The following is a 55,383-nucleotide window of genomic DNA, read 5'->3' on the forward strand; positions in this document are numbered from 1 at the left end:
CATAAGGATGCTAAACCATCTTGGATCCGCTTCAGCATAAACATCCGAAGGCGAGATCTGCTATGTGTCTGCTCTCCATCAAAGTGAAGATGCCAAGCTTTGATTCGTTCTCTGACAATACAGAGACGACAAATCATCTTAGATTTGCTTCATCGTAAACACATGAAAGCCAAATCAGCTATATCTTCGATCTACTTCCTGCCGAATACAGAGAGATAAGATCTGTCATCTTGGATCTGCTTCAGCGTAAACATCTGAAGGTAAGATCTGCTATGTGTCTGCCTTCCATCAAAGTGGAAATGCCAGACTTCGATTTGTTCTTTGACAATACAGAGACGACAAATCATCTTAGATTTGTTTCAACGTAAACACGTGAAAGCCAAATCAGCTATGTCTTCGATTTGTTCCTTGTAAACACAAGGATGTCAAACCATCTTGGATCCGCTTCAGCATAAACATCTGAAATTCAGATCTGCTATGTGTCTGCTCTCCATCAAAGTGAAGATGCCAAACTTCGATTCGTTCTCTGACAATACAGAGACGACAAATCATCTTAGATTTGCTTCATCGTAAACACGTGAAAGCCAAATCAACTATATCTTCGATATGCTCCCCGCTGAATACAGAGAGATAAGATTTGTCATCTTAGATCTGCCCCGATGAAGGTCAGATCTGTTGTGCCATAGCCTATTACCCTACTATTTTGGGTTTTAAAGCCCGCCGTCTCTGATAACCTGTAAAAATGATTATGCTTGATAATTTAGGATGCTATGCTCGAAGTGAGTCAAATGTTCCTAATTAAACATGTTATGATGCAAAATGTCATGAATATGACCCCTATCCTAGACGTCATCATTCATTCCTTCATTTCCCTTTCTTTTCTCAAAGCTTCATTCACGCTCAGCCTGTAGGCTTGTACCCTTCCTCCAATGCTACGATCCACTGAGGATGTTTGTAAAACAATCTTTTCTTAAAATTGAATCATTGATTTTGTTCATTTTCCCTTTAGACTGGACGAAAAAATTCCTCGAGTTCCTTCGTCCTTTACTTACGTGAATTTCTCGAACAATTGTCCTATTTTAGTTTCTTGTATTGTCTAGAAATTTCAGAGTAATACGCAAAACTTCGTTTGTAAACTTATTTAGTTCATCTATCATTATTTCAATGCAACATGGAAGATGAATAAATCTTTAAGAATAATTGGATTTGAATGAATTAAGGAGAAAGAATACAAAGGAAATTAATCTGAAGGCCTATCTTTAGGAAGGAGTAGAATCTAAATATGGAAAACAAAATAGAAGTTAGATCCTCTAGATATCACCGCTTGAGTACCTATACACCAGCTCCATAAAGTCTTTCTTGAGTTCAAAATGTGTTTAAAAGATCCCAAGTACTCTGTTGATGCCCCAGTTTGTAGCATTCTTCGCTCTTTGTAACAAGATCACTGTGTACTCTTCAAAATTTGAGCTGTCCTTTCAGGTTTTCAACTCAAAACCCTTTTGGTCACAAGGTGCCCTTCGCGGGTTTTCACCTTGGCCTCTCCGTTTTTGATTTTTTTTTCAAGGCGCTCTTTGCGGGTTTTCACATTTAATTCTCTTCTTCTTTAGACAAAGTATTTTTTAACTGAGTTCGAGTTTACTGGATTAGGTAAACTTTTCCCGTCCATTTCTGCTAAGATCAATGCACCACCGGAGAAAGCTTTCTTCACGACATACGGCCCTTCCCAATTCGGCATCTATTTTCCTCTAAAATCCTTTTGAATAGGAAGGATCTTTTTCAGTACAAGGTCTCTCTCATGGAATTCTCTTGGTCGAACTTTCTTGTCATAAGCTCGCATCATTCGCTTCTGATACATCTGACCATGTCGAATGGATTTTAGCCTCTTTTCTTCAATCAAGTTCAACTGGTCATACCAAGATTGAACCCACTTAGCTTCATCTAACTTTACTTCTGTCAAAATTCGAAGAGAAGGTATTTCTACTTCAATAGGTAATACTGCTTCCATCTCATAGACTAACGAGAATAGAGTTGCCCCAATAGAGGTTCTGACAGATGTTCGGGAGGCTAAGAGTGCAAATGGCAACTTCTCATGCCAATCTCTATACGTCTCAGTCATCTTCCCCACTATTTTCTTAATATTCTTGTTGGCGGCCTCCATTGCCCCATTCATTTTTGGACGATAAGGGGAAGAATTATGATGCTTGATCTTGAACTGGTCGTAAACCTCTGCTATCGTTTTGTTGTTTAGGTTCAATGCATTGTCGGATATGATCTTTCATACCGACAAACGATCTCCTTCCTCAAGAATCGACTCACAGCTGACTTAGTAACATTCACATAAGAAGCAGCCTTTACCCATTTTGTGAAGTAGTCAATTACTACAAAGATAAACCGATGTCCAATCGAAGCTCTCGGTGATATTGGTCCAATAACATCCATGCCCCACATGGAAAAGGGCCATGGAGAAGTCATAACATGCAAAGGTGAAGGTGGTACATGAATTTTATCCCCATAAATCTGGCACTTATGGCATTTCTTGGTGTAACTGATGCAGTCCCCTTCCATAGTGGCCCAATAATAGCCAAACCTTATGATTTACCTTGCCATCGTGAACCCATTTGCATGTGTCCCGCATACACCTTCGTGAACTTCTTCTAGAATTAACTTAGCTTCCACAGTATCGACATATCTCAAACGTACTTGGTCTTTTCGTCTTTTGTACAGGATATCTCCATCTAAAACATAGTCGCAAGCTATCCTCCTCAAGGTTCGTTTGTCATTTTCACTGGCCTGTTCATGGTATTTACGATCTCTCACGTATCACAATATATCTTGATACCAGGGGTTATTGTCATTTCCCTCCCTCTCAATGTTACAACAATGAGCTGGAGCCTCGTAAACACTCATTTGAATTGGCTTCATTTCTTCTTCTTTATTTGCCTTGATCATTGAGGCCAAGGTTGTTAAAGCATCTGTCATCTGATTTTTGTCTCGTGGGAGATAATTGAAGGTGATGTTATCAAATTCCTCATGTAACCCCAAAACTACCTTTCGATAACTAATCAATTTAGGGTCCCTTGTCTCCCATTCACCTCTAAGCTGATAAACAACCAACACCGAATCCCCATATACTTCTAGAGTTTTTATACCTCGCTCTATAGATGCTTGAAGTCCCATGATGCATGCTTCATATTCAGCAATATTGTTTGTGCAATCAAAATCCAACTTGCACATAAAAGGATAATGATCGCCATTCAAAGATACCAAGATTGCCCCAATTCCATTTTCGACTGCATTAGAATCCCCATCAAAATTGAGCCTTCAAGAAGAATTTTCAGTCATTGTTATACACATCAACTCCTCATTTGGAAAATCGAAGTTTAATGGCTCATAATCCTCTAGAGCCCTACTAGCCAAGAAGTCTGCTACCACACTTCCTTTTATAGCCTTCTGACTTATGTAGACTATATCAAACTCCGAAAGTAAAATTTGCCATCTCGCTATTCTCCCATTTAGAGCTGTTGACTCCATCATGTATTTCAATGGATCAAGTTTTGAGATGAGCCAAGCAGTATGGTATAGCATGTACTGTCTTAATCTCCGAGTTGTCCTAATCAGCGCACAACACAACTTTCGATTGGTGAATATCTCATCTCACAGTCAGTGAACTTCTTACTGAGATAATAAATTGCCTTCTCCTTTTTCCCTGACTCATTATACTGGCCAAGCACACATCCCATAGAATTACTGAACACTGATAAGTACAGTATTAATGGTTTATCTAGGCTAGATGGAGACAATACCGGAGCATTCAACAAATACTGCTTGACCTTTTCAAAAGCACTCTGGCATTCCCCATCCCAAATACCTTGATTGTGCTTTCTGAGGAGGCGAAAGATAGGATCACATTTCTCGGTTAGTTGTGAAATGAACCGAGCAATGTAATTCAACCTTCCTAGGAATCCTCAAACTTCTTTCTGAGTACGTGGTGGAGGTAATTCTCGTATGGCTTTGACCTTGTCTGAGTCGACTTCAATTCCTTTTTCACTGACTACGAAGCCTAACAACTTTCCGGATCTGGCTCCAAAGGTACACTTTGCTGGATTGAGCTTCAGCTGAAATTTTCTCAACCTTACAAACAATCATCTCAAGACCTCAACATGCTCTTTTTCCGTAAGCGACTTAGCAATCATATCATCAACGTACACCTCGATATCCTTATGCATCATGTCGTGGAACAAGTTCACTATGGCCCTTTGGTACGTTGCCCCTGCGTTTTTTAGTCCAAATGGCATTACTTTGTAGCAAAAGGTGCCCCACAAGGTTATAAAGGTGGTTTTATTCATGTCCTCTAGATGCATCTTTATCTGGTTGTATCCTGAGAAACCATCCATAAAGGAGAACAATGAATATCCCGCTGTGTTATCTACTAAAGTGTCAATGTAGGGTAAAGGAAAATTATCCTTTGGGCTTGCTTTGTTCAAGTCTCTGTAATCAACACACATTCGTACTTTCCCATCCTTCTTGGGGACAAGCACAATGTTAGCTACCCATTCGGAGTACTTCACTTCTTGCAAGAATCCTGCATCAAACTGCTTCTTGACTTCATCCTTTATCTTCAAAACGATATTTGGCCTCATTCTTCACAACTTCTATTGGACTGACTTACAATCTTGTCTTATTGGAAGACGATGTACCACAATGTCAGTACTCAATCCAGGCATATCCTGATATGACCAGGCGAAGATATCCTTGAACTCTCGAAGCAACTCAACCAGACCATGCCCTGTGTCCACGCCAATTAGGGTTCCAATTTTCAACTCCTTCCCTTCCTCTAGGGCTATATTCTCTATTGCCTCTTTCTCATGTGGCATGATTTGTTTCTCCTCCTGCTTAACCATTCTTAACAGATCGAGAGATACGTCACAATCCTGAACATCTTCAAAATCCTGAGGTTCCTCTAAACACATGTCTTGCTCGCCAGAGAAATTAGGAGCTATAGTATCAGCGCTTATATCATTGATATCTAGGGACCTGTGGGGGTATGAAAGAATATACAAAGAATGAATGAATCGAAAAATGATTGTTTATGTGCTAAGAATAAAAGAACAAGAGTTGCTAGAATTTGAAGGAATATTGGTCGATAAAAATAGAACTATACTCGTTTAAATTGATAAAAAGTTATGTTTTATTTAAATGATTATAGATGAACATAAGCCTATTTCACGAATATAATCTTACTACTCCTAGGCCCTAGAGTAACAGACATGTTTTGAGAATTACTCTGAAAAATTCCTAAAGACTACAAGAAGGTCTTCCGCAGTCCAATTATTCAGAGAGCTCCCCGGTTTGTAAGGGCGAATGCCCTCGAGGCTTCCTTGCTCCGATCCTTCATTGTGCACAGCATTAACTTGATGACTTTCCTTTATTAGCAGTCCTCATGATTTAAAGGATTTGGATATAGGTGGGAATGTCAACGGTTCCCACTCCACTTCTCTTCCATTCAAATGCGCCTTTCTTCTCGCTTGGCGCTTCTTTATTTCCTGCCTCTTATGCTTGTGGTCTGGCGTGAAGCCCAAGCCAAAGCGGTCCTTCTTCTCAATCAGTTTTGGGATTTGAACCTCTCCTTGCAATTGTCTTCCTAGCCCTTTTCCCGGCAATGCTCCTTTTCCCATCATCATTTGTAGGGCCATCCTCGTGGCTCCAGACATTTTGGGTATCGGCACTTTGTTTTCCTCCAAAATAAAGGCGGCATTAATGACCTCTAAAGAGCAGAAAGAACATTCAATAGCCTCTTTATTTGCCTCAACATAAGGGGCCTTGCTGGTAACTGCCGCTATGATGTCCTCTTCCACATTGATGGTTATTAAGCGACCATCCATCACTAACTTTAATTTTTGGTGCAATGAAGAGGGCACTGCTCCTGCCGAGTGTATCCATCGTCTCCCCAATAAACAATTGTAGGAGGGCTTGATATCCATCACTAAGAAATCAACTTTATACGTATTCGGCCCAATCTCCAGAGGGATGTCAATTCGTCCTATTACTTTTCTTTCAGTTCCATCAAAGGCTTTTACCACATTATGACACGTTTTCATATGCGAACTATCAATGGGCAATCTGTTCAAGGTGGATAGCAGCAGGACATTCAAAGCAGACCTATTATCCACGAGTATACTTGGAAGTGTGTATCCTTTGCACCGAGTAGTGATGTGTAGGGCCTTGGTTGACCTTATGCCCCTAGGTGGAATCTCATCATCATTAAAATAAATGAAATTGTCAGCACTAATGTTGTTTACTAACCGGTCTAGCTTGTTAACGGATATGTCATGGGTAACATATGTTTCGTTAAGCACCTTTAACAACGCATCTCGATGCACCTCAGAACTCAAGAGTAGGGCTAACACTGATATACGCGCCGACTGCTTGGCAACTGCTCGACCACGCTATACTCGCTATGTTTCAGGAATTTTAGAAACTCCTTAGCCTCTTCCTCCTTTACCAGCTCATTGACGAGTACTTCAGTTTCCTTTTCCCTTTTAGCCTTGACATCTTTCATCTTTGCGGGCTCTACTCTGATATTCCCCCCGTCATAACATTTCCTACTTCGTGTATGAGAACCTTCATTTTGCATGCCCCTAGACGCGCTAGCGATACTCTCCCCCTCAGGTATTGTTATATTGCAGTCATAGCTCCATGACACCCTCCTATCATCCTTATAAGGGAAAGGATTGGGTTTATGGATGACTATTTTGGGCCTAGTTTGCGACCCCTCCTCATTATTCCTTGGCAAGGAAATAATAATTCTCGGTTGGTTGGTTCTTTGTCGTTCATTCTCCAGCACACATATTTGTCCTTCATAAGAACTACCCTCAGAAACCTGCAACTCTTTGTTAACTATAAGGCCTTGTACCATGACCTTGAACTCTTCACAATTTTGGATCAAATGACCCTCCTCCCCATGGAACTCACAATGGTTCTCTATTCCTTCTCCTCCTTTTCTAGAGGTCAGTATACCTCTCTTCACCATCTCCCCCCATATTACCTTCATAGGTGTCTTCACCTCAGCAATGTCTTCCTTGATTTTTCTTTTTTTTTTTGTTTCATCAATGGCATCACTCCTTGATTGCCATGATCTGGTAATGGGCTTTCAGTATCAAGGGTACTATCAAATTTCACAACCCCAATTTTGATGAGCCTCTCCACGACCTTCTTGAACCCAGTGCAATTTTCAATTGAATGCCCCGATATTCCTGCGTGATATTCACATTTAGCATTTGCATTATACCATTTGGGGTAAAGTGGCTGCAGCAGTTTCAAGTGAAACGGAATAACGGCATGTGCATCGTATAAGCTTTGATAAAGATCACGATATGTCACAGGGATAGGAGTGAACTGCATCCTCTCCGAATTCTGTCTCGTACCCGATTCCTGTCTTTGAGTATTTTGTTGCTCACCTGTAGCTGCTTTAGGTTGTCCAACTGTAATTTCCCTGGAATTGAAGCTATTCATGTTGTTTACCTCATTGTCTTTTCTCCTTGAGGCCGATCTTTTAGCCACTTCCCCCTCGATTTTACCGCCTCTCACGGTATTCTCAATCATCTCACCTGCCATAACTATATCCGCGAAACTTTTTGTGGTACTTCCAATCATATGCGTGATGAATGGCGCCTTTAAAGTATTAATAAATAACATGGTGGTTTTCTTTTCCAACAATGGTGGTTGTACTTGCATTGCCACCTCCCTCCATCGTTGTGCATATTGCCTAAAACTCTCATTAGGTTTTTTCTCTATGTTTTGAAGTGTGATCCTATCTGGCGTCATATTAGTCACATAGTTATACTGTTGCATGAAAGCCTGTGCAAGATCTCTCCATGAACTGATTCTTGTACGGATCAACTGATTGTACCACCTAGCCGCCGCTCCCACTAGGCTGTCCTGAAAACAATGGACCAATAGTTGATCGTTGTTCACATAACCAGTCATTCTTCTTCAAAACATTGTTATGTGTGCCTCTGGGCAAGTAGTCCCGTTGTACTTTTCAAACTCTGGCATCTTAAATTTATGAGGAAGTACCAAATCTGAAACCAAACTTAAGTCTTTGGCATCAATCCCATGATGATTGCCAGCGCATTCTAAAACCCTAAACTTCTCATCTAACCACCTGCAACGATCTTTCAATTGTTTTGAGGATTCAGTGGCCATTCTTTCCTTCTCCATTAAATCCAGATCAGGAGTAATAGGGTTGATTGAGCTATCACCCAAATTATTTCCCAACCCAGATGGGAAATCTATGGGGATTCCAGCATCCACTGGCCCATATTGAGGCCTTACTGTGACAGATGGCCTTCTAGGAGGTGCCTCGATTTGCGGGGGCACATGAGGCGGAGTAAAACCTGGAGGAGGACCTTTATTCTCTTCTTCAGTGATCGCAATGTGAGCTTTTCCTTTATCAGTGGCTCTTAGCAGCTGAGCCATTTCAGCCATCATGTTTCTTTGAGCCTCTAGCATCTGCTCCCTCATTTCATTCTGTATTTTGGCCAACTGCTCTTGTATTTGATCTTGCATATCTTTTTGTAATTGCTCGAACCTTTGATCCATGTTCTTAGTTTTAGTATGAATGCCGTAGGGGTGTGTGATTTCCAGATTTTCTTTTCTACCTCTCTCTTTTCTACCTCTCTGGAAAGTAAACTTTAACTAATCAGGGTCTTTCTATAACCTTGAATGCAAATGATGTGATGAAATGTTATGAGATGCAAATGCATAAATGCAAAAAGAATATCGATTTTGGTTCAACTTCATTTAGAAAATTCTATTTAGAAAAAGAATATCTTTACATATAAGAGGATTACAAATACGATTTCGCCCTAAGGCCCAAAGCTTTAACTCTATCTAATAAAAGGGCTAACTTTCGTCCTACATCCGACGATGATGAATACATCAAACTCAATACGTCAGCTCGAATTGCCAAATCTTGCACATACTCAGTAACCTCTCGAATCTGAGCTATGGCTTCACCAATGACATGATCCATTTTTCTGACCTGTTCTTTAGCCTGATGTAGCTCTCCCCTCAGATAATCCTCTTGCGCCTTGAGCTGCTCAACCCGGAGTTCACCGTCATGCAATGCCACCTCCAAATCTTCAACCTTATTTCTTAGCTTCTTTAACTCGACCGTAGAATTATGGTTTTAGTGCCAACACAGGGATTTTCCAAGTTCCATTACCTTGGTCTTCAATCATTTATTCTCTTCCTCTAATGCCAAATTCTGCACCTGCATTTCTTGGAATTTACTCTCCCAGTACTCGGCTCTAGGCTTTTCTTCTTGGACCTCCTTCTACCACTGATTCGAAGATCCTCTTACTCTCGCCTTCCTCAAGGCTACTTGTGCCATTTTGTAATGCTCCCTTAGATCATCTCGATCTTCCTCAATCTTCCTTTTTTCTTTCCTCCCTTTCTCGACTTCTATCTTTTGAACATCAACGTCCAAACTCAAGTATATCTTTTCTTCTTCGAGCTTTGCTATCCTCCTCTCGAACTCCAAGCTTTGTCTCTCGAACTCCTGTTTCATAATTTCCAACTCTGAGGGCCTTACTTGCAAATATTCCTCCATTGGTCGAGCTCCTTCCATACTTAGCTTAGGGATATTATCATTAACTCTTCTACCTTTCCATTCTATATATTCTGGTGCCGTAGCGGGGCTAATAGTTTTTCCTCCCAATCGACAAGTCTTCTTCCAAGCACTAGAAACTTCACTAACCCTCCTCTTGTAATTGGCTCCTCTATATACAAACTCACTTTGAGCCAACCCCTGAGTCGCTGGTATGAACTGTCTCAATCCATGCTGCCTCAGTACGAGCAAAGAGGCATAGCCAATGGCACCCCAAATCCCCAATAGGGGTACCCAATCAAAACTACCGCATTGGTAAAGAACCTCACCAGGCATCATCCACGGAGCCCTCCACTTGACATCTTTCGACTGAAGGTTCTGAAGTAACGCTATCCAATTCTCTTCTGGAACATCAACTCTCTTGGTTAAAGCTACTATATCTTTCAACGGTGAATAATCCTCAAAGTAAACCTGACAAACCACCCTATCTATCAACCGGAAATGATTGTAGAACCAAGCCAAAAGCAACTGAGCACACGCTACAAACCTGCCAGCACCAGCCCTCCTACATGCACCTAAAGACCTAAATGTTTCAGCCAAAATTGCAGGGACAAAAGTGACCTTTTTACTGAGTCGATGAAAAAGATCCGTGGTTGCCTCATCCACATATCCCAAAGCCCTAGGGAAGACCATCAATCCATATAAACTTAGGGCAAAAACATCTATCTTCTTTGTCTCATCAGGGTGTGTCAGAATCAAATCTTTCAAAGCATCCCACGAAATGCACTTGCACTCACCCTTTTCTTTAATTAAGGCCGTGGCCCACTGCTCGCTCATTCCCGTAATAATCATCAATTTCTTCCAAAAGGTAGGGACACAAGGAGCTCGGGAATAGATCCTATCATTCTGAAACCGGGGACAACGAAGTAAAGCAGTGTACTCTTCCACAGTAGGTACCATGTCTACTTCCCCAAAAGTAAAGCAACTGTATGCCGGGTTCCAAAACTGAGCAAGGGCTCTGAATAAGTGCTCGTCTATCTGAACATCAAGCAAGTAAGGTAAGTCTCCATAGTTACTGTCGAATAATTGCTTAGTCTCTTTGCCCCACTGATCCCAAATTGCCTTAAGCTCCTAGAGATTATTCTGCGTGGCGCTAATACGAGTGTAATCTGACAACTCCGATATGTATCCCTCAGCTATACTATCTCCCTTTTCTAGTTGAGTTTTTTCGGACCATCTGTGGACGTTAACGTTGCCTTCCACTTTATCAAGAAGTCCGTTCTCCATAATAAAACTTCTTAACTTAGAAACTGACCGTGAACCAATATCTTTGTAAATGCAAAATGACATGCAGCAAAAGAAAAGAGATAGTCAGTATCACATGATATCAATAAATTTCAACGATAACTTATAAGGGTAATGTCTAAGTTGGGCTTATACGGTCCTTAGACATGGGGTTGGTTCTAAAGTTTGAGGTACTCGAACCAGCAGATTCCTCGATCATCACCCTTTATAGGCTCATTTGAATCGAGTTCAGTTCAGGGGAATACATTTCCCTATGGCTACACGGAGATGAAAATCTCACGAAACCATAGGTACGGATGTATCCCGAAAGTGATCCACTATCCTGCATTGAGGCGAAAACCTCACGAAGGCGTAGCTTCTCACTCCCACTTAAGGGTGTGACCACAACGATCATGCAAATGCAATGCGATCAGAATATAGCATGCAATAATACAAACACATGTAATGCAAAGAGGATTAAATTTTAAAATTTTTAATTTCCGACATTAAGATAAGAGATAATCGATTACATGGCCTGACTCTCTTATTATTCCCTAGTGGAGTCGCCAAGCTGTCGAAACCATTTTCAAATCGAGTTTTGGAAAATGAGAATCGATTTTAAAAATAAAAACGGGAGTCGCCACCAATCTTTTTAGGTGTGATTGGATCACATTTAAAACATTTTGTTTTAAAATCATTAGTTTTGGTTCACGAAATAAAAGAACGGGTTCGGGAGTCGGTTACGTACGATGAAGGATTAGCACCCTCGTAACGCCCAAAATTGGTACCTAATTGATTATCAAATGTCTTTAATGTCGAAAGAAAAAAAATTTAAGATGTAGTCCTCTTTAAAATATTTTACCTTTGAAAATTGGGATTCACTAGCGTCAAAGTATTGACATTAAGTTATCCCTTTTTTGAAATTCCTATCTCGAAACAGCAAAACGCTATATCCAATAAGTTAGGACATATTGCTTTGAAATTCTAAGATAGTGGCTTGCATTTAGAAAACCTCTAAAAAAAACTTAGAAGGGTACTTAATTATTCGAATTCAACGAGAAAAGTGGCAACCCAATAAGTTAGGGCACTGCTTTCTCGAAATTTCTAAACACCAAACATTGCCTTATTTGCAAAAAATCTTATTTCGAGGTAATAAATAAATGAATAAAACGAATAAAAAGACAATAACGAATAAGCTAGGAAATATTCGAGATTAAAAAAAACTAGTAATAAATAAACAATCATTATGTAAGACTAAAGAATGATAGTATAGTGAAGATAATAATAATATTAATAGTAATAATACAAGTAAAAATTTTGGAATGATGTGTGAAATTATATATATGTATGTGAATATATAGATAAGTAAACAATATATATAGTGAGTGAAGAGTAAAAGGTAAAATAAGTGTATTTAAAGAGTAATGGGTAAAAATATAATAATAATATAATAGTAGTAATAACGTAATAGTATTAGAAATATACGATATATAATATTGAAGGTAAATACATAATATATACATATTAGAAATAATCATAATATTAGAAACAACTATTAATAATACTACATAAATAGATATATAGTAGTAGCATATACATGATATAGTTAAAAAATATGTAAAGTAAGATAATATGGGAAATAAAAAATATATATAAACGATATAATATTAGGGCATATGCAAAACAATAAAAATATAATATTAAAAGATATATATATAAAATGTATACATAATATAATATTAAAATATTTACATGGTATATACATAATAATGTAAAAAATAAACTATTAGTCATATTATAAGTATATACATATAGTAGTAATAATAATATAAAGGTATTTCATATAAACAGGTATGCACGTGAAAAAAAAAGAAAATAGAAAAATAATAATTACAAAAGTATGAAATCAAAATAATATGTAGAAACATGTTTATTCTAAAAAGAATAACTGAAACTTAATTGAGAGAAGAAACAAAATCCAAGAGATAACTTACAAGTAAAACAAATTATTGAAACAGAATTTCGGGCTAAAATTAATTGCGTATAAATGTCCGAGATCTAAAATTAAAAATGCCCCAAATCTTAAAATACCGCGCAAATGGGGCAAATTGAAATAGCACACAGACTGCAGGGCCAATTTAAAATAATATAAAAAACTTAAATATGGCCCGATTGAAGGCTAGCACAAAGGAGGGGACCAATTGCGTAAATTACCCAATTAAATGTAACATGCATGGTCCCAAGCAAAAAGCTGATTCCATTCCCCCTATGCTACTTTGTTTTATTATTAATCAAAACCACTCCCCATGCTATTTTGTTTTATTGTTAATTAAAACCACTCCCCATGCTATTTTGTTTTATTTTTTATTAAAACTATTTTCCCATACTATTTTGTTTTATTGTTAATTAAAACCATACTATTTTGTTTTTTTATCATAAAAAAACTATTTTTTTTAAAAAAACAACAAAAAAAGAGTTAAAACATCACCTTACCACCCTACATCCATTTTTCAAAATAGAGAGAAGGCTCTCAACTCTCTCAACCCTTCCCCTCCTCCGGTCATCGGACCGGCCATCAACCGTCACGCTGGTCACCGGCCACTAACGGCGCCGCCGCCGTCCACGGTGGCCGGAAAATCTTCCGAGGCATTTTTTCGCTTCCCTTCTCGAGTAGAGCCCGGATTTGGGGTTAAAACGACCCAAAAACCTTCAAAAATTAATGAGAAGCACCCTAGAACTCAAGAATCCATTCGGTTTTCGGCCACTGATCTTCGACGGTGGCTTCCTCGGTCGTCCACGATGTTGGAAAACTGAACACCGGTAAGTTCCTTCCCTCTTTCCCTTTTTTATATTTTTTTCCAAGTTTTTTTTTGTTAAAAATATTTGTAAAATAGATAAAACAAACGAATAGAAAGAAGATAAAAAAAAGAGTAAATAAATAAATAAAAATAAGGACAAACACCTTTTGAACTTGTTTTCTCCATTTGATTTCTCCTAAAAAAATCTCTGTAATACAACCCCCTCTAATACAATCTCTTCTTTCCAAAATACAATCGATTCTCCTCTGGTGTAAGGAACATAGGACTTTTATATAGCCCAAAATCTAAAGAAAAAATACAAAGAATTTTATTTTTTGGTGTTTTTTTTTGCTGTCCTTTTTTTTGTCTTCTTTTGCAGGTATAGAGTGGTGGAGGCAAGTGGGTGTGCTGGTGGCAGACAACTGGTAGTGGCGTAGGTGGCCAATGTGGGGTGACGGCTAGGGTTCATCACCACTTTTCTTTGCTGAAAATTGCTTAGGTTTGGATAGTTCTAATTTGTGCTGGTTTTGAGTATTGGGTTTGGGTAGGTTTAGTTATTGTAATTGGGTAGTTTTGATTTTTGGGCTGTTTAACATTGTAAATGGACTTGGAATTTGGTTATGTAGATTTTATTTTTTTGCTTGTTTGTTTGGGCCAAAAATTGGCCATTACAATAATATATAATATTAGAAAAATAATATATAGCCAAAATCTATATATTAATTAGAGAATAATTTAAAAGAAAAAGGAAAAAAAATGGAAAATACGTCTCTCTTGCATCAAATATTTTTACTCAAAGATATTGAAATACAACAAAAGAAAGAACTGATGAAATTGTTATGTTGTATGTATTTTTTTGACATATTTTCATTAGTTTACAAATTGTTTTTATGTTATTGGACATGTATAATATAAGGGTCTCATGTAAAGGTAAAAACAAATAATATAGATTTAATGTATGTATTTTATTTATATTTAAATTTTTAATACATTTAATTTTTATTTATATAAGAAACATTTAATAAGTTTTAATCCCTTCACAATCCATCCCACTTCAACCCAAAACTTACGCAATGAAAAGTATAACAGTAATACCATTTACAAAATGCCACATTTACAACATAGCATGTCAAGAGAGCTGTCAAACATTCAATAAGCTCAGCCTTTGGATTCAATTAATATAGCATGTTCAAGACTAATTAAACCTCATCCCAGTAATAAATAAGTAATCACAAACTCTCATACAACTTCACTTTTACGTGTCAAATCGCCATTACTAAATTTGTAGAATTCTCAGAACATATCTAACATAAAGCCAAATATATCCTCAATGTAGCATAAAGATACTATAAATCACTGGCTAAGTTACTTTTAGGAGCCATCAAATCTTCGTGCCATTGTTTTCCACTTAAAACACCAGAAAAAAGAGAAGGAAGAACCACTTGAATTTCAACAAGTTCCTGTCAAGTAAAAGAACATATAAAGCAATTGACCATTGTAGGCAAAGACACTACAACGAAACTTACATGTAAAAAGACCTTGGACTAAAGAAATCATGAATTTTCTTCAATTTTCTGTTGTTATCATGAATTTGCGAGCTCCTCACGTTCTAAGAATTTCATAGCAAGCTGCTGCAATGAATCCGTTTCAAAAATTGCTACAAAGAGAACAAATAAATCAGAGAGAACATTCCACATGCGACTCCAGATTAATCTAATGTGGTTCATATTGTAATGCCTGCAATAGAACATTGTAGAATAAGGGAGATATATGTGCAAGAGAAATCTAGGGTAACCTTATCTGTAAAGGTAAACACATGGTCTTTATGGAGCTAATATTATAGGAAATTTTCTAAAAGAAAAAGGTAAGAATCTTACGCAATTTCAACTAGTTTTGTGAGGCTAAAAACATGGGCATTTGTTGGAGACTACAACTTTGACATAGAAACCTTGCAAAGGGCTTTCACAAATACCACTATTGCTTCACTGTTTAACCTTTGGCTATGTGCAAACACATGATTCAACTCAAAACTACCAATCTGCTCCAACAAATTCAAGTTTGCAATGAAGTGATTAATCTGCACAGGAGATACCAGTCCAGAATTATTGACTCTAACAGAGGCGCTATCATAAGAACCTCCTCAGACAACTGCCATTACAACTAGATTCCAAATAAATAAATAACTAGATAACATAGCAAGCATCAATAATGTGCATTTGAAACTGAAAGCTGTTCAATTAGGCATAAATCATAAATGAAGTCAACTCTTTGCTTGTAACAGAGTTAAAACTGTTGATAGACCAGATCTTAAGTTTAAGAAGATCGGTTGCTAGAAAATCTTTTGCCTAGAATCAGAACTATGGTAACTCATCGATAAGGTCTAGATCCATACTATAGATACTTTGCTATAACAGAAGTTAATACATAAATGCATAGTAGTGTAGCCCTTAGAGAAAATGTCAGTTTCTTTTGCTATGTAAATTTAAAATTTTAGAAAGTTTCACCTGTACTTTTAATAGTAATTTCTAGACAGGCATGTCAATATATGCTCCCAGGCCTGCTGAAGATGGTTACCATCTTCAATGGCGATAGATATATTGCCTATATCAAGTAAAATGTTTCAACAAGTGAGATATAAAAAGAACATTTCACAGAAAGAAAATTATATTATACGTAGGCAACAGGCTACCGAAATTTAATGCGTTAATTCTTTTTTCACCTATTTTGCCAACAAAAAGAAAAAAATGAACTATCATCCACCCACCACAGTTTAGGCTAAATGGTTATTTTGCATGCATAGTCTCATAAGCGTGTATAACACAACCCTCAAAAGGTTGCCTTTTTCAATCAATACCATGACTAACCTTATGGCCACATTAAGCTTAGCATACGGATAATAATTACTGAACCCCTCATTAAGTTTCCTATCATTTCTCAACATACCTAGACAGGCAATTCAACAGATTATCAAAAAGATCAAGACTTTGGGTATTCAATTCAACAAAGCCAAAACATAAATTACTAGAAAAGGAAATATCTTGATCATCAAAGTTGAACTTTCTCGTTTGCGGCCAAAACATAAATTTTAAGGTAGATAAACAAAATGGGGTTTTGATTTACATGAAAAACAAGATCAAAGGAGAGGTAGAAAGGATAAACTCATCGAAAGCCTGGTAGGATAAAAATTCAGATCCAAGATTTCAAAGACTTTGTTTATTAAAAAAACATCGGAGATGATGGTGAAGGGAATAAGACTAACAGCAGGGGCTGAGCAGAAAAAAATTTTGGGTAAGAAAAATTGACAGACAGGAAAATGAAAGGAACAGCGGAAGGAAAAATGTTTACCTGATGCTGGATGAAGGGGAGGAGTGCCGGAGTCGAAGGAAGCAAGAAATGGCTGTCATTTGAGTGTTTTTGGTCTGAGAATTTGGTGAGGGTAAGATAGGGTTCTTCAAGCAAGGAATGAGTAAACGGTGAAGAGGGGAGGGAATAGAAATCAACAAATTTCTCTGCTTAAGAGCGGAATGGAATACACCCGTAATAGGGTATTCCATTGAACCAAACATCTGTTTGTGTGTACCTGCAGAATAAGCTTCTAATAGCTTTGTAATGGCATAGCCATTACCTTCAACCAAACTTTTAAGATTGTATAACAAAGTCTAGCTGCTTGCCAGGACCATGGATAAGAAGAAGAAGAATATTATTGGAGAGTTGAAAAGCTATTTTTGTATCCATAGATTAAAAAATGGGCAAAAATTTTCATGATAAAGTTAGTGAACGGATATGTTTTCACAAAGACCCCTTGAAAATGGAAAGTGATAGCTTTGTATTACAGGTGTGCATGGGTCGGGCTACCCGGCCCGGCCCGAAAACTCACTCGAAAAATGGGAGAGTTCGGGTAAAAATATAAGCCCGAAATATGAGTTTGGGTAAAAAAACGAGGCCAGTTTAGAAAACGGGCCAGGCTCAGGTAAAACTTTTTTGGCCCGAGCCAGGCCCGGCCTAGCTCGAATTATATACTAAATATATATATTTTTTATTTTTAATCATATTTATATTTTATTTTCAATTTTAATATAATCACTTTTTTTATATTTTTAATTTGTGTATTATTTTAAAAATTGTTTTATTATTATTTTTCATTTATTTTTTCTTTTAATAATTGTTTTAAGTGTATTTGATTTATTATATTTTAAAATTTTTTATTTAATGAAATAAGCTAAAAAAATTAATATGGGCCGGGCCGGGCCGGACTCGAGCTTAACAATTTTATTTCGGGCTAAACTTGGACAAATTTTTAAGCCCATATTTCGGGTCGGGCCGGGCCAAGAAAATGACCAACAATTTTATCTGAGCCCGGCCCAGCCCATGCACACCTCTACTTTGTATGACTTGGGAGCTATTTATAGTCAAAGTATCATGTTAGGTAACATTAACATGACGAGTTTATTATTAGGACATCATCATAAGACATGTAAGGAAGATATCTGCGATGAGATGTGTTTGTTATTCCCTCTAAATCATGCAATGGAGTGGTTGGGGATTTATATCCCCTAATTTTGTAATCGATTTATTTTATAATATAGTATTCTGGCTTAACAAATAAAAATAAAAAGTGACCCAAAAAGAAAGCGTAAAACGAAGACAAATCAAACCTTTGCAATACATCAAGATAGATAGATAGATCATCCTAGGCACAGAGATTCCATATATCAGAAGAGGTAACTCACTATGATGCAATTAAAACCAGCCACTTTGTTGGATGATATAAGTTTGAGGAGCTGTGGAACTGGTTCAGCGGATTCCTGTAACTCTATTGAAACCGAATTCTCGCCATCATTCATTCTGATCTTCGTTAATAAATAAGTCATAATTAGAACTAAAAAGACAAAAACAAAAAACAAAGGTGAGAAGAAAAGTAGATGATCATGACATATTTACCTGGTTAATTAACTAGTGTAGACTGGTCGCACATGCTATAGATGTGAGATTTAAGTTCAAGTATGCTTTCTGCAACATTTTTCACTTTAATGGTGAATTAATTTCTCCAGTTTCTTCTATATACTGAGGTAGTAAAGTAGGTCTACGCCTTTTCCAAAAAATAACTTCTTGTGAGGGACTAGCATCATCTAGTTGGGATGCCTTCATTTCATAACAAATTAAACTTTGTTGAGAATAATATAAAAAGAGAAGAGAAGTAACTCAATTTCATATATATTGGAAACAATAGTAAAAGTGTTGGGAGGATAGATACCTGATCAGTTTTAGCATGCACAGCCAATGTTAAATAATCTGCAGTGAAACTTGTGATAATTTTGGAACATTGCTTAACGTTAAGCAAATCCAAACATGGGAATTCCAAATGATAACCCACAGGGCTGAAGCTCTCAAGCTTTGGCAAATCTTCAAGTACTATTTGCTTTAACTGAGGAAATACCATTTTCATCTCCAATCGAGGACCTTGTGATGATGATGCCAAAATGTCATCATTGCCAATTATTCCCTTCAATTTCTCACATGACTTTATCTCTAGAATGCTTAATTGTGATAAATGTTGAATGAGCATCACTGGAAAGATGTATGTCAAGTTATTGTTGTAGTGAACTATTAGTTCTCTAAGATTATCTCGCAGCCAAATCAAATTAAAAAGCTCCATTTTCTTTGGATTTGGGATGAAATCTCCCCCTTGAAGCTGAAACATTTGTCCAAATTAAAAAGCATAATGCAAGCATGATTACAAAGAAAAAAGATACATATTGTGAATTTGTGTCCATCAATTAACTATATTTCCAAAAAAATTTACTACTAATTATATTGCCAAAACTTCAATTTTTAAAAAAAAAATACCATATGATTTCCCCTTTCCATTAGACATAACTAATAGAAATGGAATTGAAAATGCAGTGGAATTATCATTTGGTTAAGCAAATTAGTATTTTAAATATGAGTAAAAGGAATTAAGAAAAAGTACCTTTAATGGAAAACAGTTGTTTGCTTCTTTTTGAAAGGTGAAATTCGATAATGCTGAACAGCTATGGATACATAAATCTTCCAAAGCTGGTGCTTCCAAAAAATTGTTTCTTGCAACAAAAGCCCTCAATCTGCTTAAACCAACAAGTTGTAGCTTTTGTAGACGAGGGAAACCTCGAGCCAAAGCAAGTGGGAAGACATATTTTAGACGTGGGCATTGTGTTATCTCCACAGTTTTCAAGTTTGGCAAGCAAAGTGCGTCAGATTCTATTACTCCATCAACATCATCGTCGTCGTCGTCGTCGTCATCGTCCTCCTCATCATCATCTTCTTCTTCTTTTTCTTCTTCTTCCAACTCCATGAAAACATTTACTAGTTCACCACATTCATGTATATTGAGTTCTTCCAACGAACTTAGGGTTTGACTGACTGACAGTGGGAAGAGAGATTTCGGTTCGCTGCACCTTATTATGTCTAAGACCTTTAGACTTTGGAGGTTGACATAACGGGTGGGACCTTTTACTATCTGTCTTAAGTCTAGTAAATAATATAGCTCCAAATACTCCAATTTTGAGAGGATCTGCGGTGCCTGATTTTCTTCTTGGTTATAAAGGCCCTCAGCGATTTCAAATACTTTCAACAAGTTTACACAATTTTTGACCCTCAAACTTTTTAGATTTGGAAAGCAACCTTCGGAAGGTTCACCGTTGTATTTAAAACCCATCATTGCTTGTGAATGATGCTCTAAATTTTCAAGATCTGGAATGAGAATTTTGTCATCCCAAACTCTATGGACAAGAAGATTTATCGTATTGCCAAACAATTCCTTAAATGCGGCTAATCCAACACTCTGAAGTGAAAACAAATCATTAATTAGTACAAGGCAAAAATAATGAAAGAACCAATTAGATTTTGAATTAGATAAGAATTCAGCATAACAATTAAGTCATCCATTCAACTATACAATACCAATATACCATTTCTTAGAAGAATTTTTTATTAATCATGAGTTAAGAGATATGTAATCAACAGAATGGGAATCGAATAAAGAGTAAACGAAGCCTACCTCTAACCTCAACTCGAGCTTCTTGTGGACATGTTGAATGGGAGAGTTCATCAATTGAGGACAATCATAAACATAAAATCTTTTCAAAGCTGGTGCTTTGACAGTATAGTTTTGCGGGACAAAGCTAGTCAACTTTAGTAACCACTCAAGATTTAGATGTTGTAGACTAGCAAGAAGCAGGAGACCGTCGTGTTGAACTCCATCCTGTTCTTTCGACATGCCGAATACTTGCTTTAATTCATAACATTGAGAAATTGAAACCGATTCAAGGGAAGGAAGACCTTGAGCCAAAGTGATTGGCACAACATATTCGAGTTTTGAACAATGATGGATGTAAAGAGTTTTCAGATTCGGCAAACACAGAGGAAGGGAAGAACTCTTTGATTCCATTTCATCATCATTTTCCGGCTCTGCCAAAAGAGTTTTCAATTCGTCGCAGCTTCTTATCTGGAGTTTTTCCAAAAGCACTAGGCTTTGAATAAGGGAAGGTGAAAAGAGGGATTTCAATTCCCCGCATCCACCTATGTTTACTACCTTAAGACTTTGGAAGATGAAAGAATGAGGAGAGCCTTTGAATAACCATCTCAAATCTGGTAAATTTTCAAGCTCCAAGGATTGTAACTTTGAAAGTGGTACCCTGTTATAAAGGAGTTCATCCATTGACAACACCACTTGCAACTTATTACAGTCTCTAATAAGCAATTCTTTCAAGTTTTTGAGGAAACCTTGTGGAGGGTGACCCTTGCATAAGCTTTCCAAACCATCCATATAATTTATACTTAATCTCTCCAAATGAGTGAATGCAGAAGTTAGCTCATTCATTGTTGTGGTATCAACCAAGCAATCAAGATCCTTGCATTGACTCAGTTCAAGTGAAGTTAATCCATTTAGTCCCTCTCTGTTTGCTTCTGGAACTAGATTTTGATCCTCAATTTCACTTAGTTGAAGATGCTTTGAACCGCTAAACGATTCCTTGAAAGCTGATAATCGAATCCCCTGAATTTGATTTATAGTGGATTATTGCAAAAGAACAAAAAGAAAAGAAAATGCATACACCATACGACAGCGCTTAAAAGTTGGATGACCAAATTGCAAGCATAACATTTTATTGTAAGCATTTCATTTTAGGTAACTAAAATTAAAGTACTCTAAAAGTTGAGTGACCAAGTAGGTAAGGTACTTTTATTTATTTATTTAGTTGGGGGTGGGGTCATTGGGGAGAGAATGAGAAAAAAAAAAGAGAAAAGAAAGAAAGACATAATGAAAAATTGTGGTTTTGATCTTTTTATTATACTAGATTTGAGATGTAGTCCTTATAATTTAATTTAACATAATTTGTTTATCTATATTTATAACATAATTAATTAGTTTAAATACTTAATAGGGTTAATAATTTTAGTTAAATATTAAAGTGGATTTTTCCTTAAAAGTGCTCGTTCCAGCAAAAAAAATAATTTTATTAGTATGATTAATTTGAAGGTGATTAAGCTATGATGTAATTCGAAGGGGGATTTGAGAAAATATACATGCCATTATTTTAATAGGGCTAGTTAAAAGTGTTGGCTATTTGGAATAATTAATGATACTTTTTCATGAAAGAGTTGATCGAAAAATTGTTAAAATTTTAGAGCTCATGCTACAGGATTGTATATTGATGGTCTCATGGTTCTATAGGAACCTTTTTGTATGGAAGAAACAAGATGTTCCTTCATCACATATTGTTGATTTTGCTGATAAATTACTAGTGGATTGGAGAGAATCGAAGGCAGTGTTCCAACAGGTGCAACATCACTCCAATTCTCATGATGTTTGTTGTTTCGAAATGGGAAAAGTCGAGGGCTGGCTGGTTGGCTTAAGTGTAATGTTGATGCATCTGTTAGCAAACACTGGAATACTAAAAAGGGATAAAAAGGAAGTACCTCTAGATAAGCCTCCTCAGCATCTAAATGAACAACCGAATCAGTTATTTGAGGGCAACCTGACACTGAAAAGGACGATAAAGATCTCAAAAACTGTAGTTGTTGGAACATAATGTCATTTTCCACCATGTCTTTGGCAACTCTGATCACTTGTTTTAATCGACAGCAATTCTTTATGAAAAGAGTCGACACCCGAAGCCCTTGTGCAGCGATCTTCGTTGGAAAAATATACTCCAAACCATCACAATTTTCTATGTGTACTTTTCTTAACTTTGGGAAGCACAAAGAATTATGAGAATCAATGCTCCGGGATAGTTCTTCCTGTTAGGAAGAAACCAAACAACCGAAACAAAGCGAAAGCACAACCGGTGTTCTTTCTCTCCTTATAACTCCTGTCAAAAATTATGGCAAGCACAATAGCACAAGATATGTTCTCTAGCAACCTTAATCAACCACAAATCAACTAATGCAACCACAACAAAAATAAATAGAGACACCGGTATTTTACGTGGAAAACCCCTCTAAATTAAAGGTAAAAACCACGGGACTTTAGAGTCCGATAAAGAGCTCCACTATCATCAAATGTTCGGCTACAAGATCACAATATCAAGCCTACAACAAGCATTCAACTCCGACAAGGCTAACAATATGTAATATTTAGCAAAAGAGAGAAAAATGAGAGAACATCACCAAAAAACACAGCTGCTGAAAAATGGGTATTTCCGACGCTAAAAGACTCGGATGAAAAATCCGACCGTACAAAGTCAAGAACACCTTATCGCCTAGCTGTTGTCCAAAAATCAGCTCAATCGAACCACGGATGGACCTTCGATCGAAGAGTTGATCACTGCTGCACCAAGCTTGAAAAACTGATTTTTCTATTCTCTCTTTTTCTCCAACGAGCTTCAATTTCACTCTCTTTCTCTCTGGATGTAATTGAGAATTTTGCTCTCAATTAAGAATGCTGCCCACTCCCACATTAAAAGGCCAAAAAATTGGCTTTTGACAAAACCAAAAATAAGGCAAAACATTGTGGCAGAAAATATGGGTTTTTCCCACATAGTGGGACCCATACCCAACAAATCTCCCCCTCCAACTATGTGGGGAATGCCTCCATGCCGGAGGTCAAACAACATGCTTCAAACTTTCCTCTTGGTAAGGCCTTCGTCAACATATCAGCACCATTATCATTAGTGTGTATCTTCTCAAGCTCTAACAGCTTAGCTTCAAGAACATCTCGTATCCAATGGTACCTCACATCAATATGCTTAGATCTAGCATGAAAAGTTGAGTTCTTACCAAGATGAATAGCACTCTGGCTATCACAGTACAGGACATACTTCTCCTGAGTAAAACCAAGCTCATGCACAAACTTCTTCATCCAAAGCATCTCCTTACACGCTTCGGTTGCTGCAATGAACTCTGATTCGGTGGTGGACAATGCAACACACTTTTGCAGTCTCGATTGCCATGCCACAGCTCCCCCTGCATAAGTGATTAAGTAACCTGAAGTAGATCTCCTCGAGTCAATGTCTCCGGCCATGTCTGAATCTGTATACCCAACAAGAACAGGTTTCTCATTGCCGAAACAAAGTTTCATGTTGGAAGTGCCACGAAGATATCTCATAATCCACTTCACTGCATTCCAATGCTCTCTGCCTGGATTAGAAAGAAACCGACTAACTGTACCAACGGCATAAGCCAAGTCTGGTCTTGTGCAAACCATTGCGTACATCAAACTACCCACGGCTGAAGAGTAAGGAATTTTCTGCATCTCTTCCTTCTCCTTTTCTGTGGAAGGACTATGCTTAACACTCAATATAAAGTGCATAGTAAAGGGAGTATTCACCGCTTTAGCTTTGTCCATACTAAACCTTTAAAGTACTTTCTCAATGTACCTCTCTTGTGATAACCATAATTTCTTGGCCTTTCTATCACGTGTCAGTCTTATGCCAAGAATTTGCTTTGCTGGCCCCAAATCCTTCATTGCAAAGGATTTACTCAACTCTTGTTTCAACTTCTCAATTCTAGAAGCATTCTGACCAACAATAAGCATATCATCAACATAGAGCAAAAGAATAATAAAATCATCACCAGAGAATCTCTTAACAAACACACAATGATCAGAAGTAGTCTTCTTGTAGCCTTGCTCCCCCATAACAGACTCAAACTTCTTGTACCATTGCCTTGGAGCTTGCTTCAAACCATACAAGCTCTTCTTCAATCTGCACACATAGTCCTCTTTCCCTTGTGCAACAAAACCCTCTGGCTGCTCCATGTAAAGCTCTTCTTCCAAGTCACCATGAAGAAAAGTAGTTTTCACATCCATTTGTTCAACCTCTAGGTCATAACAAGCTGCCAAACTCAGTATAGTTCTGATAGAGGACATCTTCACAACCGGAGAAAATATTTCTTCAAAATCAACCCCATTTTTCTGAGTATAACCCTTGACGACCAATCTAGCTTTGTATCGTGGAGATGAAGACTTCTCTTCTTGCTTCAACCTGTAAACCCACCGATTATTCAAAGCTCTTTTGCCCTTAGGCAGTTTCACCAATTCAAAAGTATGGTTCTCATGCAAGGATTGAAGTTCGTCTTTCATCACTTCAACCCACTGATCTTTGCATTCACTCTCCATAGCCTCTTCATAACATTCAGGTTCTCCCCCGTCAGTCAAAAGAACATATTTATCAGGAGAATACCTGACAGAAGATCGTCGATCTCTGGAAGACCTTCGAAGTGGAACTGCTGGTGGAGCTATAGGTGCTTGTTGTTGATCATTCACAACATCATCCATGGGAGTATCAAAGTCACCTATAGTCTGATGGTCACCACTAACATCACCATGCACATCATCCTGGATAGGATCTGGTGAAGAGTCTAGGGGAACCGGATTCACATCGATCAAGTCACCACTACCTTGTGAATCCACTTTCTCCGTCTTATCAATGTCATCAATGGTTTGATCCTCTATGAAGACAACATCTCTGCTTCTCACGAGTTTCTTCTGAACTGGATCATAGAGTCTATAACCAAACTCACCGTTTAGACCATAACCAATAAAAATGCATTGTCGAGCCTTGGCATCCAACTTGGATCTTTCATCCTTTGGAACATGAACAAATGCTTTACAACCGAACACACGTAGGTGATCATATGACACGTCTTTACCAAACCAAACTCTATCTGGCACATCACCTTTCAAAGGAACACTAGGAGACAGATTTATCACATGTGTCACTGTATTCAAAGCTTCAGCCCAAAACGATCTTGGTAACTTTGCATCTGACAACAAACATCTGACTCTCTCAATGAATGTTCGGTTCATTCTTTCAGCTAACCCATTTAACTGTGGAGTCTTTGGTGGTGTTCTCTGATGTCTGATTCCCTGTCGCAGACAATACTCATGAAACGACCCTATGTACTCGCCACCATTATCAGTACGAATGCACTTCAACTTCTTCCCAGTTTCCCTTTCAACTGATGCTTGAAACTGTTTAAACACCTCAAAGACTTGATTTTTAGACTTCAAAGTGTAAACCCATAGCTTTCTTGAACAGTCATCAATGAAAGTCACAAAGTAAAGTGCACCACCATGTGATCTTACTTTTATCGGACCACAAACATCTGAATGGACCAACTCTAGCAACTCTGATTTCCTATGAGGAGGATGGCTTCTAAATGAAACTCTTTTCTGCTTTCCTACTAGACAATGAGCACAATTCTTCAGTGTAGCATTCTTTAAACCCGAAAGTTGATTCTTCTTCGCTAAACAGCTAAGCCCCTTCTCACTCATGTGACTGAGTCGTTTATGCCACAACTCAATTGAGCTGTCATTCAGTGTCACATTCACCGTCTCTCGAGAAGTCAAAGCTTGCATCAAGTACAAATTTGAGCTCTTCTTTCCTCGAGCCACAACCAAAGAGCCTTTAGTCAGCTTCCACTGCCCTTCACTGAAGGTGTTACAGAATCCCTCATCATCAAGCTTTCCTGTAGAAATCAAATTCAAACGGACATCCGGTGCATGTCTGACATCCTTGAGAGTTAACTATGTTCCATTGTTACTCACCAAGCTAACATCTCCCATACCAATAACCGAAACGAAACCATCATTACCCATCTTCAATACCCCAAAATCACCAGGAGTATAAGATGTGAAGAATTCCTTCCTCGACGTGACATGAAGTGATGCACCAGTATCAATCACCCAACTAGTCTCGTCGCATGCTAGGTTGACCAAATTCTCATCACAAATAACTAACAGATCTTCACGAGTAACAGTAGCAACACGCTCGGATTTTTCATCGTCATTTTGATCGTGTTTATCACCACCACCTTTGTTCTCTTTCTTCCACTTGACGCAATATTTCTTGATATGACCTTTCTTACCACAATGATGACACTCAAGATTCTTGTATCTCAATCTTGACTTGCTTCGGCTTTTATCTCTACCCTTTCCATCTTTGTCTCTGTTTCTCCCCCTGTTCTCGATAACCAACACCTCGGACTGTGATGTAGAACCCTGAGATCTTCTTCTAACCTCTTCATTCAACACACCACTCTTAGCCAAATCCAAAGTAATAATACCCTGTGGGGCAGAATTAATGAGTGAGACTCGAAAAGTCTCCCAAGAGTCTGGTAGAGTAGCAAGCAACCAAAGTCCTAAAATCTCGTCATCAAATTTGACACCCATACCAAGCAACTGATTCATCATACTTTGAAATTCACTAACATGGTCAGCTATAGACATTCCTTCTTTATATTTCAGCGCCATCATTTTCTTCAGCAAAAATAACTTGTTATTGCCCGACCTCGAAGCATACAAGCTTTCAAGCTTCTCCCACAATGTTCGAGCATGTGTCTCCTGATCAATGTGGTTGTAAACATTTTCTTCAACAAATTGCCGAATAAAGCCACACACTTGTTGATGCTCAAATTCCCATTCTTCATCACTTTTCGAATCGGGTTTTTGAGTAGTAAAGACCGGAAGATGCAAAGCCTTCACAAACAACAAGTCCTTCATTTTATTCCGCCAAAGTTGATAATTTGTGCCATTCAACATAATCATCTTGCTCGTATTAATTTCCATAATTATCTGACACAATAACCAAGCTCTGGTACCAGTTTGTTAGGAAGAAACCGAACAACCGAAACAAAGCGAAAGCACAACCGGTGTTCTTTCTCTCCTTATAACTCCTGTCAAAAATTATGGCAAGCACAATAGCACAAGATATGTTCTCTAGCAACCTTAATCAACCACAAATCAACTAATGCAACCACAACAAAAATAAATAGAGACACCGGTATTTTACGTGGAAAACCCCTCTAAATTAAAGGTAAAAACCACGGGACTTTAGAGTCCGATAAAGAGCTCCACTATCATCAAATGTTCGGCTACAAGATCACAATATCAAGCCTACAACAAGTATTCAAGTCCGACAAGGCTAACAATATGTAATCTTTAGCAAAAGAGAGAAAAATGAGAGAACATCACCAAAAAACGCAGCTGCTGAAAAATGGGTATTTCCGACGCTAAAAGACTCGGATGAAAAATCCGACCGTACAAAGTCAAGAACACCTTATCGCCTAGCTGCTGTCCAAAAATCAGCTCAATCGAACCACGGATGGACCTTCGATCGAAGAGTTGATCACTGCTGCACCAAGCTTGAAAAACTGATTTTTCTATTCTCTCTTTTTCTCCAACGAGCTTCAATTTCACTCTCTTTCTCTCTGGATGTAATTGAGAATTTTGCTCTCAATTAAGAATGCTGCCCACTCCCACGTTAAAAGGCCAAAAAATTGGCTTTTGACAAAACCAAAAAGAAGGCAAAACATTGTGGCAGAAAATATGGGTTTTTCCCACATAGTGGGACCCATACCCAACACTTTCTCATCACCTTCCAATTTTGTGACTATTTGCTTCAGTTCGCCACAACCGATTATCTTAAGTTTTTCCAAGAGTACCAGACCTTGAGCAAGAGAAACTGAGAAGAGTGATTTTAGACTTGGGCAATCTTCTATCCTCAAATCAACTAAACTTTCAAGTCTTACATGTTGGGTTGGCAATTCCCAAATACAGCTCAAATCAATCAACCTTTTAAGACGTAAAGACTTTAAATTTGAGAGCAATGGTGGTGCTTCATTTCCTTCTACCTTCTCCGTTTGAAATACCACTTCCAAATTCATGCAATTTTCAATTCTCACTTGTTTTAGGTTTTGTAAGATCACTGAAACCGACACAATCTGTTGTGTTTGATCAGTCAAGCCTTCTATATACTCATCCTTGATATCAAACACCTGAAGAGACTCTAAATTCTCAAGTAATTGGGAAACCACATTGTAAGGAAACACTCCCTCAATTTTCAAGGATCTTTTTGTGAGATTAACAACGGAATTTAAACCTTGAATCTCATAACTGATTTTTCGTGCTGCTTCTTCGAGGAATTTTCCCCACTGTTCTGGATGTGGACACCCAAGTTTATCCTGTGTACCACGTAAGAATATATTATATTCTTCTAATCTTGGAAACTCGAAGTCTTCTATAAAATGGGAAGAAGATAACGACAAGGATAATGCTGTCAATCTAGTCAGGAATTTTATCTCTAGAAGGATATCATCACTTTCCTCTCCAATGCTTGAACCTTTTAAGTACAACTCCTCTAGCTTAGATAACCTTCGAATGACATTAGGGTGAGGAAAATCTACATCCGGTTAAATCCAATATCTTTAGATTTACCAACCTCACTAGTTCATCTGCCAAACCTTCAAATTCTGTAGTACGCAAACTAAGAATCTCAAGTGTCGTTAGCTTTCCAAGGTATGATAGGTCCTCAAAAAAGGCCAAATGTAGAACACGAAGTTTTCGTAAGGACGTAAGAGCATACAAGGAAATAACGCACGAAGAAAAGGACGTAAGACTTAAAACTTTCAATTCTTTCATCCCTTGAAAGCATGTACCTTGTATATCACAGTCATTAAGCAACAGGATCTCAACATTTGGATGCACCAATTTCTCAGGAAATATTTTATGTTCCCTATTCAACAATGAAATTGCCTTACAGGGTTCAAGCTTTCATTTAGTAACTCTAATCTAGATTTTATCAAAAAGTCACTTTCTTCTTTAGATGCAATCCACAAAGCAACATCACGAACTATGTCATGTAATTTAACGTACCTGATCATGTCAAAACAAAAATGAATACATACATTGAATAATATTTTGTTATTATGCAATTTTTAGAAGATTAAATGATAAAGAAATTATAAAAGGAGCAACATAAAGAAAAAGGAATTAATAAAACATGAAGAAAAAATAAGAAAAATATCAAATTTACTTACAGTATTGTCATGCCCGTACCAAGGTATAACTACACTACATATCTGTGATATAAAATCTCACAAATATACAATGTAACATTAAGTAACAAAATTTGATTTAGCCAAATCATTTAACATAAAAAATAGTTATAATTTCATAAAAAAAACATATAAAATACACATAAAATCAGGCTTGATTAAAAAAAGATAGAATCACTTTGTACGGTAATTTTGATAATTTGGGAAAAGCTAACCCGAGGTAAAGGAAGTGCAAATCAATGTTAAATTTTAGCGATTAAGGACACTTTTGGTTTAGATTTCTTGAAATATTTGTGTTTTAAACTTGTTTTCATAAAATTCGTATATTTATTTAGGTTAGTTTAATAGTATCAAAATTCTGATGACTTTCTAGTGAAATTTTGGTAACAAATAAAAGTTCTCTTCAAAATTTTTTAAATGGAATGTATGACATCTATTTCAATAGAGTAATTTAGGAAAAAATAATTTTTGAACTTTCTGATATATGAATTCTAATCAATGTAGTCAGTATTATATTGGTGGACATATCATTTTTATCTTTGTAATGGTATGTATTGATACCAACATGTTTCAAAGTACCGTTTTAGGTTCATCGATGTTTTTAAATATTTTCATACACATATATATAGTCTCATTTTAGTTTCTTGATAAATTATATACATTTAAATATTTTTCATATATATTTATAATCTTTTTTTTTGTTTCTTAATAAATTACATATTATTTTGATAAAAATAAATTTTATATATTATATATAGTTGCAAATATACCTTAATTACATCATATAAATATATTTAAATGTAAATATAAGTTTTAAAATTATTAATTAGGTTAAATAATTTAATTTAATAACTTTTAATTTTAAATATAATTATAGAAAAATAAAAATGGTTAAGATAAAAAAATTTAAAAATTAGTTTAAAATATCAAAATTTTGTACCAACACGGCATGGGCTGGTATGCACCGATATTGATCAAAATGGGCCGAAACACATAAAAATGGCTAAAACACATTAAAATTTTGACCGGAACAAAACATAGACTATTTGGTATGATTTAGGACCGAACAATACGTGCCGGCTGGTACGACTAGTACCTATACAGTAGCGACTACCATGGTTGTAATAGTTTCGAGTAGCTCATTTTGACACACTAGAAATCCATCTTTAGTGTTCATTTATTTCAAAATTTAGGTGTTTTTCATAGTATGAAGTTTTTACTTTCTTTTGATATTGCTATATTAGTCATATAAGTATCGTGTTAATAGATACGAGACCCCAAAGTAGGTTAATCAAAACTGTTAATCTAAAAAATCTAGATAGATTGTGATGATTTCTTATATTTGTTTTTGAAGCTTAAGATTTTGGTAACTGATCTTGACGAATCAAGTTTCTAAGTTTTAGTATTATATTTGTTCTTTAAATTTATTTTTTTTACATTACCAAATTACCAAGTAAATTTTGTAAATTTTGAATTTGAATGACTTCAAGTAAGCAAAATGATCATAAAGTTTAGAATTTCAGAATTTTTTTTTAAAATACATATTATTTACCTAGAAACCATGCAAAACTGATTTTTACTAATTTGTTTAATTTTATTATAATATTAATGTGTTTTATTAAATTTGATTTACCTGCTTTTATATCATTTTATTAAATTGTACAACTTTGGATTAGTTTATTAGGGGATAACTGCTCAACAAAGATGTCTTTGGATTACAATACATACCTTTGCAAGCTTCTAATTAATTGATTGAATTTTGATTTTTAAATTCCATTATTAAATTTTCGCTATCAGGAGATTTGTGAAAATCGTTACGCAAGTATCGATTCAGTAGATCAGATAAGTGCCTTGGCATTTTTTTTGGTGTTTAACTTCCGAAACAAATTTCAAATGTTATATGTTATTTATGCAATTTTGTTTTGTAAAAATTAGGTTAAGCATGCTAGTATGATTTTAAATTTACAAGGTATAATTTTAAATAATTTTAAATTATGTAAGTGTTATATTTTTCAATACTTAAATTGGATTATGTGATTATTTTTGAGAAATATGTTATTCTATTCAATTATACTTTATTATAATATATTTTGAAAAGTGTGCCATCGATATATTTTGTACATAGTCACGATGTTTTAGGTAGTCAAATTTTTATAATTTTGAATTTACTCTTGATATGCTATGCTCTGACCTTACTAATGGGGTTAAATATTGGTCATACCAACATATATTTTATACTTAAAAATCACTTCCAATTGTGTCATTGATTTAGAATAATGACATTACCATTGGTGCAAATTATTATACTTGTTATGATCCATTGCCATTGGAGTTAAATGTGATTTTTGTGATAAGATATATATATATATTAAACCTGGGTTTATGTTTGATTTATTAAAATATTAAAATATTTTATTATTTCAAAATTTTTGAAAATATTTTAAAATTAGAATCTCAAAAGTTTAAATTATATTATGATGATATTAAAATGACACTTTTTAAGTATCCAATAAAATGTATCAATTTTTTTTAAAATTTTTTAATTAATATCATATATCTTTAATAATATTTTAACCCTAATTTGATTAATTGAATAAAATTAACATTAAAAATTAAATAAATTAACAGATAATAATAGTAACGCAACAACTGGATTTATAATTTACGTAATGGTGGGTTAGATTTTAGAATTTTAATATTTATGAATTTAGGGAAAATAGTTAAATTATGATTTAAGGTTTAAAGAGATTTAAAATTAGGGATTTAAAATTTTATATAAAAAATTTAATTTTATTAATTTTAGAGCTAAAAAAAGAATAATAAAAGTTCTTTTAATATTTTTTTTGATGTATTCTATTATTCACGTTCTAAAAGAAATATGATATGTAATGTTATTATTAAATGCCTAATAAATTATTTAATTTTTTTTTTGTCTACAGCCTGGAACTACTAATAAGTCTTAAAATTCCTTTTTAACCTTTGAATAAAAAGATAAACACACATTAATACGAAAATCATCATCCTAGACCACATGCATGGTCAGCTTTAGCCTAGAGTTTAAGGATCATACCTTTCAACATCTTCATCTTTTAACAGCAAGCAAGAATCTTTGAGGTAATCAATGGCTTCCAAAACTTGAATCCTCACTTCTTCAATTGAGTCAGCCTTGCCAAATAACTCCAAACCCCAAGCATATCTCACTAAATGTTTCACGTCAATTGAGTGATCCTCTGGATATAAAGCACACAATAAGAAGCATCTCTTGGTCGTCTCCTTCTTCAAGTATTCGTAACTCATCTTGATACACAAGTAGGCATTTTTTTCTTCTCCTTCTTCTTCAATGTTACCGACTTCCATTAATCTACTTCTTTCAAGCTTTTTGCGAGCTACTTCCCATCCTTTAACAGTCTTGGTACCTTTTAAAGCCTTTGCTAGCGTTACAATCGCTACAGGTAAACCCTTGCATTCTTTTGCAACTTCCTTAGCTGTCTCAATAATATCCCTTGAAACTCTTTCATCAAGGTAAGCTTTCATTCTGAATAGTGTCCATGCTTCATCATTATCCAAAACATCAACTGGAACAATTACTTGACACTCCATAGATTCGCATCCCGTCATGCGCCGTGTTGTCAAAATGATTTTACATCCATTCCCATTTTCATTTAGTGGAAGGCCTATCTCATTTAACTGAACCTCATTCCACATATCATCAAGGATAATGAGGACCTTTTCTTCTTTTTTCAATCGAAGCCATAATTCCTCTGCTTTTCCTTCTTTAGTTGTCTTCTCAAACTTTAAGTTCAAGAAGTCTGCTATTTTATGCTGAATATTTTCAATGATTGAAGTTTGGGAGACAACAAATTCAATAACTTTATGGAAACATCGTAATTCTTTGGTTTTTTTGCCAACTTCTATTACTAAGGTGGTTTTTCCCACCCCTCCCATCCCCCATACTCCAATCATGTTGACTTTATCATCCTTCAATGCTTCCATGATCTTGTTGAATGCAGCAGTTGAAGATTTGGAAGCCAAAATATGTTTAGATGTGAAGAATTCTAAGCCAGGAAGCTCCGCACGATGGCCGATTCGTTTGAAATGGGAGTCTTCTACAAGTTTACTGATATACACTATCTTGTTCTCAATCTCCTTGCTTAATCGATATCGCCAACACCAAGTAGGACACAAACCAAAGCATCTTTTATTTTCTTCAACTCTATGGACCAAACTTTGTACATCGTTCAAGGCATTTTCTGCATTTGTCAACCATTCATCTACATAGTCCTCAATTACTTGGGTTTGAATCTGCAATTCAGCCTCCTTAACGTCTTCCTTAACCCGAGTTTGTTCTCTCTTTAAATTCTTCTGTTGTTCGTGGAGCTCTTGAACAATCTTACGGAAACGAAATGAGTAACGGATACTCTGTTTTATTGGCTTCACCAGATAGTTTACCATCATTGTTCCCACGGCATTAAATTAATCCATAATATTTATAAAATGATTAATATTCTTTATTGTTGATTATATTATTAAATTAATATCAGAATAATAATTTATTATTGTATGATAATAAAAAAGGTGATACTAATTAACTATTATTTCATTAAATATAATTAGATCAATTAAAAATAATGTAATCTATAAATTTTATAAAAGTATGAATTTAAACAAATTTATGAAGTGATGAAAATATCCTCATTTGTTCATTACATTACTAATATTTTTATTTTAACTATTTTTTTTATTCTTTATAAGATTTATCACATTTATAGATAATAATTTTAATTTTATTTAAAGATTTGGTTAAATCCTGAAAAAGTTTAGTTAAATGAATTTATCCAATTACACTTATTCTTTAAATTAAATATAATTTAATTAATTTTATAGTTATGTAACAATTAAAACTATGATTTAATACTATAAATAGATTAATTAACATCTAAAATTTATGTATATTGGCATCTAAAAACATTATGGAGAAAAATCAATTTTTAGTATTCGTGTATTGAAACTTACCTCAAGTATAATTAAACCACAAGCTTAATTACAAGCCGCTCCTACTTCTTCTTCTTCTTTCCCCTTTAAAGCAAATGGAATTTGAACTGAAGCAAAAAAAAGAAACAGGAACGTAGACGAATAAATTAACAAGAGGTTTTTTTCTTCTTTTTTTTTTTGTAAATAAAAGGAAACCAAAGAGAATGGGATTCTAGAAAAAGTAAAATAAAGGTGCAGCTTCTTGGTTTTTAACTATAAGAAGATAATAAATTTAAGGGAAAAAATAAAAGGTAGCTTCTTCTCTTTTGTTTCAGTTAAAAGGAGAGTGGAAAATAAATTAAAAGAAAAAGGGAGAAATTAAGCAGGAAATGAAAAGGGGAAAAACATAGGAAAGAGCAGGTGTTAATTTCTCGAGAAGAGAAAAAGAAAATGTTGAAAATGGTTGTTGCAGTGAGAACTGTAGTGTTAGCAGAGATGCAGAGCAAAGAAACAATGAATGAGGACACTCAAATGCCAGGATTCGCCGCAATTATTGTCAACCACAGAAATACTCACTTTAGTATTAAATATTCATTGAATTGTATAGTTTAAATACCAAATTAAACATTCATACTAAATTCAAGTAAGAAGACTATAACAAATTCAAGCCGCACCCACATCCAATAAATGGATAAGAAGGAGAAGCATATTATTGGAGAGATGATCGGCCAATTTTGAACCTAGAGATTAAGAAATGGGCATAAAGTCAAAGAAAAGTTGGTGAATGGATATGTTTTCGTTAGGACCCATCTCATTTATTCTTGAAACTGAAAACTGGACCTGTGTATGCTGTACTATTGCTTATTAGTTTAAAATTAATTCTAATAATTAAGTTGAGATGTTCTTAATGTTTGTAGTTACTAAGCTAATTACAATATTTTTATACAGAATTGAGGTGGGACAAGGATGACGAAGTTTGAATTCATGACAAACAACCTAATTACAGTTCTAGTCTCTTAGATATTACACCAAATTTCTCTCAAGTTCTATGATTAAACTCCTGCTGGTTTGATTTAAATTTGAGATTTTTAAACTGAAATTTCTCTAAACCTATTAGTAAGTTTACACTTTGGTCAGTAAACTTTAAAAAGATATAAATAATCATTGAATTATTCGAAAATTTTCTTTTAAGTCATTATGCTATTAAGGTTTTTTCTAAGTCTAATTGGCGAGCTCCAAGTAACGATTAGTATGATGGAATATACATATTGATTAGTAGAAAAATATACCTTAGATCTAAGTCGATATGATGGTCAATGTCGAAGACTATAAGAAGAAAGTCATTCAGATTTTGATTCACAAATTCATGACGTTCAAGGCCGTTTCATGAAAAAACTAAACTGTAGAAAAGAAGGGAAGGAAAGCTTTCATTGGTGCCAGCGATGTGAACAAAGAAGGCTATTCGATAGTGATTTTAACAACTCATTCGACAATGATCATTTTGTAACAAGTTAAACTTTAGTAACCAAAATATAAACTTACTAATAGTTTAATAGCTTTGGGTGCGGTTTACACGTAAAATTTATAATTAAAAAAAAAAGTTGATTGGGTAATAGAGGTGAACAAAATTCGTAAAATGGAAAATAAAGGTTAAAATTGGTTTTAAAAAGTCCTTATACCATATAAAAAAGTTCATTTTAATCCTACTATTAAAAGGAATATTTTAGTCGTAAATTTGAGAAGTTGGTATTTTAGTCCCTACATAGTAACTTATTTTTAAAAGGAATGACATGATTTAACAGTGGTCTTTGTTGTATTAAATCAAATTAAAAAAGCTTATTGGTCTTTGTTGTGAAAGTTTTTGCTTGTTCCATGTCCTGTTATAATGAAATTATTTTTTCTAATTGAGTCATTGACTTGGGCCTTGAATAGGTTTTTGTTAAAGTAAAATGTGCTAAGAGTTGCTGAGCGGCACTCAGTAGTGCCAACTACAGTCTACTATTGAAGTGGTTAAAAACTTGTCTTATTTGGTTTGACAATTTAATGAATAAAATCTTTGAACCTGGTTATATAATACTTTATTGAAGACTTTTCTGTGATAAATACTCAGAATATTTAATGGGATAATTTCAATTTTTAAATAGAAGTTTAAAGTCTATCAAAACATCGTTGATTGACCACTTGAAGAGATGTATAAAAGGTTGTTTTGTGCCACACATCAAGAGTAGTTTTTGGAGTATCTTTGGCGATAGCTTTGTTTTTTTCTTGTGGTTATTTTATGACACTCTTTTAGACATTCTTTGAAGAGTTTATTGATTGTATTGTGAGGTATTTGAGTGAGTGATTTATGACAATTAGAGTCAGTATGTACATGCCGGTATTGATACAATACTGACTACCATGGTTGAAAATGCTCGAGTACTAATTGATATCCTAGTAGGACAACCTATTATTATAAAAGAAAGTAACCTAATTCACAACTAAAGCACGAAAGACCAATCAATTTCAAATATAAAAATAATCATAAAAAGAGAAGAGTAAACATTCAAAATGATCGTATTGTAGAGGGAAGCACCCAAAAAGAGGTCAAGCATATAATTGATTAGAAAACTCGAGAAGGCTCAAGTACTTAAATATAGAAATAATTATACGATAACTTCGAAGGTTTAGGTACCTAAAAAAAAAGTAACAATGAAGAGATTTTGATATGTTATGTCACTTTAGAAAAAAAGATGGAATCAAAAAAAAATATTAAGTAAAAATATTAATGAATATTTTAGAAGACTATTTACTAGACCTATTTATGAGCCGAGTTGCTCATCTAAGCTCAAAAGCCCGCTTAAAATTTAAAAGTTTTTGGGCAAAAATATTAGGCCTAAAAAATGGACTTAGACAAAAAAAAAATTAAGTCCGTTCGGCTTGAAGCTCAAACCTTAAATGTTCAAGCCCGAGCCTAGCCATGCCTGACCCAATTTTTTTTAATTTTTTAATGTTTTATATTTTGTTGTTTTTATATATTATATAATTTATAATACGATCATTATAACTCTCAAAGTCATGCGCGGTAGCAATACTAAACCAAATACGACGAGTAGTGGGGTCTTGAGCTAATCCTTAGCTAAATCTTGGAAATCTTAATGTCACGATGCTTTTCAAATCCTCCTATCCATTATCTTACCAAAATAATTCTTGTTAAGAAGAATATCCATGTTATGACAATTCCACCCATAAAGTAATAGGTTACCCCTACAACACGTTCTTGTACAATGCTCAAGGCTCTATGTTGAGTAGCAAAAACAACTTTTAATTTATTATGAGCTCAAACGCTGGATTCAATAGGTTCTTGTCAATAAGTATGTCCACTGAATATAAACATTTAAAAATTAAATCTATAATACTACTATAAAATAAACATTAAAAATTTTTAAGATGACTACATATAAAATTTGGGTAAACTACACCATTAGTCATTAAATTATGGGTAAATTTTTGTTTTAGTCACTTAACTAAAAAATGTTAACTAAATATTTCGAAATTGCTTTTTTGTCACCTACGGTTAAGTGGCACTTTTTTAGTTGATATAATAATAATTTTAGTACTCAAAATTTATACTTTCTACCAATTTGATCCTAATTATATATAAAATAATAAAAATTGAAATTATTTTTAAAATTTTAGAAAATTCTAAAAATTAAAATAATAATAATAATAGATAAAAATTGTAAAAAAAATAGATAAAGTGACGGAAAATGAGAGGAAATTATTTTTAAACCCTCCAAATATCCTCTCTATATTATCTATTTAGAAATATTTAATATCCATTCTTTAAAAAAAACATAGAAAAAATGATTTGTTTTTTACTTCTTTTGTTTCTTGACATAACTTTTTCATTATAAGGAAAGAAAAAAATTTAAAATATAATTTGTTTGTACAATTTAATTTTTGAAAAATAATTTAAATGAATTGAAAATTTGACTTGAATCTGAAAAGAAAATTTTGTGGTATATTTTTTTTTTGCTAAAAATGGCATAAGAGTCAATTTCACAAGCCTTTGTAATGTCAGTTTTGGATATTCTTTAGGAGCATAGAACTAGACTTGAAGATATTATTAATTTGTTTTCGAGAAACATTGAGAAACATGTAATGATTTAACTTTTTTTTATTTTATTTTTATTTTTTTAATTAGATTCTGAAAATTAGTTCTTCAAAAATAACATTTTTGAGATTTTACTTTCTAGAATTTTTTCTATAGAATTTTTTTAAAAAAAATTTATTTTTTTATAATTTTTATATAGAAAAATTGTTAAATTGATAAAAATATAAAAGTTGAGGACTAAAATTATTATTATACCAACTAAAAATCACTTAATGGCAAAGAAAATTCGAAAAGTTTAATGACTAAATTATAACTCTTTTTAGTTAAATGGTCAAAACAAAAATTTAACTATAGTTTAGTAACTAATGATGTAGGTTATCCATAATTCTAATGAATAAAAATATACAGAACTATTAAATATTAAATTAAAATAATATAAATATATTTTTATTCTAAAAAGTAAATAATATGGACGGGTTTAAAATAAACTTGAATTATCAATTTTTTAAATAATATTAATAAATTTAAATAAAATTTTAAACTCTCATTTCGAATCAAATAAAAAAATCATAAAATATGCTAATGCGAATTAGTCAACAATGAACACCTCTATTATTTGCCCTTATTTCGAAACTCGTCTAGTACAGATAAAACTGTTGCCCAAATCCCGCTCTTAAGCCTGCCAAAATATTGGGTCGGGCTTTCCAGGATTGGGCTAACTGCCTAGCCATTGATCCCTTTCCCTGCTTGCTCTCTCCACATTTCCGAATAGCCAACAAAGCTTTCTTCTTTGACACAGAAAAAACATGGCAAGAAGAAAACTTCTATTGCTCTTGAAACCATTTGATGTCTACCAAGTTACTCAATCAAATGCGGTTTCTCGCTTCTCCAATCCTCGGGTAATTTTATAAATGAAAAACCCAACATTATTTTCACTTCTTCAGTATATATGCTTCTTTTTTTCTTTTTACATTAGCATTCATGGTGTTTGATGAAATGTCAAATAACACATTATATTTATTTTACATTTTTTATATTTAATATTGCAGATGTTTCCCCTGTTGGGTTTGCCTTATTTTTCGGTTGCATTCATTGTAGTTCCCCTGTTGGCTAAACTTGAGCTCTTTTTTTTTTTTCAATGCTTTAGATGCTACTACGATGTTATTACAAGGAATTAGGATCATATGTTTATTTTTTGTTTCAATTCGACAAAGATTTTTAGATTGGATTTCAAGGAATAAAACGTGGACTGTTCTGCCTTGTGCTGTCTATTATTGGCTAGTTATTATCAAGTTTTTTTTTTCACAGTAATTTTGCTTGCCTATCTAGCATTTTTAACACAACACATAGCTTTTATGTTAAAATTAGTGCTGTAAACATGATTAGAAGGCTTTCTTTCACTTGAACTAGGCTTCTTTCCTTGGGTTTTCATTGATGACCAGGAATACAGGATATGTACTCTATAGTTTTAAAGCTCTGTGAGCTTGAAATTGTCTTCAAAGTCTACTCTTACTCTGCTTTGTTGCTCATTGCTCAGCTATCCGTTCTCTTTTCTTAGTGTTATTAATTATCTTTCCATATAAAAATGGGTGGGAGGGGTTATAAATGATTTTTTTAACAGCTAAGTGAGTTACATTTACCATTGATAAGAATATCAGTAGCTTGTTCTCTGCCTCTAAGATGATTGTGAGTAGGCCCAATCTTATATTTTACATGCTTAATTACAGGTTTCAAATCTTCTACATCATTTCCATTTTTCTCTCAACGTATATTTTGATGTATGGTTACCATTACCCTTGTGTCATGATGAACGAGTGACATTATAAGCTTATTTTAATGGTGCAGCCCCTGTCAGTTCTTGCATGGTACCTAGATTTTAGTGGCTTAATTGTTGGATAGGCTTTCAGCATAAATGAGAAATTTGACGTGACACCTTTGCGCTTAGATTTTAACAATCATGAAACCATACCATGAGGTTTTTGAAATTTCATAAACCCTGATTCTTGTCTACACATTAACCCTTGAGCATGTCGAATTTTGTCTGATTTTTTGTTGATCCCCATAATCTTTACTGGTTCCACCAAGTTGACCCATTCTGGTTTCCATGAGAAGACAGATGTGCTTTCACTTTTCAGATAAGTGAATCAATACTCATGCGAATCTGTAGCTTTGTCTGGATTTGAATCTGATGATACAAAATATAGAAAATACAGGTCCAAAAGTAATTATGGTTACTCGTTTTGAAGAGTGAAACTGCAGGCCTTACATATAGAACATGCTTATCCTTTTTGCCTACCTACCCTGCCAAACCAATGGACCTCCAACATGTTTGTGGAAACATTCTCTCTTTTAGATTCTTTTGGTTTCAACTAATTTCTACTAATGTCTGTAATTACTAACCCTTTCTAGGACTCCTTCCCAATGGTATAATAGGCTTATGATCTCATGAAGCCTTTGAGACTTTGCTTTGCATTAGAATGTAATGTAAATTAAATTAATTTACTTCTTGTTTAACACATTTCTGTTTAATCCATAATTATCATACATGTCCTGTGTGTACCTTGACATTATTGTGGCACATACACGCCCTGTATCATGTTGTTTCTTGTTAGGTTGCGACCATTTCTTTTAGATCCTATGCTCATGGCCGAAAAAAGTGACCTTCAAGATTAGTGTTTTCTTGGTGCTCCATTCCCCCACCTCAAAACCAAAAATAAAATAAAGGACTCGTACGCATATTCAGTACTTGCGGTATTCATCCAGAAGTATCAACAAGCACTAGCAAAAGAGAAAGCTTTAGGACATGAGTTATAATCATTGTTCTATTTACTTCTCTCTATCCTCCTACTAGAATTGATTTATTCTTATTTACACTCAATTTTTCTCTTTGTATTGTCACAGATTTTCCATTATATTGATAATAGGCGTAAGGTGCACAAAGAGGCCATAAACGTCTGTCAGAAAATTTTACAGCAGAAGCCAATTGACTGGAAACCCATATTTCGTAACAATTTATCACAACCAATTCATAATGTGGATTTGGTTGTTACAGTTGGTGGTGACGGTACTCTTTTGCAGGCCAGCCATTTCTTGGATGACTCAATTCCAGTTCTAGGGGTTAATTCTGATCCTACACAAGCTGAAGAGGTTAGTTCATTTTTCTGGCCAAGCATTCAATTTGCTCCTTTGGACCAATTTTAAAGTTCTCTTGATGATGTTAACAATTTTTTTTTATATTGAATACATCTTAGTTGGAGATGCCATTTATTCTTTTGTTTCTTTTTTTTTTTAGGTTGAAAAATTCAGCAATGAGTTTGATGCTACTAGAAGCACTGGCTATTTATGTGCAGCAACAGTAAAAAATTTCGAGCAAGTAAGGATGTATATATATATAGTGTAAAAAAGGAAATTAACATATTTGGAGGGATATCACATCAGTTGTTGACGTTTGAAAAGGAGTAAATTTTATGTTTAAGTTTGAGAATAAGCCTCTTACTTAAAACTTGACAGTTTAAGAAGTTAAATGGGACCAAGTTCTGAACTTATATCAGTGTAGTTGGAACCAAACCAGCCGGTCAGACCAGTTGTACCAGGAACCGGCTGGTATACCAGTCCAGACAAAGGGATTGAACCGGACTTTGAGTGAACTGTTCAAAACCGGTAAAAAACCAGAAACTAGGACAAAAAACCGGTAGTTGACTGTTGAACCGGTTTGTAATTTTTAATATTTATGAATTTTTCAATTGTTTATTTAGTTATTGTTAGACCAGCGGTTAGACCGATTAAACCGGGAACTAGTGGTTTGACTAGTTCAATTACTAGTCCAATTTTTAACATGCTAATTTAAACTTTACCATTTTGCTATGCAAGGCATGTCTACTGGAATTCCCTTGTGTTTTTAGCATGATTTGGTTTTGCTGGAATTCAACAGCTTGGTTCTTTCAGGAATTATATATGGGATAATGAAGCTTGTTAATGTAATTATAGATATTTAACATTTATTTCAGGTGCTAGATGGCTTTCTAGAGGATCAGATAGTTCCTTCGAAGTTGTCAAGGATATCAGTATCTGTAAACTCAAAAGTTCTGCCTACATGTGCTCTTAATGATATCTTGATTGCTCACCCTTGTCCTGCAACTGTTTCCCGGTTCTCATTCAAGTAAGGAATTTTTATGGATAAGTCGATAAGCATTTAAACATAATGCTACATGCCTTAAAATCTTCCTTTTATGTATTGGCAGAATTAGAGGGGATGATGAAACATGTTCACCATTAGTGAATTGTCGATCAAGTGGTCTCAGAATCTCAACTGCGGCAGGATCAACAGCTGCCATGCACTCAGCGGGAGGATTTCCAATGCCTATTTTATCTAGGGATCTTCAATATATGGTAAGAGAGCCTATTTCACAGGGACCAGCCATTTCTCGCTTAATGCATGGTTTAATCAAGTCAGATCAGTCAATGGATGCTTCATGGTTTTCTAAAGAGGGTTTTGTATATTTTGATGGCTCTCATGTTTTCCACACTATCCAAAATGGGGACACCATAGAAATATCTTCCAAGGCCCCAGTTTTGCAAGTTGTCTTGCCTCATTTATCAACATAGAACTCTTGTAAAGAGCTGGCAAATGTTCATCCGAAAAAACTAAACATTTTTGAACCATGACTAGTTCATAGCTCTTGTAAATACGAAAGAGACACGTAGAGAACCAATCTTTCATTTTCCACATAGAAAATTCAAATATTTTCTTCTTTGAAAGCTACAAATGCCCACCGAGTTCGAGTATTATAGGGTAATACTCTACGGCTATCGCTTTAAATGAAAACTGTATGTTAGCATGTGGAGCCAAGCTAATGACCTGACGTTGATATCATATTCAGTCCTGTCTTTGAGTAATAATAGATAATGTGAATGTTAATTGGCTGAACTGTCAGACATTTTGGTGGTAGTTTGATGTTGAATCTTTGTACCTGTAACATCTATGTGGAGTCCATATTATGCAAAAATAAAGATAAACTTTGAGTACTTTTTTACATTCATTCTTCCCCTCTCTGCCTCGTGGATATTAAACATTGGTGAATATATAAGTCTAGCTTTAGAGGGAATAGAACAAAAGAAGTATACATTACCCTGCAAAACGGGTTATGTTTCCATTATGTACCCCAACTTAAAAGCCTCTTCACGTGAGTAACACACCTTGCCACAACCTGAAAACCCTTTTTTTTTCCTCAACATTTACTGGTCGATTTTGTTCCAGTTGTATGATTCTCATTTCAAATGCAAAATTATTTGGTCTTTGTTTTCTATTGTATCAGACACTGATCTCTTCTAGGAGGAAGTAGCATAGAGCAAGTTTATTGTTGAATCAATCTTTACGTTTTATGTAGGAGATTTTAGCAAGAACTCAATCTGTAATCTAAAAATGTTGGTAGTATATTTACAATTTCCTGACATTTTTTTCTTGTTTTAAAGGAGGTCGAAGTTTACTGTTTGAAGATGAATGTATGAACAGAAACAAGTCTAAAATAAATGAGTTGAGTGATTAATGGTTTTATTTAGGTTTATCCTAAGATATAATATCTTCTTTTACAATTCAACCGACTTCATTTTTAATAATGGGTCATCATCAAATTTACTATATAAATTTTTTTAATAGATCTTTTTGTCTTGATCCTAAAGTATCATAAAATAGTTTAAATAGAAATAAAAACTCAAGGCTGATATATATATAGCAATCCTAACATGTTGGGAGATATTTTAAGGGCAACAACCCTTTTTGCTTTTTTGGCAATTAGGTGGCTCCAACTTATGATATTTTGGACTGTCTTTGTCTCAATCTTGTGGTTACTAATCAAAGCACAAAATCCACTTCTTGTCATCAACCAAACAGAAAACAATCTTTGCCACAAGCAGAGGTCTCTCATGTCGGAGACAAGACTCCTAGAAAGGCGACAAATCTACGACCCTCACACGAACATTTCTCAATCAGTCAGAGTGAACACTAGCCACAAAAACAAATGTTAATTAAGAAAACACATGATGTGACATTGTCACTCCCCAAAACACTTCCTAAACCGAGGGCCCTAAGAAAATTCCATGAAAAAAGACTTGGGGAGTTTTTCATGCAAAAGGGGCTCCTAGATATTTTGCATATGGATAATAATTTATCATTAATTTCCTTATCTAAAAATTCATTTTTAGACTACACCTACGATGTTATGATTAGATTAAGTTCTTTTCTTCTCAATAATATCAATGGCGTCTCAATCTGCCAGTAGTTTCCAGCTATATTCTTGATATAAGGAAGAACAAAACTCTCATTACAGGTTTCTATAGAATGTCCAAATGTTGGATATTTTCTTTTCATCATGGTATAAGAAAAACAGTCTGTAAAGCTTAGCCACAAAATTCATCAAACAAAAAGATCTTAGCATTCATCAAAACACTACAAATTGCTTGAAATTGACCTCAAATGAGTGCTGCAATAACGTCCTCTATCTTACAAGCTCCATCAAAGACTGAAACCGGCAATTCTGAAAAGATTATTTGGCAATGACAATGGGGGTACTAATGGTCTTTTTCCTTTTTCATGTCCTTGCTCCCCACCCAATATTTATAGATACATTAATTCGCTAGGGTTTAGAGCATAGTTTAATTGCCCTCTTTGTGGCAAACAAAAAAGTTAATTTTAGAAGGTGAAGTTTACATTAACCACTACATTTCCAGCAAATTCTACTTCTATGTTCATGTCGGCAGCAACTTCATTCGTACAGTTACTATGCTAGGCAAAGAAAAAAAAAACCAATGTGCTTCGTTCAATTTGTGATACTGACATAACAACCGGAATATCAGCTTGCATTGCTGGTGAGCCACTTGATATGTCAAAAAGGACTAGAGGCTGAACTGTTCTGTCTCGCTGGCCATACATCCTCTCGAGGCCCTGGAGTTCCAGGAGAAAAAATAGATCAATCTGCAACGTATAAGTTAACTGGATAGGGGGATCATTAAGCAAAAATGACCTACAAATGAAATCATGATAGCCAGAACCAAGAAAATATATTTACTATTTAAAGGCTTTTAGTAAAAGGTTTTTCAGCTTGTTCAATGTTCTATTTTAGCACTTGACACAAGGTAGGCTGTTTTATTATTACTAGAAGTTAACAAAAGAATGTGATTACCCTTCGAATAGGATCTTTGCTATCCATCATGTTAGTAGCTGGATTTGTGAATAAACCAGGCTCATTTCTGGCATAGAAATTGTTTGCATGTTGGATGGTTGACCGTTTCAGTGATTGGTACTTGCTCCTCAATTGATCATACATTTCATCAACCTTTCTCTTCTATCTGAAATTAGGATATTTGCTGTTAGCAGAGTGCAAGAAGCATAAACTAAGCTTTGGCCAAAAGAACTAACATGGTAGAAGAAAAAAATATAGACTGCCCTTGAATTCTCAGAGAACTTTTCTTGGAGCTCTTGTTTCTCCTTTGACAGACTCTCAATTTCTTGCTCTATCATCTGACACCTCTTGCCCAAATTTTGATAAGCAGTATGCACCTGCACCAGTTTCTCTGAGAACTTTTTTGCATTGCCTCGCATTTTTGCCAGCACAGAGCTATTCTCTTCATCTTGTACTGAATTTCTAATTCATTTTGCCTAATGTAAAACATCACACGTCTGTATGTACCCTTCAGCAATAAATTCATTAAGGAAATGCATGTCTAAAAGGTTTTTTTCTCGTTGATCAGACTCCATTCTCTCTCTCTCTTGGTTGTAAAATCTTTCAGATGAAACAAAACATTACGAAAACTAATGAAATCCTCTTCTCATTTTGTTTTGGTAGCTCTCAAGTTTCTACTGTCTGATACAACGAGATTTCAAAATAAAAATAGCACATGATTGGAAAATCGCATGGTCCTTACTATAAAGGATACATATCGGTGGAGGCACACCAGCCATTGCCTTCTGCAATAAACACACCATGTTAGCAATAAAAATAACAAGTAGACAAATAATAAAGCAGCAGCACGATAGAAGGCAATGGAAAACTAGAGCATTGTGCAGATTTTACAGGAGAAATATTTTAATCAGTACAACAAGCTGTGTACAATAATCCAAGTGAATCATTTGCTTACCTTTATCCATTCATCATTTGGGTTGATATCCACAGGTTTCATAAGACTGAGAATCAAAATTCCCAGATTAGGCAAGTAGAATTGAAATTAATAAGATATAACAACAAAGTACTGAAAACAGGAAAGAAAATTCTTTGACAGACCTCTATTTCCAGATAAGCAACCAATTCTAGTTCCTTGGATTAGAAAACCAAAATTCTGGAAAGCATTACAATGACCAATTTCCGCTAGATAAAATCCTTACCTCTTAGAAAGAACTTGATCACAAACGGGGCATACTGCATCATGGCCATGGATCTTGCTTTCATCATCCTTGCCTATTTGTTTCTTGATCATAAATAAAGGATAAAATGCCTACAATTGCAACAGCAAATTGATGAAACACATTAGGATACACAAGAGGTGAGTGGAAATGGCTGGTCCTTCTAATTCACGCCGGCAAGCACTGCATCTCATTTCAATTGATTGTATTCGTCCTCGAATCATAAACTGTACTTGCACATCACAAGCAATTATCAGGACGAGGTTCTTTACTATATACCCCTCCTTTATCAAGTTTCAAGTCATGATTACTACAGCTTTAACCCCAACAAGAAAAACTTGATGGAGTTATTCAATATCCTATAGAATTTAATGCCATGTTTGATTGTCATATTTGCTTCTTTAAAAGTAAGAAATCGCTATAAAAAATAATAAAATGGGTGAATAAATATAGCAGAATCGATTTAAAGACTTACCAAAGTGATAATCAAATAGTAACTAAACTAGTAAATTGAAATCTGGCCAAAAGGAAAAACTAGTAAGTTGAAATTTATATCTGCATAAGCACCAGAAATTAAATTACTACAGAAACAAGAAATTTGAAGGAAAATGTAATTCAGAACTAATTCATAATCAGCTTTCCATAATCAACCATCAAATTTTAAGGAAAATTTAAAGCCCTAAAGTTTCTTGGAATTTCATTTTATCAGCAAAAATGATACTTTAATCCCATTCGGATACTGTGATGTTCAACCAAATCAGAAGACGATTTAGGTTCATAAGGTTCCAAAAACTGGAAAATGCAAACATCCAATTTGAGGTCCTTGATCAAAGTAGTCCTTCAATTAAATAGATCAATTTAATTTTTATATTATTAAAAGAATCAAATAAGGTCAAATTTAAATAAAATTAACATTTACTGCTTAAGAAATAACATGAAAATTATTATTTTTTCAATTCCAGTTCAACTTCAAACAAAATATTTCACTCCTAGAATGGTTAGAAACTTTCAAAATATAATTATGTTAAATAATAAATGACATTTTTAAAATAGTAAATGTTAACTCTGTTGGAATTTTATCTTATATAATTTTTTTAATATTATAGAGATTAAACCGATTCATTTAATAGTAAAAAAACTAATTAAATCCAATCCTTATAATAGAAGGATCTACTAAGTATATTTACAAAATATATATATATTGCACAAGCAAGTTCAAAAGATGGCGGAGGTGTAGTAAAAAAAAAAATGAAGTATTAAAAAAATACACATGTATTCTACTTTTGAATTTAAAATTTTTTACTAAGAGTTTATCAATTTTTGTATTTGAATATAGTAAAATTATTTATTAAGTACCATAATAGGTATCATCAAAAGTTATTTCCTAGAATATGTTTGTATAGGCATCTCAACATCCATGAATGTTGATACCAATATATTGTTAAATTATCACAGAAAATTATCACAGAATATATACACTAATTATCAAAAAGAAAATATTATCTAGTGCAGAGACCACAACATCTATAGATATCGAGTTCAAGTAAATCAACATTGACTAATTATTATTGCGCGTAGACTCGACCAACATATTTAATACTCTTGAACTCATCAAATGAGTATCAAGGTCCCCTATAAATACCCCACCCATCTTCTGTAGTTTTTACCAAAAGTCCTCCCATATAAATCTCTCAAACTCTTCCTCCTAGAAAATAAAAAGCTGAAAGCTTTTTAATTTTCCTTGGCTGCTTTAACGTTTGAACAAGAACACAGTGTAAAGCCCAAAATCTGCCCGGGGCCCGAAACTCGGAAGCCCAAAATCCAAACGCAGCATGCCTAGGGCGCGCCGCTCCAGCCTCTGCCCAACCCCTCGCACGCCTCTGCTCCGCGCCAGCCTCCACGACGCCCATACCGTCTGACACCCCCACCACTGTCGGCCACGGTCACCTGCAAAGCCAAGAAGCAGGCGCAACAACAAAGAAAATAATGTAAAAAAGGAAAAATAATTCGGTTATAAAAACCGAAAATCTCACTACACCAGGGGGGATTGGTTACTAAAAAGAGAAAAATCTTGTATTGGAAAAATACTGAAATACAAACAAAGAATCAAAAACAATTTTTGAAGGTAATTTTCTTTGTGTTTTATTTATTTTATTTTTTTTTCTTTGCTTCTCTGTTTTTGGTGCAAAAGAAAAGGCAAAAAGGAAAGGGCGAAACTTACCTGAATCGGAGTCGGCGGCGAAGCTTGAACGGCGGTGGCGTGGCAGTAGTTAGGGCTTTAAAGAAGGCCTAGCAGATCCCTCTTTCTTCCCTCTGTTGTTTTAAAACAAAAAAGAAAAAAAGGAAGATGAAGCAACTTTGCGTCTATTGCTGCTGCAGAGTAGGCTTTTAATTGGAGATGAAAAGGGTTTTAAACACTGATGGGTTATTTGCATTTTAATCCTTCATTTTATCCCATCAGTTCAAAATCATTGCGGTTTGTTTTCAAATTTTGCCATGAAATGTCGAATTTGTTTTATTTTAATCCATTGCTGCGTGGAGTTTTGGACGAAGGGATTAATTTGACTTTCGGTCCTCCACTGTTAACTGCATGTTCCATTCGATCCATTGGTGTTTTGTTTATTTCAGATTTGCCCCTGAAACTTCAATTATTTTCAATTTAATCCATAATCTTTCATTTTAAGTTTTTTAGTTTATTTTATTAATATAGTTATTATTATTATTATTACTATTATTTTTTTTTATTATACTTACATACATACACGCATGTGTACTTTATAATATATGTGTATATTTTTATTTCTAAATGTTTTAAATATATATATAGTGCGTGTATATTTCATTACCATATTTTTTTTATATATATAGTTTATATATATATTATATACATTCATATGTAGATACTTAATATTTACACGCATATATATACGCCTTTTATTATTATTTTTATATACATGAATATATTTATATTTGCATTTTAAATTTTTTATGTATATACGTACTTACATGTATCTCTTTTATTTTTCATAAATATGCATATATGTATTTATACATACTCTTATATTTTAAAAATTTATATTTTCTTATGATATTTCTATGGTTTATAATTCATGTGTACACACATATGTTTTTTTATATTTTCATAATTTTGTACATATATATATGTCTTTTATCTTTTCATAATTTTTTTTGGATCATTTTGTTCAGTTATTTATTTGTTTATATGCCTGTTATTCATGTTTTAGTTTTTATCTGTTTATTATTTGTTATTGTGCCTTTTTGATTGTTTTCTTCGTTTTATTATTTATTTATCTTATGTTTTGCTCGTGTTATTTTACTTACATTATCATCATTGTTGTCACATCGTATCTTTTCAATCGGATTGGCCAAAAATGAAATTTCAAAATAAAAGTAATATTCGATATTTAGATCTTCGAGAGAATCGAGCCCTAATGCATTGGGTTCCGACTTTCTTCGTTGAATTTAAATAATCGAGATTACTCTTTAAAAAAAATGATAAAAAGCTCGTTATCAAGAATTTAATATGTTGTGTCCTAACGCATTGGATGTGACACGTTGCTTTCTCGAGACAAGGATTTTTCGAAATAAATGCAATATTCAATGTTTAATATTTTGAGAAATTGTGCCCTAACGTATTGGGTTGCGATTTCTTTATTTGATTTAAACAATTGAATATTCTTTTAAACTTTATTACATGAATCTTTTCAAATTCGAGTTTTAAACGATATCGGGAATTCGAGACATTGTGTCCTAACTTACTGGATATGATTCTTTTTTCTTAGATAACGTGAAATATGTCCCTTTTCCTGAATTTTTTTTATGTTTTAATATAAGGATCGTATTTTTTAAAAAAAAATTTCAAAATTCTCAATTTTCGACATTAAGTCATTAAGAAATCAACTAGGTACCAATTTTGGGCGTATCGAGGGTGCTAACCCTTCCTCGTGCGTAACCGACTCCCGAACCTGTTTTTAGATTTCGTAGACCAAACTCGTTGTTTTAATAAAATCAAATTGTTTATCAAAAACAACCATTTTACGAGGTGACCCGATCACACCTCATCAAAAAAGATTGGTGGCGACTCCCAATTTCGTTTTATTTTCAAAATCCAAGTCGACCCCGTTTTCATCCAAAAAATGGTGTCAACAGCTTGGCGACTCCACTGGGGACAATAAGAGAGTCAAGCCACGTGTTGATTATTTCTTGTCTTTTTGTTGAAAGTGGAAAATTCGATTTAAATTTACGATCCTCTCATTGCATCTCTTTTGTTTTGAGTTATATTTTTTTTGTTTATCGTGTTCTGTATTTTATTTTATACCTCTGCACATTGCATTGCATGACCGCTGGTCATACCCTTTTAAGTGGGAGTGAGAAACTACGCCTTCGTGAGGTTTTCACCTCCGCATGGGATAGTGAATCGCTTCCGGGATACATCCGTACCTATGTCTTCGTGAGATTTTCATCTCCGCATGGCCATAGGGAAATGTATTCCCCTGAACTGAACTCGGTCCATATGAGCCTATAATGGGTGAGGATCGAGGAATCTGCTGGTTCAGGTACCCTTACTTTAGAACCAAACCCCATGTAGTGAACCTTAGGAGCCCACCCTAGGTAGAACCACTTCGAACCCCTAGTATTCACCCAAATAGGTGTTCTATTTATTCTTGCTTGCTTTTGCTTTGTACTAACATGTTTTCTTTTTGTTATGATTGCATTACATTTTCATCATAAAAAGAGGTGTTGATTCACGTTCAATTGCTAAATAGAGAGCTTGTCATAAGAAAATGGGTTTCTTGATAAAGTGGATGACGATACGGTTGTCCTAATACGGTCTGAGAAGATATAACCAAAGAAGGATGATAGTTCAGTAGAGGACTATACGACTTTGCCTCGTTGCTTGAAGACTCAAGATGACAAAGATTATTCGAGAACCGCTAAACTTTTTAAAGAGAAGCCAACGAGCATCACAAGGATGAGCGAGTAACGAGTCGCGGCCCAGATGAAGAAAAAAAGAGATAGAAGGGATGTCCCTTTTGAAGAGTTCGGGAGATTTATCTTAACGCTTGAATGAAGAAGAGGATCGAATGTCCCCGCCTATGACGGCAAAGCCGTATATATATCTGCTTTATGTAAATAGATTTGTTTTCTATTCCAGTTGTTCTAATAGAATTGAACCAAGAATCAACGTTTCTTTTGGCATTCATTTCATGCATTTGCATTGCATCATATGCATTAGACTTTCACGAAGTGACCCTAACTAGGTAAAATTATTTCAGTTACCCTGGAAACCAACAAAAATCTAATCAAATATCACTACGGTACTCGTCGCCAAACGAAAGCAATGGATCGAAGGTTGGAAAGATTGGAACAGTTGCAACGGGAGATGCAAGATCAGATGCACGAACGACTGGAAAAAATCCAGCAAGACATGTTAGAATCCCAGAACACTGTGATGAACCAATTAAAGTAGTTATTGACTGGAAGGAATGACAAAGGAAAAGGCCCTTTAGTTGATGCTGGGGATGATCACGATGACCTTGCCTATCCTCCAGGTTTCACCCCAACTAACATTCAAGCGCAACCAGAGGTGTACCCGCAGAGGGCACCTGTTACCATTAGATCCCAATACCAGGTCGGTGCCCCGGCATCGATGAACTTTCCAATAGGCTCGGGTTCTAATCCCGGTGATAATCCTACCAACCCCGTGTTTCCTGATCTCGATAACATGGCAGAGATGGAGAAAGCGAAAACGAACTTGTCAAAACAACTTGAGGACCGATGTAGATGGCTAGAGGAGAAATTTAGAGCCATGAAGAACACCGACTACCATTGTGGAGTCGACGCCAAGGACTTGAGTTTGGTACCTGATCTAGTACTCCCTCCCAAATTCAAAATGCCAGAGTTTGAAAAGTACAACGGGACTAGTTGTCCTAAAGCTCATATAACTATGTTCTGTCGAAGAATGACATGATACATCAACAATGATCAACTGTTGATCCACTGCTTCCAGGACAGTCTGATCGGGTCTGCAGCTAAGTGGTACAACCAGTTAAGTCGCGTCAACATCCATTCATGGAAGGACTTAGCACAGGCTTTCATAAAGCAGTACAACCATGTGACAGATATGACACCCGATAGAATCACATTGCAGAACATGGAAAAGAAGCAAAGTGAGAGCTTTAGGCAATATGCCCAAAGATGGAGAGAGGTCGCGACACAGGTCCAGCCGCCTCTTTTAGAGAAAGAAACCACGATGCTTTTCATCAACACTCTGAAAGCACCGTTCATTAACCACATGTTAGGAAGTGCTACCATGAGCTTCTCAGATGTAGTGATGTCTGGTGAAATGATTGAAAATGCAATAAGAAGTGGGAAGATAGATGCGGAAGAAGGCATCAAGAGATCAACCCCAAAGCACAAAGACAATGAGGTGAACAACACGAGTACATATAGCAAGGGTTATTCAAAACCAATTACGGTGAATCAGCCAAGAAAAATGGTCGCTAACCAACAAGGCTCATTGAGACAAGAACCTGGAGTGAAACTAGGTACTGAGAACCTCCAGTTCACAACAATTCCAATGTCATATGAAGAGTTGTATCAAAATTTATTCGATGCGCATGTTGTTTCCCCTTCCTACTCAAAACCCCCACAACCTCCATATCCAAAGTGGTATAATGCGAACACACACTGTGACTACCATGCAGGAATTACGGGGCACTCAATAGAGAATTGCATCACCTTCAAGAAACTAGTTGAAAAACTCATCAACATGGGTATTGTCAAGTTGGGTGACTCATCTACGGTAGAAAATCTGCTACCCAATCATGATTGACAATAAGGTGAATGCGATGTATGAAGAGATGTTGGGAAGTGTTCACATCAATGACATGCATGAAGACACAATTGAAGAAGGGACTTTGTTAGATATTGACCCTTATAAACTTGGAAGTGTTCTAAATAAATCAGACTGTAAAAGAAGTCTCTGTAGTATTTAGAACCTACTTAGAGTAATATTCAGAATAAACTTGTTGCTTTTAGCCTGAAGCAATATGAACTCTTTTTGTGAAATAGGCTCATGTCTGAACGTCGTTATTTTAATGAAATGCATCTTTGCGATCATTTTTGAGCTAATATTCTTTCATTCTTTATGAATAATTATTTTTAATCTTTCATTCTTTCTTCCAAATCATTCATTCATTCATAATCATACTGTACAGATAATTATTCTTAAATTCGTACATTCTTTTGCACCTATAACAGGTCCCTGAATATCAACGACATGAATGACACTGCTACAAACTCAGAACCTCCTTTTGAGTGAGACATGTGTTTAGATGAATCTCATGACTTCGAAGAGGACATAGATTGTGGCCTATCTCCGTACTTATTGAGGAGGGTAGAACAAGGTGAAAAACAGATTCCACCTTACGAAAAATCAATGGAGTCCATGACTTCCCCTATGTGGGGCATGAAGGTTGTTAGGTCAATCTCGTCAAAAGAGTCTAGCGGTCATCAGTTTATCTTCACGGGAAGAAGCTGCTTCATATGCCAATGTCACAAAGTCGACAGTAATTTTTTTGAAAAAAATCACGTCAGCTTGAAAAGTCGAAAAGGATCATATTTGACAATGCACTAAATTTGAACAAGAGCACAATATCAGAAATTTGCAGTCTGTTCAAGAATAACACCATATCGCCAAAAAAACTCTCTCAGGGCAACGCCCTCTTTTTGGGCTTATCGCGGTTTCACCTATTGAGGTCAAGATTTCCTTCTCTTTGAGTTTTTGGATCCAATCCTGGTTGAAGAGGAATGTTTAAAATATCTATCATGGTCAAATGTACCAAAAGCAAATGGTATGAGTTCACCAAAACAAGGTTTGCTCCAGAGAATTCCA

General features: G+C 34.9%; 3 protein-coding genes and 4 long non-coding RNA genes across 12 annotated transcripts; 2 read left to right on the plus strand and 5 right to left on the minus strand.

Moving 5' to 3' along the window:
• Nucleotides 1-13,406: 13,406 nt before the first annotated feature.
• On the plus strand, nucleotides 13,407-14,331 carry LOC121204532 (uncharacterized). The gene is made up of 2 exons (XR_005899581.1): nucleotides 13,407-13,714; nucleotides 14,072-14,331. It is a non-coding gene; the product is annotated as an uncharacterized lncRNA (long non-coding RNA).
• Nucleotides 14,332-14,789: 458 nt separating this feature from the next.
• LOC107939106 (uncharacterized) lies at nucleotides 14,790-17,566 on the minus strand. 4 transcript variants are annotated; one of them, XR_001695053.2, is made up of 4 exons: nucleotides 17,038-17,566; nucleotides 16,557-16,635; nucleotides 16,197-16,293; nucleotides 14,790-15,769 (listed from the first exon to the last, which is right to left on the minus strand). It is a non-coding gene; the product is annotated as an uncharacterized lncRNA (long non-coding RNA). The 4 variants fall into 4 exon arrangements; XR_001695052.2 differs by lacking the exon at nucleotides 16,557-16,635 and having other exon boundaries at nucleotides 14,822-15,429; nucleotides 15,570-15,769; nucleotides 17,038-17,489; XR_001695055.2 differs by lacking the exon at nucleotides 16,557-16,635 and having other exon boundaries at nucleotides 14,822-15,152; nucleotides 15,219-15,769; nucleotides 17,038-17,489.
• Nucleotides 17,567-17,910: 344 nt separating this feature from the next.
• Nucleotides 17,911-21,919, minus strand: LOC107939113 (uncharacterized). 3 transcript variants are annotated; one of them, XR_005899590.1, is made up of 5 exons: nucleotides 20,729-21,919; nucleotides 19,664-20,512; nucleotides 18,947-19,384; nucleotides 18,634-18,834; nucleotides 17,911-18,542 (listed from the first exon to the last, which is right to left on the minus strand). XR_005899590.1 is itself a non-coding variant. In XM_041074540.1 (4 exons), the coding sequence occupies exons 1-4, from the start codon at nucleotides 21,548-21,550 to the stop codon at nucleotides 18,715-18,717; spliced, it is 2,229 nt and encodes a 742-aa protein (XP_040930474.1). In that variant the 5' UTR covers nucleotides 21,551-21,919; the 3' UTR covers nucleotides 18,549-18,714. The 3 variants fall into 3 exon arrangements, 1 of the variants encoding a protein (XP_040930474.1); XR_005899585.1 differs by having other exon boundaries at nucleotides 17,911-18,537; nucleotides 20,729-21,918; XM_041074540.1 differs by lacking the exon at nucleotides 17,911-18,542 and having other exon boundaries at nucleotides 18,549-18,834.
• Nucleotides 21,920-29,565: 7,646 nt separating this feature from the next.
• Nucleotides 29,566-35,594, minus strand: LOC121204546 (disease resistance protein At4g27190-like). The gene is made up of 2 exons (XM_041074547.1): nucleotides 33,074-35,594; nucleotides 29,566-29,821 (listed from the first exon to the last, which is right to left on the minus strand). The coding sequence occupies exons 1-2, from the start codon at nucleotides 34,456-34,458 to the stop codon at nucleotides 29,686-29,688; spliced, it is 1,521 nt and encodes a 506-aa protein (XP_040930481.1). The 5' UTR covers nucleotides 34,459-35,594; the 3' UTR covers nucleotides 29,566-29,685.
• A 4,174-nt stretch (nucleotides 35,595-39,768) lies between these two features.
• On the plus strand, nucleotides 39,769-44,095 carry LOC107939107 (NADH kinase). The gene is made up of 5 exons (XM_016872384.2): nucleotides 39,769-39,969; nucleotides 41,972-42,217; nucleotides 42,363-42,443; nucleotides 43,078-43,229; nucleotides 43,312-44,095. Exons 1-5 carry the CDS (start codon nucleotides 39,877-39,879, stop codon nucleotides 43,673-43,675), a joined length of 936 nt encoding a protein of 311 aa, XP_016727873.1. The 5' UTR covers nucleotides 39,769-39,876; the 3' UTR covers nucleotides 43,676-44,095.
• A 1,408-nt stretch (nucleotides 44,096-45,503) lies between these two features.
• On the minus strand, nucleotides 45,504-48,278 carry LOC107939108 (uncharacterized). The gene is made up of 5 exons (XR_001695056.2): nucleotides 47,448-48,278; nucleotides 47,204-47,249; nucleotides 47,003-47,033; nucleotides 46,249-46,756; nucleotides 45,504-46,010 (listed from the first exon to the last, which is right to left on the minus strand). It is a non-coding gene; the product is annotated as an uncharacterized lncRNA (long non-coding RNA).
• A 725-nt stretch (nucleotides 48,279-49,003) lies between these two features.
• On the minus strand, nucleotides 49,004-50,114 carry LOC121204550 (uncharacterized). Its single transcript, XR_005899593.1, has 2 exons — nucleotides 49,687-50,114; nucleotides 49,004-49,412 (listed from the first exon to the last, which is right to left on the minus strand). It is a non-coding gene; the product is annotated as an uncharacterized lncRNA (long non-coding RNA).
• Nucleotides 50,115-55,383: the final 5,269 nt, after the last annotated feature.

Source organism: Gossypium hirsutum, chromosome A01, assembly GCF_007990345.1.
Source record: "Gossypium hirsutum isolate 1008001.06 chromosome A01, Gossypium_hirsutum_v2.1, whole genome shotgun sequence".
Lineage (NCBI taxonomy): Eukaryota > Viridiplantae > Streptophyta > Magnoliopsida > Malvales > Malvaceae > Gossypium > Gossypium hirsutum.

What these genes read in the sequence shown, in the direction of transcription:
- LOC121204546 (XM_041074547.1), bottom strand. Translation starts at nt 34,458, where the DNA reads ATGATGGTAAACTATCTGGTGAAGCCAATAAAACAGAGTATCCGTTAC. An exon ending in AAAGATGAAGATGTTGAAAG is followed by an intron (nt 29,822 to 33,073) that starts GTATGATCCTTA and finishes TGACATGATCAG; the next exon opens with GTACGTTAAATTACATGACA.
- LOC107939113 (XM_041074540.1), bottom strand. Translation starts at nt 21,550, where the DNA reads ATGAATGAGCTAACTTCTGCATTCACTCATTTGGAGAGATTAAGTATA. An exon ending in AGCTCGAGTTGAGGTTAGAG is followed by an intron (nt 20,513 to 20,728) that starts GTAGGCTTCGTT and finishes TTTTCACTTCAG; the next exon opens with AGTGTTGGATTAGCCGCATT. An exon ending in TGCATGCTAAAACTGATCAG is followed by an intron (nt 18,835 to 18,946) that starts GTATCTATCCTC and finishes TATGAAATGAAG; the next exon opens with GCATCCCAACTAGATGATGC.
- LOC107939107 (XM_016872384.2), top strand. Translation starts at nt 39,877, where the DNA reads ATGGCAAGAAGAAAACTTCTATTGCTCTTGAAACCATTTGATGTCTAC. An exon ending in ATCCTACACAAGCTGAAGAG is followed by an intron (nt 42,218 to 42,362) that starts GTTAGTTCATTT and finishes TTTTTTTTTTAG; the next exon opens with GTTGAAAAATTCAGCAATGA. An exon ending in CAGTAAAAAATTTCGAGCAA is followed by an intron (nt 42,444 to 43,077) that starts GTAAGGATGTAT and finishes CATTTATTTCAG; the next exon opens with GTGCTAGATGGCTTTCTAGA.